The sequence below is a fragment of the Sus scrofa genome, chromosome 4 (genome assembly GCF_000003025.6).
Source record: "Sus scrofa isolate TJ Tabasco breed Duroc chromosome 4, Sscrofa11.1, whole genome shotgun sequence".
Classification (NCBI taxonomy): Eukaryota; Metazoa; Chordata; class Mammalia; order Artiodactyla; family Suidae; genus Sus; species Sus scrofa.
Window position 1 is genome coordinate 98550085 of NC_010446.5, and position 55581 is coordinate 98605665.

The window sequence follows — 55581 nt, forward strand, 5'->3', positions numbered from 1 at the left end:
TTGGTTTGGCTTTTTTATTACTAAAGGGAGACATGACCAGACCATATCAGACCAACTTGATGACTGCCTATGACTTGGCCTGTGACATATGACTAAACCACATAGACTCAAAGGTAGGGAATGGGGAAGGATGTAAAACAAGACTGATAAAGGAGATGATCTTTGGAGTCCTTGTCGTGGCACAGTGGTTAACGAATCTGAACTAGGAACGATGAGGTTTCAGGTTCGATCCCTGGCCTTTCTCAGTGGGTTAAGGATCCGGCATTGCCGTGAGCTGTGGTGTAGGTCACAGATTCAGTTCAGATCCCATGTTGCTGTGGCTCTGGCATAGGCCGGTGGCTACAGCTCCGATTAGACCCCTAGTCTGAGAACCTCCATATGCCACGGGGAGCGGCCCTAGGAAAGGAAAAAAGACCAAAAAAAGGAGATGATCTTTTACTCTTAATTAGATTTTAATTGGATGTTTCAGCTGGGGTACCAAGATATAATAGAAATGAAATTCCAAAGGGAGATACCAGACAGAAATGCAAAGTTTTAAAGGAAATTACCACGGACCAGTTCCACAATTCTTGAACTCTCTCACTCATTACAAGGGTATAAAAAGTGGGGATAGGGTTTACAAAAGAGATTTCTTTGGAGAAAGCTACTACAGGGTCATAAGCCACATCTAATCAGGAGACGAGGTGAGGAATATGTCTCTCTCCTCAAGCCTAGAAAGAGGGGCGGGGCCACTGAAGCATTTGCTATTTGTTCCTGGGTAGGAGGTGATCATTAGACTGCATGACTCATGGTAGAGGAGTTTCAAGGCTAAGGCTGGCTAACCACAGAGCCTGCACGCACAGAGCAGACAGCTACATCTTGGAAGTAACTGCAGTCCCCTCTGACAAAAAGACAAATAAACCTGAATCCTGGGGACCAAGTACGGAGCCAGTTTAAAACCTGCTCAGAGAACTTCATTGACGCACAGTGGGACTCTTCACAGAGAGTTCCCTGTAGAATGGACCTCTGGAAAACAAAAGGTTGAGAGAGGGAGTGGTGGCCACAGAAATCTAATGTATCCTCTCACTTCAGGGAAGCTGACCATTGGAACAGGAAAGCTTCTGATGGATCCATGCAAATGCACATGAGCCAATCAGCTATCAATATCAGTAAAGCCTAGAGAGCATGAAGCCACCCACCCAGAACATTCCTCCCCTTTCTTTCTGCTGCATTCCTGAGGGTATCAGTATCAGCAGCTAGGAAGTAGAGAAGCCAACTACTGCTTTTCCACAGAGGCAGGCTTGCAGGCTCTATTGATCCTAGTTATGGGGTGGAGACCATTTTATTTTATTTTATTTTATTTTTTAATTTTATTTTGTCTTTTTGCTATTTCTTTGGGCCACTCCCGCGGCATATGGAGGTTCCCAGGCTCCCAGGTCAAATCAGAGCTGTAGCTGCTGGCCTATGACACAGGTGCAGCAACAGCAACATCAGATCCAAGCTGCGTCTGCAACCTATACCACAGCTCATCGCAGCGCCGGATCCTTAACCCACTGAGCGAGGCCAGGGATGGAACCTGTGTCCTTATGAATGCTAGTCAGATTTGTTTCCACTGAGCCACAGTGGGAACTCGGAGATCATCATTTTAAAATAATGCACTATGCTACATTCTACTTAAACTAATTGTGGGAGTTCCCATTGTGGCTCAGTGGTGAGGAACCCAACTAGTATCCATGAGGCTGGTTCAGCCTCTGGTCTCACTCAGTGGGTTAAGGATCCAGCATTGCTGTGAGCTGTGGTGTAGGTCACAGACACAGCTCAGATGTGGCATTGCAGTGCCTCTGGCTTAAGCTGGCAGCTGCAGCTCTGATTCAACCCCTAGCCTGGGAACTTCCATATGCTACACTTTCTGTCCTAAAAAGCAAAAACAAACAGGAGTTCCCGTCGTGGCACAGTGGTTAACGAATCCAACTAGGAACCGTGAGGTTGCGGGTTCGATCCCTGCCCTTGCTCAGTGGGTTAACGATCCGGCGTTGCCGTGAGCTGTGGTGTAGGTCGCAGACGAGGCTCGGATCCCGAGTTGCTGTGGCTCTGGTGTAGGCCAATGGCTACAGCTCCGATTGGACCCCTAGCCTGGGAATCTCCATATGCCGCGGGAGCGGCCCAAGAAATAGCAAAAAGACAAAAAACAAAACAAAACAAAACAAAACAAAAAAAAACAAAAACAAACAAAAAAACTAATTTCAAGACTGTTACCTAAAGATAATATTAGGGGGATGCTGTAATTTTTAATCCAGATCAGAGGAAAACCTCTCCCACTGAAATAAATTTTGCAGAGGCAGAAGACAAAATTGAATTTTAACTTTTACTACATCTCTTCAATTGTTCTTGTTAAGCATTTCAACTATAATCTTTGTATTCTCTGAGGCTCATGGAATGAGATTATGCCTTCCAGTTTGTAGTATGCCAAAGTGTCTTTGAAAGGCTAACATTCCTCCCCACAATAAAAACAATTCAAAAGAAAGGAGTTTTGGAGTTCTTTTATGGCACAGTGGGTTAAGGATCTAGCTGCAGTTGAGGTCCCTCCTGTGGCACTGGTTGGATCCCTGGCCCAGGAACTTCTGCATGCTGTAGACATGACCCCCCACACAAAAAAGAGAGAGAGAGAAAGAGTTTTAAGGATTTGGGGGTTGGCTGAGACCAAGGGAATTTAAAGTAGACTCTGAAAGTTAGTTAGAACCTTGAGGTCATCTAGTTATAATTCCTCTTGAATTAATCTTTTCCATAGCATCCCTGACAAATGACAGTTTAGTTTTTTCTTAAATAACTCCATAGAATTTACTACTATCTTCACTCTCATTAAAATGCTTTTAGGAGTTCCCGTTGTGGCTCAGCAGCAAAGAACCTGACTAATATCCATGAAGAAATGGGTTCCATCTCTGGCCTCGCTCAGTGGGACAGGGATCTAGCATTGCTGTGGCTGTGGTATAGACCGCAGTTACGGCTCCGATTCAACCCCTAGCATGGGAACGTCGTATGTAATGGGTGTGGCCCTAAAAAGATAAAAAACAAAAAACCTCTTTTGAGTATTTGAGGCCCACTGCTCTCTATACCCCATTTTATTAGTCTAAACATTCTCTCTTCCTCAGTTATTGCTCCTTGACATGGTGTGGACTCCTGGCATCTCCCTGACTACTTTCTGGATGAACACAGATGTGTCACTGTATCTAGGTGTGAACTAAGTTAAATATAAATAAATCATCACCTGCTTGTTGTACACTTTACTTGTGAGAGAGCCTTATTGACTCATTAAAAATAACTAGGAGTGAAGTTCCCGTTGTGGCCCAGTGGTTACCGAATCCAACTAGGAACCATAAGGTTGCGGGTTCAATCCCTGCCCTTGCTCAGTGGGTTAAAGATCCAAGGTGCCATGAGCTGTTGTGTAGGTTGCAGACTTGGCTCGGATCCTGCGTTGCTGTGGCTCTGACGTAGGCTGGTGGCTATAGCTCTGATCAGACCCCTAGCCTGGGAACCTCCACATGCCACAGGAGCGGCCCTAGAAAAGGCAAAAAGATAAGGAAAACAACAACAACAACAACAACAACAACTAGGAGTTCCTGTCGTGGCTCAGTGGTTAATGAATCCGGCTAGGAACCATGAGGTTGCTGGTTCGATCCCTGGCCTTGCTCAGTGGGTTAACGATCCAGCGTTGCTGTGAGCTGTGGTGTAGTTTGCAGAGGTGGCTCGGATCTCGAGTTGCTGTGGCTGTGGTGTAGGCCGGTGGCTACACCTCCGATTAGACCCCTAGCCTGGAAACCTCCATGTGCCACAGGAGCGGCCCTAGAAAAGGCAAAAAGACAATAAATAAATAAATAAAAATAACTAAAACTTTGGAGTTCCCATCATGGCTCATTGGTTAATGAACCCAACTAGCATTCATGAGGATGCGGGTTCAATCCCTGGCCTTGATCAGTGGGTTAAGGATCCGGCGTTGCTGTGAGCTGTGGTGTAGTTCACAGACATGGCTCGGATCCTGAGTTGCTGTGGCTGTAGTGTAGGCAGGCAGCTACAGCTCTGATTGGACCCCCTAGCCTGGGAACCTCCATATGCAGCAGGTAAGGCCCTAAAAAAAAAAAAAGAAAAAACACTATAATTTAGAGGTATAATTTGAGGGATGAGATAGGGTTGTTTGATTTTTTTGATTTCATAACAAATATATGATTACATTTACTTTAAAAAAAAAAAAACTTGTAAATAGGGCTCTGGTAGCCTAGGAGGTTAAGGACCATCCAGGCATTGTCACTGCTGTGGGACTGGTCAACTCCCTGGCCCAGGAACTTCCATATGCTGCAGACGTGGCCAGGAAAAGGGGAAAAAAAGAAAAAGAAAAAAGAAAAAAACACTACAGACAAGGACAAAGTCTTTCCTGATCATTATCCCAAATCCTTATCCTTTTGGTTATATATCCCTCCAAACTTTTTTCTGTGTATTTACATGGATATATATATAGCTACCTGTAGAAATATGTAGTTGACAAGGACTTTTAAGACGTAAATGGGGTGTTCCTGCTGTGGTGAAGCGGGTGAAGGATCTGATGTTTTCTGCAGCAGCTCAGGTTGCTGCTGAGGTACAGGTTCAATCCCTGGCCAGGCACAGTGGGTTAAGGATCTGATGTTGCTGCAACTGTGGCATATGTCACACACACACACACACACATACAGGTCGGATTTGATCCCTGGAACTTCCATATGATGCAGGTGCAGCCATAAAAAAAAAAATGGTATCAGGTTGTTTGTGTTATTCTGCATAGTCTTTTTTCATTTAACATTTTTCAGAGAATTTTTCATATCCGTACCTGTAAAGCTATCTCACTCTAGGTACATGCTATAGTATGGAACCCATTATATGAATGTATCACACTTTATATTACCATTCTGTTGTAGGACATATAGATTGTTTCCAATTTTTTTGCTGTTACAATGTTTCATTGAAAATTGAACAATTGTAGGCTCCATTGTCAGACTTTACAGAAGAGAATACTGAGTTAAATATCCCAAGCCAAAAGGAGAAAAATTGAAATTGAGCAGTAAACCAAGTTTATTACACCTTTCAGGGCTAGTGCCCTCGTTTTTTTTTTTCTCTTTCAGGAGTGTCTTGGCTAGTCTTGGCCCTTTGGTCTTCCATGTAAGTTTTAGAATCAATGTATCCACTTCCTTATTTGGAATTGCATTCAATCTGTACATCAGTTTGAAAGAGAGTTGACATATTTACAATTATGAGTCTTTTTTTGCTTAATGATTTCAATAGAATTTTGTAATTTTCTCCATATAGTCTTATATATAGTAGTAGAGACTGCTGGTTGTGCTTCCTTTCCTCTATGGTAACAGAATCCCCAATTTTTTTTTTTTTTTTTTTTTGTCTTTTGTCTTTTTGTTGTTGTTGTTGTTGCTATTTTTTGGGCCGCTCCCACGGCATATGGAGGTTCCCAGGCTAGGGGTTGAATCGGAGCTGTAGCCACCAGCCTACGCCAGAGCCACAGCAACAAGGGATCCGAGCCGCGTCTGCAACCTACACCACAGCTCACGGCAACGCCGGATCCTTAACCCACTGAGCAAGGGCAGGGATCGAACCCGCAACCTCATGGATCCTAGTCGGATTCGTTAACCACTGCGCCACGACGGGAACTCCAGAATCCCCAATTTTTAACTGGATACATGGACGCTCAGAATAAAGACTATATTCTTAGAATAAAGACTCCCTTAGGAGTTCCCGTCGTGGCGCAATGGTTAACGAATCCGACTAGGAACCATGAGGTTTCAGGTTCGGTCCCTGCCCTTGCTCAGTGGGTGAATGATCCGGCGTTGCCGTGAGCTGTGGTGTAGGTTGCAGACGCGGCTCGGATCCCCACGTTGCTGTGGCTCTGGCGTAGGCCGGTGGCTACAACTCCGATTGGACCCCTAGCCTGGGAATCTCCATATGCTGCGGGAGCAGCCCAACAAATAGCTAAAAACAAAACAAAACAAAAAGACTCCCTTAGAGTTCCCGTTGTGGCACAGCAAAAACAGATCCGACTAGTAACCATGACATGGTGGGTTCGATCCCTGGCCTCACTTAGTGGGTTAAGGATCTATCTAGTGTTGCTGTGAGCTGTGGTGTAGGTCGCAGACTCGGCACAGATCCTGCATTGCTGTGGCTGTGGTATAGGTCGACAGCTGTAGCTCTGATTCAGCCCCTAGATTGGAAGCCTCCATATGCCAAGGGCATGATCCTAAAAAAGCAAGGAAAAAAAAAAAAAGTCTCCCTTACAGTTAGGAGACCATGTATCTAATTTCTAGCTAACAGGATATTAACAAAAAATGTATGCAACTTCCAGGAAATGTCATTAAAGAAAGCTATATCCCCTTTGCTTTGCTTTTGTACTTCCTGCTGGTTGTAATGCAGATAACATGGGTAAAGCTAGCCTTCTTGGACCATGAAGTAGTAGAGTATGTATGAAAAGAGCAGAACAATGCAATAGAAGGAATGCGAGTTCCTGATCATTACAGAACCACCATGCCAATTCTGGATTTGTCAGAAAAGAAGAATGAATGTTGGATAAGGTAACTGGCAATGTTTTATCACACCTTCTGAAAAGCCACTGAGTTCTAGTTATATGCTAGTGTTACCTGTGGAGACTAGGGCTTAAAATTATGATCTTATAAGCAAAGATGATAGATTACAGTGTAATGTTGGGAAAGTAGGAAGATACTGATGCTGGTGGCATCAGTATGAAAGAGTATGGTATTCAGTAAGAAGTCTAGAAAATGGCCAACTAAGCAGTAAGTTCAATAATTTTTTTTTTTTTTTTTTTTGGATTGTATCTGCAGCCAGAGATTGAACCTGCACCATAGCACCAACCTGAGCTGGTGCAGTGACAACGCCGGACACTCAACCCACTGTGCCACAAGGGAACTCCTCAATTAATGATTTTGACATAAAAACATGAGCTCAGCCTTTATAGTGTGTAATCAAGAATAATTTTTAGAGGGAGTTCCCATTGTGGCTCAGCAGTAATAAACCTGACTAGCATCCATGAGGATGCAGGTTCGATCCTTGGCCCCACTCAGTAGGTTAAGGATCTGGTGTTGCCATGAGCTGTGGTGTAGGTTGCAGATGCGGCTCAGATCTGGTATTGCTGTGGCTGTCACATAGGCCAGCAACTGCCGCTCTGATTCAGTCCCTAGCCTGGGAACTTCCATGTGCCATGGGTGTGGCCAAAAAAAAAAAAAGAATTTTTAGAGATTATTTATGGTCACAGGTGGGACTGTTTAGGAAAAATTATGTATATTTTAGAAATAATGCAAAAAGATGACAACATGATCTTTTAATATCACGTTAGAACATTTTTAAAGAAGTCCACCTGATTGATGGTCACTAGATTACCTTGGGGAATGTAATTTAGTTTGCTTAGCACCCAGAGATTTTACAGCTCTCAAAAATTAGAGAGTAGGAGTTCCCATAGTGGCTCAGCAGTAATGAGCCCAAAGCATATCCATGAGGATGCAGGTTTGATCCCTGGCCTTATTCAGTGGGCTAAGGATCCAGCGTTGCCATGAGCTATGGTGTAGGTCACAGACATGGCTTGAATCTGGCATTGCTGTAGCTGTGAAGTAGACTGGCAACTGCAGCTCTGATTCAACCCCTAGCCTGGGAACTTCCATATGCTGCAGGTGTGGCCTTTAAAAGACAAAAAAAAAAAAAAAAGAGGATAATGCAATTGAGTATGGTATGAAGAGGCCTTAGAAACAGCTTAAAAGAAAAAGATTAGCCTCAACCTAAAGAGAGCAAGATGCTCCAGCAGTTCTGAAAAATCTATCAGCCAAGTAGAGTCTCCCCAAACTTGAGTTACATACAGGGAAACAAAACAAAACAACTCCATGCCCCCCCCCCCCAGCACACATGCTGCTTTACCAGGCTGAGGAATAAAAGAGCTGAATAATCAAGAGAGACAGTGAGGATAAGAGCAAAAGTTTTTTTAAATGGGGAGGTTGGTAAGGCAACATGAAATGTTAAGTATGCCCAATTTCAGGCCCCCCAAAACTGGAGAACAAGGCTCTGAGAGTACATCTTAGTTCCTATACTAGGACTTAATTTTTTTTTTTTCTATTTTGAAAGAAATGATGTAAATGAATTCTCTGAAACAAAGGCATGTTTTAAGGAGGAAATGTGCTCACAGTTTGAGAAAGTTTCAAAGGATTCAATACATGCCTACAAAAAAGAATGGCATAGTCGGGATGTCAACAATGCTTTTCTTTTGCAGTTCAGGACTGTGGCCAATATCGTTATCCTAAGAACAAGAGCCATTCTTGATATGGAGTGTGCACATATCCAGAGGTTTCTCTGAGTAATACCAGATATCAGAAGACCTTCTAAGCGAACTAAAATTCCCTGAGGACAGGACCCCAGACATCCTGGAAACATGCTAACTCCTTGCCTCTAAGCTGTAGACACTCTTTCCGCTCATTGTGAAAGCAGAGGTTTTCTAGCACTCAGTCCATAGTAGTCTGGAAGGTGGTTTACCTGTTAACCGTGTATAATATGGATGTATGTTTTATGATAATGTCACACTCCACACTTTCATCTCTTAGTCATCAAGCCCTCTAGACTCTGCCTCCACAGTGTCATTTTATCTTTTCCATTTCCACTACCACCACCTGAATTCAGGTCACCATTAACTTTTTTTTTTTTTTTTGGTCTTTTTGCCTTTTCTAGAGCCGCTCCCTCGGCATATGGAGGTTCCCAGGCTAGGAGTCTAATCGGAGCTGTAGCCGCCAGCCTACACCAGAGCCACAGCAACACAGGATCTGAGCCGAATCTGTGACCTACACCACAGCTCATGGCAACGCCAAATCCTTAACCCACTGAGCAAGGGCAGGGATTGAACCCGCAACCTCATGGTTCCTAGTTGGATTCATTTAACCACTGAGCCATGATGGGAACTCCATAGGACACCATTAATTCTTGCCTATCATATTGCAGTAGCATCCTAACTTATTTACTTCCAATCCTTTCTTTCTTGATCCATTCTAAAACCCACAATTAGAGCAATGAACCCAAAGTAGAGCATATATCATGGTACTCTAGTTCTCAGTGGTTTCCCAACTGCCTAGAAAAGTTCTAAGCTCTTCAACTGGCTTTCAAAACCATAACCCCAACCCACTTTTCTAGCCTTTATGTATTCCATATTAGTAAACATTTAGATTTATCCATTCAGCAATTGAGTGTCTAAGGTGTGGCTAAGGTTACAAAGGGAAACAAGATAAGTTGCCTCATCAAGTGGATAGTCCTTGGAAAAGATGACTAAAACTGAAGAGAGTAGCCAGTGCAGAAGAGGGAAAACCAGGAGAGGTGGTGGCCTAAAAGGCACCTGAAGAATGTGTTTCAAGAAGGGAATGGTTAGGAGTTCTCCTGTGGCTCAATGGGTTAAGGACCCAGCATTGTCAGTGCAGCAGCTCGGGTCACTGCTGTGGCGTAGGATCAATCCCTGGCCCAGGAACTTCCACAAGCTGTGGGCTCGGAAAAACAAACAAACAAAAGGAAATGATTGAACACCTGTTAAGTTCTGCTGAGAGGTCAAGTAAAATGAGGAATGCAAATTAACCACTGGAGTTTAGCCAAGTGGAGGTCATGATAACACTGACAAGAATGGGTTCAGTGAAGTGGTGAGAAGTGGATTCAAGAGAGAAAAGGAAGGAGGTTGAAGATTTTTGTTACAAAAAGGGGATCAAAGAATTTAGGTTCTAAGGAAGGCTTTCTAAAGATGTGAGAAAGAACATCAAGTTTGTGTGCTGATGGAATGATTCAATAGGGAAAGAGAGGAGCTCCCTGGTGGTCTAGTGGTTAAGGATTCATCATTGTCATAGATCGTGGAGTGGATTCAAGCCCTGGCCAGGGAATTTCCACTGCCTCGAATTTGTGTGCTGATGTAATGATTCAATAGGGAGAGAGAGGAGCTCCCTGGTGGTCTAGTGTTAAGGATTCATCATTGTCATGGATTGTGGAGAGGATTCAATCCCTGACCAGGGAATTTCCACTGCCTCAGGCATGGCCAATAAATAAATGTGAGTAGATTGAGAGAAATTGATGGTGCAAGGGATAACTGCAAGGACTTGAAGAGACAAGGAGATGCGATCCAGTGCACAAGTGAAGAGATTGATCTGGGATGGTAGGGAAGGTTTATTCATTTTAACTGTAGTAATGGCAGACAGAATGGAAACGGGAGAAAATTCACAGATTTGCTGATGAGAAATGAAGTTTTTTTGGAGTTCCTGTTACGGTGCAGCAGAAATGAATCAGCCTAGTATCCATGAGGTTCAATCCCTGGCCTCGCTCAGTGGGTTGGGGATCCGGTGTTTCCGAGAGCTATGACGTAGGTGGAAGACGCGGCTTGGATCGGTATTGCTGTTGCTGTGGTGTAGGCAGGCAGCTGTAGCTCCAATTCGACCCTAGCCTGGGAACCTCCATATGCCACAGGTGCAGCCCTAAAAAAGCAAAAAAAAAAAAAAAAAAAAAGAAAGAAAGAAATGAAGTTTTTCTCCTCTGATTGTTTCCATTTTCTCAGTAAGTTAAAAGCTTAAAGTGAGGCTGGGAGAAGGGAATATGGGACGTTTAAGGATATAAAAGAAGGTGTTCAATAGTCATCTTGGATCACAGGAGAGTGAATCGATTAAGGAACTGCAATAGGATTACTGAACACTTGAGATTTCTGGCTATAAGCTTAAAGTGAAACCAGCAATGCACTTCCTTCTACAGCCTCTGAAGAAGAAACCGCTTTTGCACGCAAATTTGCTCAATCTCTTTCCCCTAAATAAAATCGCGTTCTAGAAAGCAGAGCAGAAAAAGCTACCTCTTCCATAAAGTCTTCCCCTAGCTCTCCTAGCCGAAAGTGAATTTTCCAGCCTCTTAATTCCAATATTAAGTTGTTGATGCCTCCTATATTCCATCTCACATTATGGTTTGTTGCTGTGCAAGATTTTACATTCCTTAAATAGATAAACCATTTCTTATTCACTACAACCGCAGGATGTTTCTCTCCAAACTTTCTGCCCCTTATTATAAAGCTCCATGCTTCTAGGTCTTGCCCAAATACATAATCCTGTGGTACAGGTGCCCTATTTCCTTATTAAAGTGATGTTTTCAGGAATAGGAACCATGCTCACCTTTCCTGCTTCTGTCCCTCAAATACTTTGCTCTTGAATTTTAGCTATTACTAATTTTACAGATCTTTTAGGAAAAACAGGTTGCTTCAATTAATGTTAACTCACATATATGGTATATAACAAGATCCATGTCCTTAAGGGGTTTACCCCTAGATTCAAATGTCTCTTATCAACGTAAGTGGTATCAAGAGTCTCAGAAGATGTAGTGAACGAGTAAGACATATATAAAAAGCATGAGAGAGATGGCGATGGGAGAAAGCAAATAGGGAGACAGGCATAAAATTTAGCTGGAGCAGAACAATTTCGCTTTGCGAATTTACGTAAAAATGATTCTATAGGTCAGTCCATGGAGCGTCCCCGTTTCCACACAATGTTGGAATGAGAGTACAGAGCTGAGGTTGCGCAAAATAACTACATTTTCCCAACAGTGTCCTCATATTCATCCATCCTAAGGCTGTGGTCCCGCATCCGTGGCAGAATTTACTCATCCCTCTTCCTCAATCTCCGAGTGACTCGAGGGTTAGGACTGTGGTGTGGGGGAAAAAAAAAACAACCCTCCGGTACAAAAGCAACAGAAGGGGCTTGCAAATCAGCACTCAGGGAAGCGACGAGGTAGCAATCCCCAGCCGGCCCAGACCGGCACGGGTGAAGAGCGCAAGCCCACCTTGCAGAGGGCTGGAGCCAAGGTTACGTAACGGGCCGCGAGAGGTTCGGAGAGCCGGAAGCCCCGCCCCCCGAACCGCCGGTTAGGTGCCGTGCGGTGCTGCATTCTCCGGAAGCTTCCGCCCCTTGCCCTTTTACGGGGGTTCAATTTTTTTTTTTTTTTTTTTAGAGAGTTGCTGACGCCACTGCGGACTGGTTCTAAAACTGCGATCTAGGAGTGCCTCTCTCAGACCTTACTTCCGCTTCCTTCCCGTAAGGAGTCGGGCCTCCCCCATTTTTCTGCCAAGGTGGTGGCGGCGGCGGCTTGCGATGTTTGGCCTCCAGAGAAACGCAGTAATCGGACTCAACCTCTACTGTGGGGGGGCCGGATTGGGGCCTGGAAGCGGCAGCAGCGCCTCCGCTCCGGGAGGCCGTCTCTTGGCTACGGGAAAAGAGGCCACGGCCCGGCAAGAGGTAGGGGGAGGGGAAGCCGGCATGGTGATTGGCGGAAGCGCCGGCGCGAGCCCCCCGTCCACTCCTGCGCCAGACGCCCGGAGGGTCGCGCGGCCCTCGCCCATTGGCGCCGAGGGCCCCGACGTCACCGCGACCCCCGCCAGACTGCTGTTCTTCGCGCCCACCCGCCTCGCGTCGCCGCCTGAAGAGATGGAATCCCCGGCCTCCGACGCCATCATGTCTCCCGAAGAGGAGCTGGACGGGTACGAGCCGGAGCCCCTCGGGAAGCGGCCGGCCGTCCTGCCCTTGCTGGGGTTAGTCGAGGAGGCCAGTAGTGGCCCCGGCACGGACGGCTCGCTCCCCTCGACGCCGCCCCCGGCAGAGGAGGAGGAGGACGAGTTATACCGGCAGTCCCTGGAGATTATCTCTCGGTACCTTCGGGAGCAGGCAACCGGCGCCAAGGACGCGAAGCCAATGGGCGGGTCTGGGGCCGCCAGCCGGAAGGCGTTAGAGACCCTGCGACGGGTCGGGGACGGGGTGCAGCGCAACCACGAGACGGCCTTCCAAGGTAAGGGGGTTAGTCGTGAAGGCTGCCCTGCTTTTTCTTTCTCTTTAGCTCTCTGGACTCACGCACCTTCGGTGGGTGGAAACCGAAACGAGTCCATGTTGAAACGACTCTTATCCCATTTCTGAAACCAGAATATTCTGGCCGTGAGTCATTGTTTCCGCCCACTTGATTCTTTTGGAAATGGCAGCTCTGTTCAAAGCCCGGAAAGGGTGGGATGTCAATTTTCAAGTGGGAACGGCCTAAATTCTATAGAGCTCAAATAGCGATTTCCCCCGTCGTGGGTGGGCAGGCGAATCGTGCCCTGGTTTAGACAAAGGAGGCGGTGAGAACCTGCATGCTTTTTTTCCTCTCAGGCATGCTTCGGAAACTGGACATCAAAAACGAAGACGATGTCAAATCTTTGTCTCGAGTGATGGTCCACGTTTTCAGTGACGGAGTAACAAACTGGGGCAGGATTGTGACTCTTATTTCTTTTGGTGCCTTTGTGGCCAAACACTTGAAGAGTATAAATCAAGAAAGCTGCATCGAACCGTTAGCAGAAAGCATCACAGATGTTCTCGTAAGGACAAAACGAGACTGGCTAGTCAAACAAAGAGGCTGGGTAAGTTTCATTTAAGGTTGAAAAGGGGACTTGAAGAAGTGGGGATGGAGTGGAGGGTTTTATAGAGAAAGGGGATATCTAGAGGTTTTTACAGATGCACAACTCAGTTTTCGGGCTCTAACTTAATGTACCTCTGAATACGTTGCATCAAAAATTCTAGTTTTATGAAAAGTTTAGGCTATTTTACTGATTGAGTCTTTCGTTTTGGGTTATTTTACTATAATTCAGCTGGATACTCCTCACACCAGTGGATTCAAATTATGAAGAAACAAAAAATCACCTGGAGATAATAGAAAAAATTATTGAAATTGCTCCTCCCTTTTAATTGCATAATCTGTCTCCTTTGCAGTCTGGGGGTAATAATTGGTTCCTGGTTGTGTTTTGGGAGGAACCTTAGCTATTTTAATTCATCTCTTTTTTTGTGTGGCCACACCCAAGACTTGCAGAAGTTTCCAGGCCAGAAATCGAACCCGCACCACAGCAGCAGCCCTAGCCACTGCAGTGACAATGCCGGATCCTTAACCCACTGAGCCACACGGGAACTCGTAATCTTTTCTTTATAAACAGTGTTTTTAAGCCAGTGGAAGCCTGTACTTGAAAATGTGCTTTTCTTTTTTGTTTTCTAGGATGGGTTTGTGGAGTTCTTCCATGTAGAGGACCTAGAAGGCGGCATCAGAAATGTGCTGCTGGCTTTTGCAGGTGTTGCTGGAGTAGGAGCTGGTTTGGCATATCTAATAAGATAGCCTTTTAAGTGCAATAATTGACTCTTAACCAACTCCAGCCACAAAATCCTACGTCTGTGAAATCAAATGTATTTATGAAGTTGGACTTCAGACTGTCTAGGCCATAATCTCCAAGAGGTCTACTCTAGCAACAGAGAAAAGCAAGTGGCAAGAGGATTATGACTGAAATAAATACCTGGGAAAAGTAGTTTCCTTTGAAGAGTCACTGTCTGAAAGAAGCAGAATTCAGTTTCAGCAAAGTCAAACTTTGGGAGGCCTTGAAGAGTACTTTTTAGACTTAGGGTCGATAGTAGGGTAAAGAGACTTTAATTACCTTGTCTAGAACAGGAAAGAGGCCAGTAGCCAGGCTAGTCCTAGAGTTCATTAAATATGCCCACGGACTTCATTAACTTTCTTTAGTGTCAGAAGAGAAGCACTAACAACACCACTGGTGTGTGTAAAGTGGATTTAAGCTACAGGTAATAGAACTATGATCTGAAGCCCCAATACTGTACAACAGCATGTGAAGGGAAGCTTTTTCCTCTCTATAACTAGCTTTTCCCAAGTGTTCTTCTTGAATAGAAAGTCCAAGTGCTCAGGACATTTATACCTGTTCTGCTTTGGCTTGTGGTTTGAGGGATTCTTTATTAGCCTCGTTTTAAGACAAAAACTTGTAAATGTATTTGTCTGTAAAAATTGTATATATTTTTACAGAAAACCTTTCTTTCTCCCTTTGGAGAAAAGTCTCAAATTTACATTAGTTTTTTCATACCCTTTTGAAATCTTTAACCTCTGTAGTTAGGAACCTGTTTCTTACAGCTTTTCTATTCTGAACTTTGTTCCTGGTCGGTTCTAGATTGTATACAGAACCAACTGTTGTAATTGTATGCACCCTGTTATAGTGGAACAATTCTGACTCATAACTATGCAGGCTTTAATTTTCCTGATTTTGATAAGTATTTCTTAAGGTTTTTTGTTGTTTTTTTAAACCTGGGACTGAAAAATTGAGAAATGAAAATTAATTCTTTCACTTTATTACGTAATAGGTTTGCAATAATTGAGTCAAGATGGGGTTTTAAGATTTTATTTTGGGGGGTGGGACACATGGGCTGATGACTTAAAAATAATGGGCTCTGATTGGGCAACTACTCATTTGAGTTCCTTCTGGTATGATTTAACTAGTGAAATATAAACTGAGTTCATGAGCTCATCTTCAAAGCTTCTACTAAAAGATTTTCAGCTGTTCCAGATGGGACTTATTAGCAGTATGTATAAAAAGATCACATCAGGTGGATGTGAGACATATAATCCCTTGTTTGCCTAATAAATTGTACAGTGATAGCTTGGAAAAGCAGACTATAGTTTAACCATGGTGCTATTATTAGGCTTGCTTGTTAAACACAGGTCTAAGCCTACTGTGTCAATAAAACAAATACTTCATTTCTGTTAATAATGTTCAGACTTTGTTTCAGACTTTTGCATTGGCATCCATAGAGATTTCAGACTTGATGTTTTTATCAAACGTACCATATATTTCCTGTTTTTCTTTGAAATATTTGCTGCTTGTTGTGCTCCCTCAACACATATTTATATCAGTTCCTATAAATTTGCCATCCCTGAACTCTTGCTAGCCCTTTTTAGTTTTTGGCACTAGGAACCCAAGTGACCACCCAAGGAGTCCACAGACTTTCATCCTTCATGAATTTTATCCTCAGGAGGAGGTAGTACAGTGAGCTCTAACCTAACAGTTAAGAGGTGAGAAGAGTCCCTTTTCCTTGAACTGGTTTCTTTTTTGGTTGTTGCTCAATCCTGTCTTTGGGGAGATAAAAGTCCCCTTAGGGATTTTTCAGAGGAAGAGACCTTTTATGTGACTCTAGGTTCTTTTGCATTTGAATATGTTCACTTAAAATTATAGAAATTAATGGGCTCTGTTAAACCTCAAACCTCAAAGAGTTATTTAAACTGGTAAGCTGAAGAAAACTTGTGTAGTGGAACCATGGTCATTTGAAAGCTTCAGCCTCAGAATGTGACCTTTAGTGTGTGGACTCCAGACAAAAATAGGCATGAATAATATGACTAAGAATGTAATAGGGAAGAATTGCCCGGCCTGCCCATCTCCGAGCCATAACATCATCCAGATAGAGTTATTTTTACCTGTGTATTTATCGTTCTTGACCATAAACCACTTATTTATATCATGTCTCTCTCTAAGGACCTAAAAGCACTTTATGTAGTTAATTAATCTTAAGATCGAATTAAGGTGACTGAAAGGCCTGTCTCCCCATAGCCACTTGTGGAAATAAGCACAGAGATGCCAATTGGTGGAGTTTAGGGTCCCCACTTCCCAACTTACTGGGTGTGACTGCTGAAATGCAGATGAGAATCTTAAGTTGATATTTGGGGCAGGTTGGGTGATTCTATAGGGAAAGGAGGCACCTGTTTTAAGTGCTGACTAGCTGTGTAGTTAGGCAGCTCCTCCAAAATGGAAAGGGAGGAGCTGCTTGGAAAGATGTCTCTCTCAGCAACTGTCTGTCTGATGCTTCTCTCAGGGAAAAACCTGCAGTCCTCTAGTGTGTCTGTGGTCTGTGTACATTCTGTTGGGGGTGAACACCTTGGTTCTGGTTAAAACAGCTAAAAAGCTGTTGACAGCTGTGCCAGGAAGGGTTAGGACCAACTACAAATTAATGTGGGCTGTAAAAAGTAGTGTGTTTCCCTAACTTTCTGTTTTTCCTGAGAAGAAAATAATAAATCTTTTATTCAAATACAAGGTGTGGTATGGGTGTTTTCTAAACATTGCTTGTTTTCCTTCCCCCTCTTAGGCAAGCACCTGAGGGAAGTCAGCTGAGCAAATAAGTATAGGTGAATTAACCAGCAAAAGCCCCATAAAGCTGATTTGCCTTAGAACAAAGGTCAGTTCCCTTCAGAATAACCCCTTTTCATCCAAATTAGATACACTGGGGTTTTAATTAAATGTCTTATTTGAAGTAGTTCCTGTTCATTTTAACACAAAAATCAAAATCAAAGTCCTGATAAAAGTCTTCAAGTATTAGTATATCGTGGCAGGTAAGAGGGTTTATTACAGCAGTTCTCTCTCCACCTCACTCAACTTTTTGAGGTGAATGAAGGAGCTAGAAGAAATAACACCCGAAGTTAAGGGTTCTTGGTACTAATGTTTGGATGCTTTTCCCCTTTCCTCCCAAGAAGGTGAGAATAAACAAGTCCATTTCAGAAGCCTCCTTCAGGGTCTTTATTTTCAGCTACCTTGAAGGGGAACAGAATCACCATGGAAATGTGCAAATATGAGGTTTGCATATTGGTTTTAAGCCCTGAACACCAAATGCTAATCATGCAAATAGGATTCTGTGCTTTTCACCCTTCAGCTTTTGTGCCTTTCTACTTGGCAGTCCCCCTTTTCTCTGGAGTCTAACCACCAAAAAATGGCAGCTTTTTATCAGTATAAAGAAAGCCATTTTGTACAAGTGACCTCCCAAGCAGAGGGGTGGAAGGAGAGTAGCACAGGATTTAAGGGCCCAAATCTTGGTCAGGGTCCAATTCTGCACAGTGCTTTTGCTCCTGTTGTTATGTTGTGATGTGAAGCCATTACTATGGCAATATTCCTTAGTTTAACACCTTAAAAACTTGGGTCAGATGGTAACCAGTAACACAAGTCACTGAGGGAGTCAAAATAATCAACACTTCCTCTCAGTTGAACCAACCAGATTTTTTCTTTCAGTTCCTGTTTTTCGACTTTAGTGCCAGCTCTTGCTCATAATATTTCAAACATTTTTCTTTAAAGCAGTTGTGGCAACTGAAGGGTTTTAAGAAAAATTAAACTGAAATAACTTGTATAACTGGTGTGTAACATGGCTCCAACCAGATGCTCAGAGCATAGGCCATTCCCCGAGTTTAAGATAATCAGCTGAATTTGTCTCATTTTGTTCTAGTTCTTTTTGGCCCTACTTGTTCAGTGATAACAGAATTTTGTCTTCGTGAACCTTTTCTCTACACTGTTCAAAGGCCTTTCAGTTGTAAGATTTGAAAATTTAACTCTGTCCGTCCTTAGTTTCAATGTTGTGACAGTGTTATCTTAGTTACGTGAAGCATGTGGAAAGATGACTGGGAATTGCCTCCAGGCAGATGTAATCAGTGTTCTTAATTAATGATTCTTGTGAGGTAAAAAAAGAAAAAATACATATGGCAGACTCTTGATCCCACGCTATACCTGGTATCTCTTTTGTGATTCTTTACCTGCAGGGAATAATTGTTCTTGACTGTTGGGAAATGTGATTGGGCTAAGAATACTACTCAGGATTTTACCTCTTCCATTTCCATAGCTTATTTCTGCCATGGATTTCTATATTCTTACTACTTTGCCTTTTCTCCTCATCCTCTGTTCAGGGATTACTTTATTAAAAATGTTTCAACACCGCAATGATCTAGTACATTTAATGAGCTTAAGGCGGCCAGATGTTTCCTGAGTCTCTTCCTTTGCCCATTAGCAGGGTCTGCTGCTTACTGTGTACCATGCACTGTTGAAGGCTGGAATTATAAAGATACTAATTCTGGAGTTCCCGTAGTGGCACAGTGGTTAGCGAATCCGACTAGGAACCATGAGGTTGCAGGTTCGATCCCTGGCCTTGATCAGTGGGTTGAGGACCCGGCGTTGCTGTGAGTGGTGGTGTAGGTTGCAGACTCGGCTCGGATCCTTTGTTGCTGTGGCTCTGGCGTAGGCCGGTGGCTATACCTCCGATTAGACCCCTAGCCTGGGAACCTCCATAGGCCATAAGTGCGGCCCTAGAAAAGGCAAAAAAAAAAAAGATACTAATTCTTCCCCTCAAACTCAACCAAAAAAGACTAGTTGAGGGAGTTCCCCTTGTGGCTCAATAGTAAGGAACCTGACGAGTATCCATGAGGATGCAGGTTTGATCCCTGGTCTTGTTCAGTGGGTTAAGGATCTGTTATTACTGTGAGCTGTGGTGTAGGTCACAGACACAGCTCAGATCCTGCACTGCCGTGGCTGTGGTATAGGCTGGCAGCTGCAACTCTGATTCGACCACTAGCCTGGGAACTTTCATATGCCACACCTGTGGCCCTAAAAAGCAAAAAAAGAAAAAAAGACATGATAAATAATGCAGGGTCATCTTTGATTGGATCCTAAATGAGAAAAAGCTATAAATGACTTGGCAATTGGGAAAATTTTAACATGGGCAAAATGTTAGTACTGTTTCAATATTAAATTTCTCGAGTGTATTGTGGTTATGTAAGAGAATCCTTGTTTTTAGCACACACATCTGAGGAATTTATGCATAACAAATCTATGGAAAGAAAGCCATTGTTGCCCAACTTTAAAGGTTACAATCTAGTAGTAGGAGTGATAACATAGACAAAAATAATTAGAATATTTCTGCTATGATAAAGGTATAGGACAAAGCAGAGTGACAACTTCTGGAAGTAGAAGGTGATAAGGAGGACTTCAAAATAAACATTTGAGGTTGGATCTTAAAATGAGTAGGAAAAACAAAAGCATGAAGTTGGGAAAGAACCTCTGGCAGGGGTAGGAGAGGGAGGAGAAAAAAGTAGTGGAAAACACTGGTAGAAAAAAGATGTCTGGTCTTAGAGGTTTGAATTTGGTTAAAATGACCTACAGCTGGGTGGATTGTGTTTATTTGGGAAGTTAAGAAGATAGATTCTATTGATTGTTTCCCCTGTCTTGTTAAAGTAGTGCCCTAAAGAAACACAACCTGGAGTTCCCGTCGTGGCGCAGTGGTTAACGAATCCTACTAGGAACCATGAGGTTGCGGGTTCGGTCCCTGGCCTTGCTCAGTGGGTTAACGATACGGCGTTGCCGTGAGCTGTGGTGTAGGTTGCAGACGCGGCTCGGATCTTGCGTTGCTGTGGCTCTGGCGTAGGCCCGCAGCTACAGCTCCGATTCGACCCCTAGCCTGGGAACCTCCGTATGCCGTGGGAGCAGCCCAAGAAATAGCAAAAAGACAAAAAAAAAAAAAAAAAAAAAAGACACACAACCTAAGGATCATAGACATTATTGGATCTTGGTGTAGGAGCTGGCATGGGCAGACCTGCTTTAAATAAAGTCGTCTTAAGAGCATCACCTCGGTTAGGTCACTCACATCTCACCAGCCAGCTCCTTCACCCACCCAGGTTCACATAATCAGGGAAAGAAACCAGGGTTTTGGGGGTTTTTTTGGTTTTTTTGTTTTTTTGCCACACCCACGATGTGTGGGGAGTTCCCTGGCCAGGGACAGAACCTTTGCCACAGCAGCAACCCAAGCTGCTGCAGTAGCAACACCAGCTCCTCAACCCACTGCACCACATGGGAACTCCTGAGGAACCAGGTTTATAAACAGACCTGAGACTGCTATGCCCTCTACAGAATAGAATTTACTTTTTTTTTTTTTTTTTTTTTTTGGCAACACCCATGATATGCAGAGGTTCCTGGGCCAGGGATGGAAACTGAGTCACAGCTGTAACCAGAGCCACAGCAGTGACAATGCAGGATCCCTGACTTGCTGAGCCACGAGGGAACTCCCAGGACAGACTTTAATAACAGCCCCCAAAGTTGTTACTGAACAGTGGCTCCACTCTCTCTAATCCTGTTCCCGTGGGAGACTCAATTATAGCTATTCCCATCCTGGTTCAAAAAATTAGTTTGCTCTGACTGCCCAGACTTCCCCACAGGCTGCATTCTTGCCCATGAGCTCATTGTTTTGGCTTCTCTGCCTGTGTAAATCCACAGCCACTGCCAGAATTCTCAGTCCTGGCCCCCTGGCTAGCTGGGGCTGCATTCCATTCAGAATTTCACCACCCCCACTTGGTTTTCTTCCTGCCCTTCATGGTCACATGTGTATGTTTATTCAAGTTATCCTGGAACAAGGTGTGCTGGGAAAGAGCCAGCGAAGCGGACAAGGAAAAGAATGTTTAGCCGTTACGTTTCTACTTGAATTAGGGAAGTTTTCCACTTTAAGAAATGTCATCAATTCTGTGCCTGTAAAAACAGTTTCTTGTCTACCAGGAGGAGCTGGTTTCAAAAATTTTTGCTTCACATTTCATAGTTTCCCCTCCAGAGCTGGTATGACTCAGGTGATCTGGAGGAGAGGGGTTTTCCCCAAGAAACTGGACTTTCATAAAGTTATTCAGGAATCTCTGCTCAGACCTTTCATGCATTCCATTCTCAGCTCACACCTCCATTCCTGAGGTTGCCTAGAGTGGTTCCCATCCATCTACTGTCCTTGGTGGGAATGGGGGAGACAGCTGGGCTGCTACAAGGAGCAGCTGTTAGGTTTCACTGCTTTGTTGCTGAAATTTCCTGAGAGGAGGGCTTGTTTATTTCCTTAGACTCTGAAAGTCCAGATCTAAAGCAAGGTGGGGCCCACTTGGGCTGAAGGAAGGGCATTCCTCTTTGTAAAGTTTTGGTTAATACCATATGGCCAAGCAACATACTCCCTTCCTCTCTCCACTTTATCATTACAAAAAAAAAAAAAAAAAACCTGCAGATTGAGACTGTGGGAGGTGACATTTTTTCATTTCTCAGAAATCCTCCATAAGGCCGAGTAGAGAAACAGAAAGAGGGAAACAGCTTAGTGTCGAAATGAGGTTTTCTCTCTGTGTTTTGAAATGAGGTGGCTTGTTTTCAGCTTTAAGGAACAACAGCTCTGTAGAGGAGAGTGGTAATGGTGGAGGGAGTGGTTGGTTACCTGCTTTCTTGACCCTTTCCCCCACCTCAAAGTTTGGTAGTTGGGGTCAGGTCTGAAACAGGATAGTGGTTTTGTGTCTTCCTTTCCTTCTGGTGAACCACGGTAGATACATCAACCCATCATGGTGCTACTGAGCAAAAGAAAACTTCTACTTCAAAATAAGGATTTGATGAGCAATCGCAGAAATAGTTTTTTTTGTTTGTTTGTTTTGTTTTGTTTTGTTTTTAGGGCCACACACGCAGCATATGGAAGTTCCTGGGCTACGAGTCCAGTCAGAACTGCAGCTGCTGGCCTTTGCCACAGCCACAGCAGTGCCAAAGCTGAGCTGCATCTGTGACCTACACCACAGCTCACGGCAACACCAGATCCTTAACCCACTGAGCAAGGCCAGGGATCGAACCCACATCCTCATGGATACTGGTTAGATTTGTTACCACTGAGCCACAACAGCAACTCTGAAACGGGTTGTTTTAAAAAGGAATGGAGGGAGTTCCCATCATGGTGGAGCAGAAATGAATCTGACTAGGATCCATGAGGTTGCAGGTTTGATCCCTGGCCTTGCTCAGTGGGTTAAGGATCCGGTGTTGCCGTGAGCTGTGGTGTAGGTCGCAGACGCAGCTCAGATCTGGCGTTGCTGTGGCTGTGGTGTAGGCCGGTGGCTACAGCTCCAATTAGACCCCTAGCCTGGGAACTGCCATATGCCACGAGTGCGGCCCTAGAAAAGGCAAAAAAAAAAAAAAGAAAAAAAGAAAAAATATTTAGACAGGATTTTCCTAAAATGAGGAAAAGTCTTGAAAGACATTTGAAAACAACAAAAACACTTAATCCCATCCAAGTTATGGATCACTGTCACCCAGAAAACTGTGTATTTTGATAAAGGGTGATCTATGGGACTGAAATTGAGTAACAGAACCAAGGATTTAGAATTTTAAAATTGAAAAAGACTAGGTCTCAGGCCCTAATTTTCTCCCCTGTAAACTGGATTCAGTTGTCTTCCCTATCTTATTGTGAAGATTTAAAGAAAGAATACATGGCAAGTGCTTTACCTTAAATCGCTGCACAAACAGAAGGAATTTTGGGAAATGTCCCTTAAAGCTTTGCTCTATTAGCAACCTATTTTTGCTATTATTATTGCTATTATTGCAACCTATTATTGTTATTATTAAACCTCTATTAGCATGTTCAAGTCCTTGAATTCCCAGGGAGAATACCCTTAGAAGCTGACGTCAATAGATAGCATGTTGAATTAAAAGGTTCTACAGGAGTTGTCTTTGTGGCTCAGTGGTTAACGAACCCAACTAGGATCCATGAGGATTTGGGTTCAATCCCTGGCCTTGCTCAGTGGGTTAAGGATCTGGCATTGCCGTAAGCTGTTGTGTAGGTAGCAGACGTGGCTCAGATCCAGTGCTGCTGGGGCTGTGGTGTAGGCTGATGGCTGCAGCTCCGACTCGACCCCTAGCCTGGGAACTTCCATATGCCACAGGTGCGGCCCTTTAAGGAAAAAAAAAATAGGTTCTACAGCCTACAGCTGTATTTTGGAGCAGAGGAGACACAACGGGACTTCTGTGGCTGGGCAGAGGGAGAATTCAACCAGATGGAAGAAACCCCAGAGGTAAGTAAACTCCCTGCCTGCCAAACCTGCCCTTTTACCTGTTTCTGTACAGCTTAAAAGCTAAGAATGCTTTTTGCATGTTTAAATGGTTGAAAAAAAGAATATTCAGGTGACACGAAGTTAAAATTTCAATGTCAAATAAAACTTGAAACCCAGCCATGCCCTTTTGTTTACATGTTGTCTCTGGCTGCTTTGGCGCTGCACAGCAGTCAAGTAGTTGCGATGGAGATTCTGTGGGTTACAAAGCCAAAAATATTTACTCTCTGGTCTTTTAGAGAAAAAAGTTGCCCCCTCCTCTACTAGAGCTAAAAAGGGAGTCTTATGATGTCATGAAAGAGGCACCAACCAAGAATCAGTCGTGTCAAGGGGAGGGAGGAAGAGATGCAAGAAGGAGTGTGGTTCTGGGGAGGCTAACTCTGCCCCCCCCCCATCAAAAGGGCAGGGCCTTTGCCACCTTGCTTTTTAGCCTAGGGATCCCAGGGACACACAGAGTCTTTTATGAGTAACCTCACTCTCTCTCACCCCTAGTTTCTTTTCCTCCTCACTCTATAGCGCTGTCTCTTAGATTTCAGCAAGGCTCAGAAGAGAACAACACATTCACACATCCCCAAATTGGGACCTTCCTGAAACTGAACCCATCCCTCTAATACTAGGATTCTTTCCCAGGAGTTCTCATTGTGGTTCAGCAGTAACAAACCTGATTAGTATCCAGGAGGATGTGAGTTTGATCCCTGCCCTCAATCAGTGAGTTAAGGATCCCGAGTAGCCCCAAGCTGCAGTGTGGGTCGAGGATGTGGCTTGGATCCGCTGTGGCTGTGGCAGAGGCTGGTATCTGCAGCTCCAATTTGACCCCTAGCCTGGAAGATTCCGTATGCTGTGTGTAAGGCCCTTAAAAAAAGAAAAGAAGACTCTTTCCCAGGGGATTCACACACAGCTCTCTGGTGCTCGCTGGGAAAATGCTGTGGTCTGCTTGGTTCCTGGCCTGAGCCACCTCTCCTTCAGCTGCTGTGGCCAGTCGGTTCCCTAGGATCAGACCACCATGGCTTGTGCATACGTTGTTTTAGACTAGTTTTGCACATTCCTCCCTCCAGCCTTGTCTACCTCCTGTCCTTTCTACCTCCAACCATGAAATGCCCTCCTCTAGAGCCTTCCCCAGTCTCCAGGGTCAAGGAGCCCAAAGTCAGATTGAAGATTGGTGCTGTCTCGTTTGAGGTTAACCCAAACTGTTTATATCTCTTGTTGACAGACTTAGACTTAGGTACTTTCCTGAGGCTTTCTACTTCCTGTAGAAGGTGCTGCTCCCCCTTTAAACTGACATCTCTTCAACATCTGCCTGTGACAAATAAGCCCCTGCTGCTCTAACTTCCCCACCCAGCGGACTCCCAGAACCAGAGATGTCAGATTGGAGAGTAGGTGATGTAGGAACCCCACCTGCACTCCACCTCCAAACTGTAATCTCTGGTCTAGCACAATTCTCCCTGCCTTAAGGAGAGGGGAGGTCTCCCTGATTCAGCTTACCCCGGTGGGGAGGGCTTCAAGTTCAAATCAAGTCTCTATTTGTAAAACTGGGGAGAAGGACAAAGCAAAAAATGAAAGAGGATCTGGTTGGAGACAGTCTGGAGGAGACCTTCTTGCCTTTTGTTCTCTAATCCCTTTGCCCTCCTACTGCGCTATCTCGGTCTACCTGGATCCCCACCTCAAGGGCTCCTACGTGGGTGTCTTAAAATTGAGACACCCCTGCCTGGGCCAGCAACTGGGGCCCTGTGCTCCACTTCACTCCTAGTTACCAGAGAGGTTGACTCTGGAGGAGTGAAGAGAACAGGTCTCCTCAGACCTGCCCCTACAGCTGTGAGCACCTGCTTGCAGGAAGGGCCCCCTCCTCCTTGGGGAAGTTTAGGAGCTAAACTTAGACTGAAGGCTGTAGCTTCACTGGGTGGGTAATTACCCTGGGTAAGCTGCCAGGGGGGAGGGGAGAGGAATTCTGACCCAGCTGAACTGACATCTCAGTTCACCCCTAAGTCCACTGATACAGAACCACAGCCGCCTTCCCCCAGCAAACACCCAGAAATGAGAAGCCCTAGCAATCTGCTGGCCTTCTGCACGCTTGATCTCTCTCGTGCACGTGAAGATTGTGCCTATCACCACCCCACCCCCACTTCAATTCTCAGGGGTCCAGTTCCTCTGAGTCCTTCCTTAAATTCCCCCCAGAGAACCAAACCTAGGGGCCCCTCCACCACATCTCCCTGACCTTGGGTTGCAGCTTCCTCTCTCCCAAGTCCCTCCAGAGGGTTTCAGAGGTCAACAAAGAGGTATCTGGCCACACTACTCCCCTCTAAGGGGCCAGGAAAAGGGGTGCTTGGGGTCAGGTTCCCCTTCCTGAAAATTTTCATACTGACCCCCATACTGACTTCAGTGACCAGAGGAAAGAACCCTTAGGGCTGCATAGAATCTTAGCTTTAAAGCCCGAGGGGAAAGGGAGCAACCCCCACTCCCACCCAGATGAAAGCCTGCATCTTGCGAAGTCAGAAGCTGGAGGCTAAGAGGGAGTTGGGGGCTCTCAGAAAGAGAAGGGAGGTCCTGAAGCTGGGGGAGCCCTAGAGGGGCTGTGGGGGCATTCCCGCCTGTGATTGGTTCTCAGGCTCAGGCCAAACTCCAAGCCCGCCCAGCAACAGCCCTGAGAGGCCCTCAGAGGGAGGAGGAACTTCGGAGAAGTCAGCTGAGCCAGGGCCACCGCCCAGCCTTCAGTTTCCAGGAATCGCTGGGAGGGCCCCAGCTCACCACACCCCTCCCCCAGGCTCAGGACTCCACCCTCAGCCCTCAGTGTCCACAAGGCTGGCTTAGGCCCCACTTCCCTGGTTCCCCCCACATCTTTGATCCCCTCACAGGTTCACCAGAGAGCCGAACACATCTGACACCTTCTCTTTAGACTGAGGGCAGACACTGAGACTGGTCGTTGCCGGTACCCTCTTCCTCACTCCTCTCCCTGGACTAAAGTCAGTTTCATTTTCCTTTCCCTCAGCTTTCTTTGGCCTCCTTCCTCATCCACTCTCCTCCCAAGATGCTGTCTGGAGTCTTCCTTTTCAGCCATTTCCAACCCAGGGAAGGCCTGTGTCCCAAGGCAATGGTATGACGTCAGGGAGCTGCTAGAGCAGAAGTGGAAGGCGGCTCTGAGGTCCTTCTCAGGGTCTGGGCGTGCGTGCTCAGGGAACAGCCGTCACTGAGTCCAGCTGTTGCTGAGTCCAGCTGTTTCTGCAGGCCTTTATTTATGGTCTTAGACTTGTGGAGGTGCAGGCATGGGGGAGGGACGCTCCCAAGGGGAGAGCAGCTCCCTTCCACTGCACTCCCCCTTGGGCCCTAGGAAGTCTGCCTTCCACAAGTGGAGACCTGGACTCAAACCTCAGAAGTGTAGGGGTCAGGAGAGGACCCGTGTTATGGAAAAGGCTGCCCGCTCTCCCAGCACCTCCAGCAGGCTATTTACCTTGAGAGTAGCTATGGGTGGGGGAGGGAGAAGGGAGGAGACGAGGGTGAGACATCTCCGAAGAATGTCTTTGGCAGGACATCCAGTACTGCCTTGGCTCCACCCTCGACTCCACCCCCGAGTCCCCTAGAGCCAGGCCAGGCTCCTCCTCCGGTTCTGCGGAGGGAAGTGGGGGTTGAAAATCATTTCCTTTCCTCCCGCCCCACGAAGAGCAATAAACCAAGAGCTTAACAGGGAAATGGATAACAGCAGAAAAAGACGAGGGAGGCAGGAGGCAGGGCCAAAGGAAGGGAACAGGAAAAAGGAGCCATGAAAAGGCAGCTGCTATCGATTATAATGGAAAAAATAAAAATCATATAAACTTAAGAAAAAAAGGCAGCTGCCATTCATTTCAGCCCCAGATGGAAAAAAGTACTATTAGATTCCAAGAGACTTTACAGAAAGACAGTCCACCAAGAAAGCCACCATAGGCCATGTTTCCTCTGCTCCAGACTCAAGGGGCGAAACTCATACCTATACTGGGGGAAGGGGTGACCTCTAGTGGTCAATGACCAAAGTGCAAGGCCCAGAGTCGGCCAGGATCCTCTCTGAAGGAGGTGCCTGGTCTCAGGTGACTGTGGCTCGTTCATTAGCATTTCTGGGCCCAAATGCTCTCCACGTGGGCTTTAGGGCCTGTTCCCCTTCCCGTCCTTCATTCTAAGCTCACACAGCTTGCTTAGCTGGCCTATATGGCTGGGTTTCCATGCAGACAATAAAGAGCCTGTTTCTCATTTGTCATAATCATTTTTAATAAAAAATAAATTAGTTCTGGGTGGGAACCACTTTAGGAGGTGGGGCACAGGGTCTAGGGTGTTTTATGCTAACCTTTCTCTTTTCCTTCCTCTGTCCAGATGGTCCCTGCTCTGGGGAAATAGTGTCTCTCTTCCTGGGGAAAGGCAGGATGGCTGACCCCCTCCCTAGCTTACTGTGAGAGGGAGGGATAAAGAGACTGGGTAATGGGAGAAGGAATCGCAGGGCGAAAAGGTGGTTCAGAAGATGTGAGGCCTGAACGGGAGAGATGAGGCTTAGGATACAAAGTTGGGATTGGTGGGGAGGCCAGACTCTAAGTAGCTCAGATTCCCAAGAGCTTCAAACTTGCTTTCATCTTAGCCTAGAAAAGCCTCAAGGAAACAGTCGTCTCCTCCCCCTTCCTTCTCAGTCTGTGTCACTCCTTCCTGAGAAGTGACACAGATGCTTGATGCACACACATCCACACAGGCCCAGATACACATTTGGAGGCCTGTGCGCACACACACCATCACACCATCACACCATCACACAGACACAACCACAGGTCTGGTCGGGCACTGTCATCTTGCCACCTTCAACCACCCTGGGGGACGTCCCCAGTGAGACCAGGACAGGCTGGAGATCCAGAAGGTACAGAGTGGGCTGGTTGATGGGTGACTGATGGTGGCATGAGAAAACCATGAGGAGAGGGTCTCCTGGACCCATTTCAGGCGGGCTCCGGGGGAGACCGCTCCAGGACATGGGCGCAAGAGCGGCAACAGGTGGATGTATAGTAGGGATAGACGCAGAGCCGGGCCTGCACCACCAGGGGGCAATGTGGAGAGCTGTCCTTGCATTGATCATCTGGGGACAGAGGAGGCCAGTAGGCACAAGAGTGTCACCAAGACCCATCCTGCTGGAGGTGCGTTGCCCACGCCCATTCGGCCTTCCTAATCTCCACCCACACGTCAACTAACTCCACTCTGCTGGGGACCTGGGAGAGGGAGCTCTTTACCAGGGCGCTGGCTGCAGGGCTGGCTGTTACAGGATCGTTTCCTGGAGGGCCGCAGGTGAGGAGGGCATCGGGTGCTGAGGGTCTGGTTGGCAGTCAGGCACTGGACCTCCCTTGTCTGCACGCCCCCCTGGCAAGAGCGAGAACACTGGGGAGGCCCCAGCTATCAAATCAGACCTTTGCTGTGTCCCAGGCTCCTCATGAACCCCAGGCCTCGTCCTCCTGGGCAGGGGGTGGGGGCGGGGTGGGCTTCCTGGCACATTATGAAATCCCACATGGACGGGGCCACCCATCCTCCAAGTCTAGGGAGTGGGACAAGGTAAAGTGCAGCTGGCCTTAGCCTGGGACCCAGAGGGAGAGAAGTCCATGCTGAACAGGGCAAGGGAGGCAGGCACTCACCGGACTCCAGGGTGTAGAAAACCATCGGTCCTGGCAGTTCTGCCCCTGACAGGGCTGCAGGGCAGGGGGCCTGGGCAAGTGGGAACAGTTGCTAGGAGAAGTCACGTTGAACTCAGTCCCCAGTTTGGACACACAGATGATGTCTCTACGCTGTGTGCCAGAGCCACATTCCGAGGAGCACTGATGGGGAGGAAGGGAAGGGACAACAGGGGTTAATCCTACCTCCCCACAGGGAATCCACTGACGGGCCCCCTCCCAGGTTCTCAGCTCACCTCAGCCCAGGGCCCCGTGTACCAGCACCACGTCACCTCGCAGGGCCCCAAGCTGCAGGCACGCATGTCAGGGGGGCGGCTTCCTGGTGCACAGGTCTGCTCGCTGGCTCCTGCCCCTGCTTCCTCCTGGCCCACCCCATGGGCCTCCCCACTCCCAAGGCAGACCACAGAGCGTCGCTGGATTCCCGTCCCACACTCGGCTGAGCACTGTTGGGAAGCAGAGAGGGCTGTGACAGGTAGGGGAAGAGGAGGGGGCTGAGGACAGACACATTCTGGACCGGGGATAGGGAATGCCCCCAGGGGTACCAGCCAGATACAGGGAGACTTTGCCGGCAGGGGCAAGGGTCTTAATGTAAGTTTTCCTCACTTAGCTCCAAGTTCCCGGCATCAGCAGCATCTAGCATACAGCAGGTGCTTGCTCAATAAAAGTTTATTTAACCGAGTTGGAGAGGCTCTGAGAGGGTGTGGTGGATGTGGGGCACCAGGGATGGGGACTTGGCTGAGGGGGTGTGGGGCCCACCTTGGAGCTCCAGTCGCTGTGGAACCAGGCCGTGGTGCAGGGCCCCATGTCACAGGCCTCTCTGCTGGGGGGCCTCGGAGGGCCTGAGGCACACTCTTGCTCGCTCACTTCATCACCGTTGTTGCCCACACAGCGGACCTGCCGGCTCCTCTGGCCTCGCCCGCACCGCACGGAGCACTGATAGAATCAGGGGCAGCGAGGGCTGAGCTTCCCTGGCTCCATCACCAGCCTCCAGCTCTTTTGATTTTTGGTCTTTTTAGAGCCGCACCCGGGGCATGTGAAGGTTCCCAGGCTAGGGGTAGAATCAGCGCTGTAGCCACCAGCCTACACCGCAGCCACAGCAATGCCAGATCCGAACCTACACCACAGCTCACGGCAACACCGGATCCTTAACCTACTGAGCGAGGCCAGGGATCGAACCTGCGTCCTCATGGATACTAGTCAGATTCGTTTCCGCTGAACCATGGCGCGAACTCCATCTCCAGGGCTTTTGAAGCAGGATCTGCCTCTGCTCCCTGGCTCAGCAGTTACAGGGTTTGTGGGCTGAGAAGCGGGCAGAGTATGGGGCTCTGGGCCCCCAAGCCCTGGTTCAGTCTCTCAGCTGACTTACTGGTGAGATCTCGTTTGAAAAAAGTTGCTACTGATTAAAATGGGGATGGAAAAACCACTGTTCTGGCTCACTGGTACCTACTCCTCTAGGCTTCCGGGCCCAGGTCCACTCACCTGGCTCCAGGGGGATCGGACCTCCCAGTGGCCACAGAGGCGCAGCTGGCAGGGCTGGGTGATGTTGGGCCGGGGCAGATGTCCGCAGCGCTCTGGGGGCACCGAGGAGCCACCGCCCCCAAACTCCTGCCGGCAGCGCAGCTGGCGGTGCTGGGTACCAGGGCCACAGGAACGGCTGCAGGATGTCCACTCGCCGGTCTCCCAGCTATGGGTATGGGCAGGGCGGGAAGAGACAGAGAGACATGGATGGCAGAAACAGCCGCGTGTGGGGCCACCACATTCAGGGAAAGGGTGGACAGACGGGGTTGGGAGGAGAGGACAGAGGGCATATTTAGCATTTGGATTGTGGGGCTCCTGGTAGGACTCAGGCTGCCAGTTTTCTTGCTATCTATGGAATGTCAGCCTTTCTAGCTGAATAATATCTCTGTGTTGCCAAGAAATCTTGTGTTGAGCACAGAGTCCAGGTGTGATTCTGCAGGTGCGAGGACGTGTTTCCCCAGGGTGGCTGTTATGTTCCCAACCCTCCCGGTGGATTATACGCACTATGGTGGGCACGGGGGGCCATGGCAGGGTTCCTGGGAGGCTGGGGGCCTGGCACCCATGGCACAGCTGCGTTCATCCAGTTCCTCTCCCGATTCACGAGAAACGCAGAGGAAGATGGGGCGCCAAACACCTGAAGGGGATGAAAGCCAGAGGAGGTGGGACGGCTCAGCATCCAGTGTCAGGGGGTCCTAGTCACTGCAGGCTGATTTGACAGAGTCAAGGTGTGGACCCACCAGCCAGGCGATGGGATCGGGAGCACCAAGTGAGGGATTTGGGCTAAGGGTGCCAGGATTACAGGCTGCTATATGAAGTCTCACCTTTGCCGCACGATGCCGAGCACTCAGAGTGTCCCACCCGTTTCCAGTATCCGGTTGGAGACCCCAAGTGTGTCCTGGGATGGGACGGGGCAGGCATCTGGGGGATCCGCACCTGCCGCTGGAGGGTACCAGGGGTCCGGGCAGGCCGGGATGCCGAAGCGGGTGGGGGCTCCACCCTGAAAATCTCTGTGCAGGGAGAGTCGTGTAGACAAATCAGATGCATCCCCACTGCCTCGAGCTTCCCCCTTGGCCTCTCCTCCTCCTTCCGGGTCTGGGGATCAACATCTTACCAGGCTGGAGCTGGGGGAGATGGGGCTCTGGGGTCGGGTTCTCAAGGTCTGGGGGAGGTGAAGAGATGACATACTGATAGAAAACGCCTGGGCTTTCCTCCTGAAAGATCATCTGAGGAGAAAAGAGAGAAGCCAGTGGGTGCTTGCGGGTGGCTGGGGTCAGGGGCATCCAACAGCCTTCTCCCCATCTGAGACCCAGAGCTTTCCCCTCAGAGGAGAGGCCTCCCCCGCAGGGCCGCTTCCCCAGACCCAGGCCCCACACTCACGTAGACATCCACAGGCTGGGTGGTGGGGCCTTCAGCAGACAGACTCTCCCCTGCGCCCTCCTCTCGAGGAGGACGGTTGTACCGGAAGACAGTCCCGCCGGCCGTGTAGGACCCGGGGGGATCCACAGCCCAGTTCCCATTGATGATGGACTGGCCCCCAGGGCCTCGAAGCGCTGGAGGTGGCAGATCAGGACATGCGAGGTTAGTCCCATCACCCTCAGCCACTGCTTCCCTAGACACCCCCAGACACCGCCAGCCCTTGCGCTTCCTCACCATCCCCACGAGGGAGGGCAGAAGGGGCGCTGACTCGCTGGCTGGGCTGCATGGAGGTGTGAGGGGCAGAATCAGCAGGCCAGGAACTCACCAATGTAGTTGGAGCTGGGCCGGAGCTGGGCGATGTGGAGCCGGGAGGCTCCAGCAGGAATCACCAGGATCTTCTGATAGCCCAGAGAGCCCCCTGGGTCAGTGAGGTTCCCCGAGACCAGGCGGCAGGTAGAATCATCACCCCCGCAGACTCCACAGCCATCTGGACGCCTGCCGGAGCCCAGGATCCCATCACAGCCGGGGCTCTGAGGGAAAGTGGAGGGAGGTGGGGGCTGCTGGAAGCCAGCCCCCACCTCACACCTGGCCCAGTTCTCTTGGGAGCCTTCAGCTCGGTGAGTGTCTTGACCTTAGCACTCAAGTGAGACTGTGTTTCTTTGTCAGTCCCACCAGCCCCAGCCAGCCTCCGAGAAGCTCAAGGGGCCTGGGGGGGGGGGTCTGTCTTGCAGTTCACCCCTTGGGTCTGCTCGGCCCAGCTGGGCAGGTAAGAACTTCCCTCTTTGCAATCTCAGCCGAATATTTCGCCATTGTGATACTGAGCAAGGAGACTGGGTGTGTGCCTGCAGTACTTATTAGGAAATGAACACTGCCCACCTCCCCAAGCTCACGCCCCATCCTCCCTCACCAGACAGCGGCCAGCCACGCAGATGTCTAAGGCTCCAGGCTGACACAGGGTTCCGTCCTGGACCTTTTCAGTGTGACGGACATAGAAGCGAAAGCCACGGGGACGGCAGTTCAGTTCACAGCGCTGGGAACCCTGAACTAAGAGACAGGGTAGAAGGGTAGTTAGCTGGGGTCCCAGGAGGGGATGTTAACTAGGAAAGATCCCAGGGCCCTGAGAGCAGCTTGGCTTATATCAGCTACAGAGCGTCCTGAGGTTGCCAAGGTCACTGTGGATGAAGGAAATGCGACAATTCTGTCCTCTGAAAGGGCAGCTTGAGGGTCACACAAAAGTTGGTTCAGGAGTTCCCGCTGTGGCTCCATGGAACAAACCCCTAGTATCTATGAGGATGCGGGTTCTATCCCTGGCCTCACTCAGTGGGTCGGGGATCCAGGGGAGCCATGAGCTGTGGTATAGGTTGCAGACGTGGCTCGGATCCCAGGTTGCTGATCCCAGGTTGCTGTGGCTGTGGCGTAGGCTGGCAGCTATAGCTCCAATTCGACCCCTAGCCTGGGAACCTCCATAGGCCACACCTGCAGCCCTGAGAAGCAATAAATAAATAAATAAATATTTTAAAAGTTGGTTCAGATCAACTGAGGTTACTGAGACCAGAAAAAGGGTTGTGAACTCTGAGAACAGAGATGCTTGAAACCATGATTATGTGAGTTCACAGCTCAGGAGGGGTTGTCTTGATATCAAGGTGACAGGGCTTAAAATCAAATGGATGGCCACTTGGAAGAAAGTGATATAACCCTGTACAGGATCCATGGGGCGCCCGCACCCACCTTGTCACCACTGGACAGGATCGCTCTGCCCACACCCAGCTCATGGCGTGTCCACCCCATCTCCTTCCTCTCCCCAGAGGACACCAGCCAAAGGGCACCTCTGGATACATCCCTCTCCCAGACTGACCCCTCCGCTGACCATCTGTCCCCCCTCCGACAGCTGGGGCCCTGTCTGAAACCTCGCCCCCTTCTGGGCCCGTTCTGTCTCTATTCCCCAGCCCTGGGGAAAAGAACATGGCTCAGGAGAAATACAGAGCCTACAGAGGCGAACAAGAAGGGCTGAGTGTCTCGCCCGCCTCCTCCCCCAGCCTTAAGTCCCCCTCTCCGGGGGGGTGGGCTAGAAACCTCACCTTCGGTGAAGGGCTCCCACTGGTACAGCTGGCCCATGAACTCCTGGGAGTCAAAGGCTGCACACTGCAGGGCCCGGGGATCTGGCTGCTCAGGGGGGCAGGGCTGAGGTGGGGGATACAGAGGAGTCAAAGCTGGGGAGGAAAATGGGGGTGTGGGTCAGGGCTGGATTTGGGGGATAGGGAGGAAGGTCAGGTCTGTGGCAGAGCTCCAAGGCCCCTACCCCGAGGAGGCCGGATGCCAAGGCCCTTCTCCCTCAGGTCCAGCTCCGACAGGCAGAGAACCCAGACTCAAGGGCAGGGAAGCAGAACGGAAGTCTGGGAGGGGTCCAAAAAGAACTCACCGCTTGGCTGCAGGCTCTCAGCTGCTCACTCTCCCCAGAACATCTTGGGACAGGGCTACTGGGAGCAAAGAGACTCCAGAGAGAGCTGGAGTGAGGGCCGGTACTCAGCAGAGGCAACCAGCCATGGGGGTGGTGAGGGGCAGACTCGGTGAGGGACCTGAGCCGATCCCCCCCAGGTCTCCAGCGCTCCGGGCTCTGCTGGCCTCGGCCCGGAGGGACAGAAAGGAAAGGATGAGGGTGTCTCTCTGCCAGCTGGGGACTGGCCCCACCCTGGGAACCTGGCCTTCTTGGCTGAGGAGATGCGTGAAAGGAGCGCCCTTCTCCTGGGGGTGGTGGAGAAGAGGGCCCTGTGACTGAGGCCCGGGTACTGGGGTGGGGCCCTGTGGGGGCAGGCTCGGTTCTAGAGGGCACCTCTGTCTGAGCAGCTTCGGGACTTGGGGAGTCCGCTGGGGGGGACCGGGCAGGGGCAGACGGTGCTGTGGGAGGAAGTTCAGTTTGCGGGGTGTGGTTTGCAGAGGATGGCACTGCTCTTGGCATCAGGGATGGAAGGTCTGAGGTCTGCGAGAGCTCAGATCTGAGTGGTCTCCGCGGGTGCCTGCGGTTCCGATGGAGCGGCAAAGCAAAAGGCACTCTCCCATAGCCAAACATTCCTGGCTTGATGGGGTCTCGAACCCGGGACCTGAGAAGGTGTTTGCAGACACGGGGTCACAGAGCTGGTCATCTCCGACGCTGCCTCCCCAGTCTACTTCCTAGCACCAAAGATAAGCCTTTCTCAGCCTGGATCTTTTGCTCCACTAGCCTTCATCCCAGGCCCCGCCCCTTGCCCAAGGCCCCGCCTCTCCCCTCAAAGCGCCACCCCTCACCTCCTGGCTCCTTGAGTCTCCCGGGCCTCCTCTCTCCCTAGTTGAGAAGCAGGACCTCGAAAGGGGCCACCTCTTCCCCGAGGCGGTGGCCTGTACAGGGGAAGGGTTTCTCGGGAAGTCTGAGGTCTAGGGCCTTGACCCCGGGGGAGCAGGCCTTCTGGATGTCTTGGGGGCCGGCCCTGGTGGAGGTGAGCTGCAGGGAGCTGACACTTCCGGCTCCTGCGCTGCACCCCCACCCCGCAGGGCTGGGAGCAAGAGGCCCACTGGTCCCAAGGACCCCAGACACCCTCGGGGCCCTGGCTCTCCTCAGGGGGTGTCTGAAGTGAGTGTCCAGACAACACCTGTGTAGACCAAAAATTTAAACGAAATTAGAATGATTTTCGAGGGTACAGAATATCTGTACAGAATATCCAGTCCAAAGCTGGAGGTTGGGGCAGTTGTTACTGGCCCAAGGTCACATTCAGTGGCAGAGGTAGGACTTGAGGTTATTTGGCAAGGAGTTAGGGTGTTGGGGATGCTGGGAGGGCCAAGCGTGAGAGAAAGGGGCCATGGCTTGCCAGAGGCTTTGGAAAATGGAGACGTGGTCTGTCTGGAGACTGCAGGGCTGGGGGGGGACAGGGAGAGGAAGGTTCACAGCCTCTAGTCCCCTGCTCACCTCCTGATCCAGGCAGAGCTGAGGGAGGGACAGAAGCAGCATCAGACACAACCCGGGCCTGCAAACCAAAGGCAGGAGTGAAGGTGCTGTCTGACACCACCCCTCACCCCTAGTGGGCTCCCCACATCCTGATGCCAACTTCTCAGAAAGCAGAAGTTACCACCTCCCACGGCTCCACCCTGAGATCTCCTTCCTCTTACTTCCAGAGACAGGGGGACAGAGCCATCCCTCCATTAGAGCAGCCCCAACCTCTTACCTGATCGCCTGCTTCTCCATCACTCCTCCCTTGGTGGCCCCAGGGCAAGGGAGGAGGGGACCCAAAGGAAACACTCTACTTGGGCATCTAGGCTTCAGAGGACTGAAGACGGACCCAGTCTCGGGAAGGCTGGGGACTGGGAGGGATGACCCCTCAGCAAGACATGTCAGAGTGAGGAGGGAGGCGTGGAGAAGACTGGCCCAGCTCTTTAAGATCCTAAGGGTGGGAAGAAGAAGGAACACTTCTTTGTCCGTCTGCCCAGGCTAGAGGGTGAGGGTCTGCCCTCAGCCTCCAGACTCAGGCTAAATCCCCTCCCTCAACTGTAGGAAGGTCTCAGCTCCTTCCAGTCCTGACTAGGGACAGTCTCAAAGCCAGCCCAGGCACATGCATCCTTCTCAAGTTGCTTTCCACCTGGCTCCTCCTGGAAAGCTGAGAAAAGAGGCTCAGCAAGCACTTGCCAGGCACCCCCTCTGAGCTGCTGACTGGAAGCCCCTGGGTTTCCCCTGCCTGTCTCCCAGCTTTCTCTTCCTTTCTTTTATGGAGGTTCCCAGGCTAGGAGTCTCATCGGAGCTACAGCTGTGGCAACACCAGATCAGAGCCGTGTCTATGACCTACACCACAGCTCAAGGGATGCCGGATCCTTAACCCATTGAGCAAGGCCAGGGATCAAACCCGCATCCTCATGGATCCTAGTTGGGGTTGTTAACCGCTGAGCCACGACAGGAACTCCATCTCTTCCCTTCTTAGCTAAGCTCCTTCTGGAACCCTCAAGCACATCTCTGCCTGCCTCAAATGCTTTTCAGCCAAGGGATAAACTAAATGGGCTGATGGTTTAATCTCTAGAGAAGCAAGTGATTTTTCCCACTGAGACTTCACCTCCCTCTGGGGGCTGGCGTCCAGCCCTGGATCAGTGAGGGCTTACTTCAGGCGAGATTCTGATGGGCTTGGAGAACCTGGGAAGGGGAGATGCAGCTAGAGATGTCGTTGCTCCCCAGTCCCGCATTGGTCTATCTTCTGAAGAGCTGGGAAGTCCATCCTGAAGTCTAGCCTTGATCATCTGGGAAGCAGAACTTAGTCCCCTGGTCTAAGCCTGACTCTTCCACCGCTCCCCCTTGCCCCCCAACCCCTTCCTGCTCACAGTGAGGCCTTTCCACCCCCACTCCTCAGGCTGCTTGGAGCTCTGCTTTCCAGGAAAAAAAAAAAAATGTTTCTGTTGGATCTGAAAGGCACCCGGGAGAGGAATCCAAGGAGCTAATGCCGAGGTGGGCCAGCTCAGGGGCAGGAAAATGACAGCGGGAAGGGCAGGAATGTGCTTGGGGGTAGCAACTCCCAGCCCGCACTCCCCTCCCTGAGACCCCAGGACTTGGGAAGTTGAGGGAGGGGTCGCAGTGGTTGAGCCCGAGCTGCAGGGTCTCTTCAGCTCCTTGGGGTTGGGAAGGGGTTGCTGATGTCTGCTCCTTCCCTTGGCTGGGCTGGCCACTGAGGTCAGCAACTCCACCCTGATGGGGGATCGGGTAGGGGCTCCAGAGAAGGGCCAACGTTCCACCCAAGCCTTCAGCTCTCTGCCTGCCTCTCACTGGAGGGAGGTTGAAGGGAAGGAGAGATGGGGTGATGGTCACTGTCTACCCCTTCTTGCTGCCAGGCCCCTCTCCAATCCCTCTCTGCTTCTGCTCGCAGCTACCCCAGGTCTGTATCTTGCTTTCTCTCTCCATGGGTCTACCCAGTACACATAATCCTGTCCTGAGCTGAGTTTGGCTTTGGCAGTTCCCTGGAGAAGTGAGGGGTGGGGGGTGGGGTGACGTGAGCTCCTGGGGCCATGGCCAGGCCTGGCTCCCTCTCTGGAAAAGTCCTACCCCACCTCCTGCATAGCTGGGCAGGGGGCCGACACCCCCTCCACTGCGGAAACAGACACACATTTGTGTTTTTCACCCTTTTCATGTTCCTCATCTGGTGTGTCTCACCGCCCAGGGTGAGGAAAGGAGAGGTCAGAAGTGGTCACCCTTGGGCCAGGCTAACATTGGTCTAGACGAACCTGGGCTCCTCCCGGCCACACCTCCACACTGGCCAGTGAAGATTAAGGAGAGACTAACCCCTTCACCCCCAGGGGACCCACCTCTGGGAAATGGGTGCCACGGAGGGGCAGGAGGCTGGACAGCAGGTTCCAGGGCTGGCTGGAGAGTCCCTATGCTGAGAGAAAACACTTTGGTTCTCCTTGCACCTTCCACTCCTGAGTGAGGGAGGCCCAACCCGACAGGTGTCCTTCCTTTCCAATCAGGCTGAGTTTGATCACGGGCACCCACCAGCACCCCTCCCATCGTCCCTATCCCCCAACTCCAGGGCCAAAGGACGGGGGTGGAGGGTGGGATACACATCCTCCAGGAGCACCCTTTCAGATGAGGGCAGGTGGCGCCCGGCGCATGCCGCGAGGTCCTGCGTATGTTTTCCGACTTTATGACTTAGTAGGAATTTTGGCCGGGTGACGGGGCCAGCGTTCCAAGGGATCAGACCCCCTCCCCAGGAATCCGGCCCCAGGGACTGGAAGATCTTCCGAGGCTCTAAGAGCTGGGGCCGGGGTCGTGGCTGGGGCGCGACCCTGGGGAGCAGGGAACTCGGGTGGCGCGGGCGCGCAGGGCCGGTGGTCTAACGGGACCTGGGAGAGAGGGCAGCCGGGGCCAGGGGTCCCAGGGAAGGTCTGTACCTGCTCTTCGAGGCCCCGGCGGCCCGTTAACCCCTCTGCGCCCGGGCGCTCTCTCGAGACAGCTTTGCTCCGCGGCGGCCACGGCGGCCCTTGAGCCGGGCTCCGGACTCTGCCGCCTCCGGCCGCGGCTCCGCCCCCGCCACGCCCCCTCTCCGCCCCCACTCCGCCCTCCCGCCACGCGCCCGGCCCGCGCCCCTCGCCGGCCCCCGGGTCTGGGCGGCCCACCCCGAGCCCCCGGCTCGCTAAGGCCACCCACCCAGAGTAGCGGGACTAGCTACTCCCGCCCGGCGCCCGCCGACGGCTCGAGGGGGCGAAGCCGAAGGGGTCCCAGCCCTGTTCGAAGACAGCCATCGCCCCCGGGCACTGTCTCCCGGCCTGGCTGCGGCTCGGGACTCCGGGACCCGGGCCTCCCAGCCGGCTCCGAGTGGGCGGTGCGAGTGCTGCGCCTGCCCTGGCGGGGCGGCCGCGAGGGGCGCCAAGGGGCTGGGTGGTTCCTGTACACCAGCGGCGTGGACGAGCCTCTGGGCCCAGATCTGGGCACTGCTGGGCCGAGATAGACCCGCACGATCCCAGATGCCCCATCGGCGGAGGCCCTCTCCTCCACGCAGCCTCTGGTGCAAGCACACTCTCATCCCTGCCTCTCCCACGTTTGGCTGTGAACCATGTGGTTCTGGCTGCTCAGGGGACCTCTATGAGCCTCGGTTTCTTCTTTTTCTTCTTCTTCTTCTTTTTTTTTTTTTTTTTTTTTCTTCTTTTCTTTTTTGGTCTTTTTAGGGCCACACCAGGGGCATAGGGAAGTTCCCAGGCTATGGGTATAACCAGAGCTGCAGTCCCGGCCAACACCACAGCAACGCAGGGATCCGAGAAGCTTCTGAACCTATGCCACGGCTCATGGCAAGACCAGATCCTTAGCCCGCTGAGCGACGCCAGGGATCGAACCCACATCCTCATGGATACTTGTTGGATTGATTACCGCTGAGCCAGGAGGGGAACTCCAAGCCTAGGTTTCTTCATCCATAAAATTTGACACACAGGGCATAGCGGGAGGAATGCGCTGACTTAGGAGTCAGACGATTTAGATTTGAATCTCTGCTCCAGGACTTGTCAGCTCTGTGGTCTTGGATGAGTACTTCAAACTTTCTGTGCTGCAGTTTCCTCATCTGTAAAATGGGCTTATCTGATTCATATGACAGGCTTGGAGATACGTCTGTCTATTTATGGAAGAATACATCCCAGACTCAAAATTGGAGACAATACCTGGGGAGGGGTTGTGGGGTTAGGAGGCTGTCACTCTATGCTTATATGTTTTTGAATTTTTAACCATGAGCATTATCTATGTCATTAGTTAAAAACAAAGAAAAATAATATATACAAAATGGCTGACAGTAGATAACAAATGGACACTACGATTTAAATTTTTATTTGCCATTTATTCATCAACCGCAGTCGTGTATTATTGAGTCTATTCAGTTTGTTTGTTTGCTGTATTTTTTTGCTTTTTCTAGGGCCACTCCCTCGGCATATGGAGGTTCCCAGGCTAGGGGTCTAATCAGAGCTGTAACCGCAGGCCTACACCACAGCTCATGGCACCGAGCAAGGCCAAGAATCAAACCCGAAACCTCATGGTTCCTAGTTGCATTTGTTAACCACTGTGCCACCACTGGAACTCCTGTTTGTTTGTTTTTGTTTGTTTGTTTGTTTCTTTTTGTCTTTTTGCCATTTCTTGGGCCGCTCCCACGGCATATGGAGGTTCCCAGGCCTAGGGGTCGAATCGGAGCTGTAGCTGCCTGCCTATGCCAGAGCCACAGCAACGCAGGATCCGAGCTGCGTCTGCGACCTACACCACAGCTCACGGCAACGCTGGATCGTTAACCCACTGAGCATGGTTCCTAGTCGGATTCGTTAACCACTGTGCCACGACGGGAACTCCTGTTTGCTTTTTAAGGCTGCACCTGAAGCATATGGAAGTTCCCAGGCTGGGGTCAAATCGGAGCTGCAGCCGCCAGCCTACACCACAGCCACAGCAACGTAGGGCTCCTATTCAGTATTTATTATTTATTTATTTATTTATTTATTTATTAGTATTCATTTATTTATTTCAGTATTTTTAAGCTCTTGGTTTTTTTTCAGTGACTTGTCAATATTTTAAAACCAGGATATTTTTGGGAGTCCTGTTGTGACACAGCAGAAATGAATCTGACTAGTATCTGTAAGGATGCGGCTTCAATCCCTGGCCTCACTCAGTGGGTGGGGGATCCGGCATTGCTGTGAGCTGTGGTACAGGTGGCAGATGTGGCTCGGATCTGGGGTTGCTGTGGCTGTGGCATAGGCTGGCAGCTGTAGCTCCGATTTTCACCCCTAGCCTGGGAACTTCCATATGCTGTGGGTGCGACCCTAAAAAAGACAGGAAAAAAAAAAAAAAAAAAAAAGCACAAGAAGAAGAAGCTCTAAGTGTTCACTTGTGGCATAGCGGGTTAAGGTTCAGGGGCATTGTCACTGCAGCAGCTTGGTTCGCTGCTGTGGCTTGGGTTCCATTCCTGGCCCAGGAACTTCCACATGCAGCAGGTGCAGCCCCTTCTCCCAAAATAGAAGCTCTAGCAACATTCCTGCATCCCCACAAAATAACTGGGTCTCAGATGTGCCCACCTATCATTTCTTGAGCACTTGTGGCACTTGGTGCTGAAGGCATAGTTAGAATAGTCTCTGGCCGCCAAAGAGTTGGGTCTAGTTGGAGAAAGAGCCCTGGGGAGGTAACGGGACTCAACAGAAGCAAATGTTATCTAGGAATTCCTCGGTGGCTCAGAGTTCCAGCATTTTCTATGCTGTGGCTCAGTTGCTACTGTGTCTTGGATTCAATCCCTGGCCCCCAGAACTTCCACAAGTGTTGATCAGAGCCAAAGGGGGAAAAAAAAAATCTCATCTCTAAAAGATGAGGGAAGTGAAAATATAAAATACTTTTACAATAGAAGCATTATATCCTTATATGAAGTTTAATATCTGTATTTTATTTTTTCAATAAATCCCTAAGTTCTTTTGAGACAGGACCAATTTAGGCTACTTTGTGTCATCTATTTTTTTTTTCTTTTTCTTTTTTTAATGTCTTCACCCTTAGAATATGGAATTTCCTGGGCCAGGGATTGAATCCAAGCCACAGGTATGACCTACGCTGCACCTAACATAGCACTGGATCCTTCAACCCACTGCACCCCAGCAGGAACTCCCTATTTCATATTTTGTATTTGTGGGTTTTGTCTGTGTGTTTTTGTATTTGTAGGGTTAAAAGAAATATTTGAGAAGTCCCCACTGTGTGGCCAAAAAGAAAAGAAAGAAATATTTGAATTGAAATGATATAGAACAGGCAAATGAGTCCCAGGCTCCAGTCCTGCTTTCCAACTTTTTTACCCAAGCTCAGACCCATAGCGTGGTAGGTAAGCTGGCAGGAAATGGCTGAGACCCCTGTTATTTTGTGGGGATACAGGTCAGGGTTGCTAGAGCGCTTTTTTTTTTGTCCCGCCCAGGGCGTGTGGAAGTTCCTGCGCCAAGGATCGAACCCAAGCCACAGAAATGACCTGCGCTGCTACAGTGAAAACACCAGATCCTTAACCCCCTGAGCCACACAGGAACTCCTAAGTTTTCTTTTTTAGGACACATTATAAAATATCCTAGGTCTAAGATATTGACAAGTTACTTTGAGAAAAAAAGCAAATTTAAGACACCAAGTATAAACTCCAAAACATGACTGTTACTCGAATTGTCTGCAGGCCTCAAGTTTGTACCTCTCCTTAAAATATCTTTAGCCTTGGAGTTCCCGTTGTGGCTCAGGGGAAACAAATCTGACTAGTATCCGAGAAGCTGCAGGTTCGATCCCTGGCCTCGCTCAGTGGGTTAAGAATCTGGCGTTGCCGTGAGCTGTGGTATAGGTCACAGACGTGGCTCAGATCTGGCATTGCTGTGGCTGTGGCGTAGGCCAGCGACTGCAGCTCCCATTCAGCCCCTAGCCTGGGAACCTCCATATGCCACAGGTGCAGTCCTAAAAAAGCAAAAATAAAACCAAAACCCCTTAATCTTGGTCTCCTGCTCCTAAAGAGCTTGTGAAGATAATGGGTTAATGCCCCCTCCCAACAGGGGTGGTTTATCTTGGGACTGTTAGTGACAGGCAGTCCTAACCCAGAGGCGTATTTATAGTCCTGGATTTGGAGCGGGAAGCCCCTTTGTTCCGACCTCAGAGTACAATGCTGATGATGAGACGACCAGCCCACACGGGCAGAGGAAGATATTTCAGGGCAGGGTGTTTTCAGAGCCCCCAAGTCACACCCCATTGGTGTTTACTTATCTACTGGGAGGCAAGCTGCAGGAGCAGAAGGTGTGGCCAAAGAGAGCAGAGTGGGAGCGGAGCGTGGGAGGAGGGCAAGGTCCGCCTTTGCCATTTGTAAGGCCGGCACCGAAGGTCAGAAATAGTCCTTTCCATTAAGAAGTGGCTGCGGACCAAAGAGCTCACGAGATTGACTACAGCTGTCACCTCCTGTGATGTGGTGGTCTGAAAGTTTTGTATAAAGAAAGGAATTTCCTACGCCTTGGCAATATGCAAAGTACCAGATGAAATTTGTGGACCCTATCTCAAGGATAAAAGGAGGTTTCTTAGGAGTTCCTGTTGTGGCACAGCAGAAACGAATCCGACTAGGAACCATGAGGTTTCGGGTTCAATCCCTGGCCACACTCAGTGGGTTGAGGATCTGGCGTTGCCGTGAGCTGTGGTGTAGGTTGCACACGCGGCTCAGATCCCAAGTTGCTGTGGCTGTGGTGTAAGCCAGCAGCTACAACTCCGATTCAACCCCTAGCCTGGGAACTTCATATGCTGCAGGTGGGGCCCTAAAAAAAAGGCAAAAAAGAGGTTTCTTAAAAGCTTCTGTAAGTAGATGTTCACACAAAAGTACCTCTTGGGTTAGGACAAAGGAGGATAAAAAGATGGGATAGGTTGAATGTTCTGTGACTTCGAGCTTAACATACTAATTTAATAATAATAACATAGCTAACATGGATATAACTCAGTGTGCAGGCCTTGTGGTAACAGATTTGGAAACAAAGACACAAAGAGATATTTGGCAATACACCACAAATCTTACAGTGAGAAGCTATTACGGATGTATGTTGTGTGTATGTAAATTTTTTTTTTTTTTTTGGTCTTTTTAGGGCCGCACCTGTGGCAAATGGAGGTTCCCAGGCTAGGGGTCGAATTGGAGGTGTAGCCGCTGGCCTGCGCCAGAACCACAGCAACTAGGGAATCCCAGCTGCATCCACCATCTACACCACAGCTCACGGCAACGCCGGATCCTTAACCCACTGAGTGAGGTCAGGGATCGAACCCGCAACCTCATGGTTCCTAGTTGGATTCATTTCCACTGTGACATGATAGGAAATTTTTGAAGAGCAAAAAAAAAAAAAAAAAAAAAATTAAAAAAAAATTGAGGAGTTCCCTGTGTGGCTCAGTGGTTAATAAACTCGATTAGGATCCCTGAGAATGCTGGTTTGATCCCTGGCCTTGCAGTGGGTTAAGGATCCGGCATTGCCATGAGCTCTGGTGTAGGTCGTAGATGCAGCTCAGGTTCCCGAGTTGCTGTGGCTCAGGTATAGGCTGGTGGCTACAGCTCCGATTCGACCCCTAGCCTGGGAACCTCCATATGCCACAGGTGCAGCCCAAAAAAGAAAGAAAGCAATTTTTGAGAAATTTAGCTGAGTTCAATTAATGATTATTCCCCCGGTAATAGATGAAGGAAATTTTTTTGTTTTGTTTTGTCTTTTGGCCATTTCTTGGGCTGCTTCCGCGGCATATGGAGGTTCCCAGGCTAGGGGTCGAATCAGAGATGTAGCCGCCGGCCTACGCCAGAACCACAGCAACTCGGGAATCCCAGCTGCATCTACGACCTACACCAGAGCTCACGGCAATGCTGGATCAGAGCCCCATCTGCAACCTACATCATAGCTCACAGCAACGCTGGATCCTTAACCCACTGAGCAAGGCCAGGGATCAAACCCACAACCTCATGGTTCCTAGTCGGATTCGTTAACCACTGGGACACGACGGGAACTCCAGATGAAGGAAGTTTTGTGTTGCACTAAAGAACACTAGTGTTCACACTAATGTTTGCTATGAGACACTGTCCCTACTCTAACATGATGCCAATACCAGTGTGTACAGGTGGGTCCGTGAAACTGTCTGGCTTTGGCTTGTAGTCATAACACCCATTTTCAGAAAGCCCAGTGTTTACCTTTCTGCTTCTGGGAAGCACGGTTTGCTCAACTCTTTTGTTCTAGAAGAACCACTCTATTCCCAGTTGCTACACATCAGGCTGGTCTTTGGCCGTTAATTCCCAGTGTCCTGCCACGTTGCTCCGCACTGTTTTCTTCCGCTGATGCCATTCTTCTGACCTTTGGCCTAATTAGCTCAGTCCCCGAAACAGTTATGAAACCGGCCTAATGTGACGTGTTCTCTACAAGGAACCTGGAGGGTGGGGACCACCCAACCAGGTTTACCTTTGTATCCACCACCTCAGCTTGCACACAGTAGGCATTTAATAAATGCTTGTGTGATGAGCAGTGAAAAAGAAATGGTGAGCCCTGCCTCAGCGCTGGCTGCATTCCAGCACTTCCTTATTTTGGCTGAGCGGGCTAGGATGATGAAATGATGAAGAAACAGGATGTGACCCATTTGGTAAGATAAAGACCAGGACTAGGATGAGACATTCTGGGCTCCCAGTCCCTGCTCTGGAGACATTAAATTTGGTCAGAAACTCCCAAAGCCAGGACTCATCTTAATTTGATTTCCATATTTCAATCTTTCAGGGCCTCTTGGGCAGGTCTTGGGATCCTTGGTAACAGATCTTGCCGCTGTACTGCCCTGAGCCGTGTGTCTGTCTGTCCATCGGCATCCCCAAAACAGGAAGTACTTGATAAACGTTTCTGGAATTAAATGAACTGATTGAACATAAACTTGGCAGCCATTAAGTTTACAAAATCGTCAGGTCCCCCCCCCCCACCTCCCACACCCACTGCCTGTGGAAGTTCCCCAGGCAGGGATCAAACCCAATTTAGCAAACAATGGATATTCAGGAGACCCAATCCAGAAGCCCTAGCTTATAACTGTCTGTAAGAACTGACAATTTGGGAGCTCCTATTGTGGCTCAGTGGTAATGAACCTGACTAGAATACATGAGGACGCAGGTTTGATCCCTGGCCTTGCTCAATGGATTAAGGATCCGGCATTGCCCTGAGCTCTAGGGTAGGTTGCAGACTTGGCTTAGATCTCATATTGCTGTGGCTGTGGTGTAGGCTGGCAGCTACAGCTCCAATTCGACACCTAGCTTGGGAAACTCCATGTGCCCCAAGTGCGGCCCTAAAAAAAAAAAAAAAAAAAAAAGAACTGACAATTTTGGTGTTCCTTTGTGGCGCAGTAGGTTAAGGATCTGTCATTGTCACTGAAGCATCTCGGGTTGCTATTGTGGTGCATGAAGGTTTTCAGATGATACTCTTCCTCTGTGATAGTCTCAACATAACGGCTTTACAGATTTCATAAAATGGAACTCATCACCGGGGTTGGAGAACAATTAGCCAGGACCCGTTACATCACCACAAGCCTCCATTTAACCCTGTCCTTAGCATCTTGGAGAACATTCTCAAATAGCCACTCTCCCTCTCAGCTACCAGGGCCCCGGGGAGCCTAAGGTAGTCCAGTTCCCGATGCTGGTGCTCTGCAAGATTCAGCTCTGGGTCCTAAAGAGATTTGCACTTAGCAAGAGAACTGGCACGGATGCAGATTCTGTCCCATCTCTGCCATTTGGGAGCCATGTGACCTCAGGCATGCTGGGTGTCAGACTTCGTATCTCAAAAATCTGAGTCACAGGAGTTCTTGTCGTGGCTTAGCGGAAACGAATCTAACATACATGAGGACACAGGTTTAATCCCTGGCCTCACTCAGTGGGTTAAGGATCCAGTGTGGCTGTGAGCTGTGGTGTAGGTCGTAGATGCAGCTCGGATCTGGCGTTGCTGTGGCTCCCTAGCCTGGGAGCCTCCATATGCCATAGGTGCAGCCCTCAAAAGAAAAAAGAAAAAAAGAGAGGAAAAAAAAATTGGAGTGACAACACTACCCAGTTTATTTACTTCATAGATTATTGTAAAAAAAAAAGCAAAGAAAAATGAGCATGTGTGTGAAGCTGTAGAATCATATAGAAGTCAGCCATGATTAATATGTGATTTAAATTTTATTTTAGCTGATGTGCCACGTAGATCAAGACACTCCACGGCGTGAGGACTTAGACCTGCCCATCGTGATGCCCACGTTCTGAGCTGAGGATGCTCTCAGAGTCCAGAAAAGCTCACAAGGAGGGAGTTCCCGTTGTGGCTCAGCGGTAACAAACCCAACTAGTATCCGTGAGGACGAGAGTTCAACTCCCTGGCCTTGCTCAGTGGGTTAAGGATCCGGCGTTGCTGTGAGCTGTGGTGTAGGTCGCCGGCATGGCTTGGATCCTGTGTGGCTGTGGCTGTGGTGTAGGCCAGCAGCTGCAGCTCCAATTCAGCCCCTAGCCTGAGAACTTCCATATGCATTGGGTGCGGCCCTGAAAAAGAAAGAAAAAGAAAAATTCAGCAAGGATTTGCCAGTGACAGAACAAAATAAATCTGTTTGCACAGCGAGTTGGCAATGGTGGCCCAGCCTCTGTGCCAGGGATTGGGGAAAAAAGTTATGTTGCTGTCTGGACAGAACGGGTCTTTCCCCATTAAGAACTCTGGCAGCAGATTGGCCGCCAGGACTGAGTTCCGTGCTGTCCTCCCAGCTTGGCGGGCTCCTTGTGCCTTGGGGTTCCTGGCCCAGCAGGTGAGGTGCGCTGGGCTGAGGGCAAAGATGCCCTGGGAAGACATCTTCCCAGAGTCACAGAACGAGGGGCAGGCCCTGCCTGGTGGAGGTGGGGTGAGGCTTGAGGGCTCCAAGCATTTCGAGAAGACAGAGCAACCTATTGTTTTTGTTCTTGAGTCTGGAATTGCACTTAATGTACTGGCCACACATAGGACTGTGACCAATTCCAAGATCAACTGCAGATGTGAATTAAGAGCAGGAAATAGTGCATTTCATCCCAAGTAAGGAAGGTGGCAGAAACCCATTTCTGCCCGCCCCCACGCCCACCCCCGCCTCCCCACAAAGAGGCCCCTGCAAGAGAATAAAAGTCCATAATTGGGTCCAATGTCTAACCCCTCACCTCATTCCAGAAGTAAATTAAGAATTTCTTCAAGCATGGGAGTTCCCGTCGTGGCACAGTGGTTAACGAATCCGACTAGGAACCTTGAGGTTGCGGGTTCGATCCCTGCCCTTGCTCAGTGGGTTAACGATCCGGCGTTGCTGTGAGCTGTGGTGTAGGTTGCAGACGCGGCTCAGATCCCGCGTTGCTGTGGCTCTGGTGTAGGCCGGTGGCTACGGCTCCGATTCAACCCCTAGCCTGGGAACCTCCATATGCCGCGGGAGCGGCCCAAGAAATAGCAACAATAACAACAACAACAACAAAAAAAGACAAAAAAAAAAAAAAATTTCTTCAAGCAGCGCAGAGCCGAACAGAGACGCAGGCCCTGGAGGTGATGCAAGTCCTGGTTGCAGTTTGAAGAAGGAGTCCCTTTCAGAGTCACACGGCAGAGGTGGGGAACAAGGTGGCCTGCAAGACTTCACGGGCCAGAATCCGAGCAAGTTATTTCTTACACCTGAGCCACAAGAAATGGCTTCTTTTTTTCTTTTCTTTTTCTTATTTCTTTTCCTTTTTTTGCCAGGCCTGAGGCATGCAGAAGTTTCCAAGCCAGGGATTGAACCTGCCCACAGCAGTAATCTGAGCCACCACAGTGACAACTGCCAGATCCTTAACCTGCTGATCCACCAGGGAACTCCAGGAAATGGATTCTTTCTTTACTGGGTTGTCACTGGAGATGGAGGACTCTAACCACAGGACTCCCCTAAAGGAGCCATTCTCCCCACATGCCTAGACGTTTCCCTGACTTCCGAGAGAAAGCCGGCTTGGTGTCAAATTAATCTTGACAGATTGTGCTGCAGGCCTAAGAAAGGCAGACATAAAAGGGTAGGAATCAGGGTACAAAACTCAACACTGTGGCCAGAGAGACGGGCAGGGCAGCCAGAGGAGAGGCACGAATTTTGTACATACCAAGGACTTGAGGTCAGAAGTGGAAGAATCAGGGCACGATGTAAGGGAGACACGGGCGAGGCGGGAGGTGGTACGGGCTTTCCCCTCTGACCACAGGCCCAGGCTCATCTCAGAGACCTCGACCACCCTGCATGGACAAACTGGGGGCCCCTTCTGCTCCTCAGGCTGGAAAGGAAAGGATCTCCCTTCTCTGCTCACAGCCTTCCCTGTTCCTGTGGCTTTAGGATCTAGTCCAGCTCTTAGCTTGGCTTTCAGAGCCTTGCCCTCTGGCCTCAGCAGGTGTCACAACCTAGCCAGGGCCTGTGCGCCTCCTTACCTGAAATGCCCACCCCCATTTGTCTCCTCTGAGCTTGTCTTTTTTTTTTTTTTTTTTTAGGGCCACACCCGTGGCATATAGAGGTTCCCAGGCTAGTGCCCAGAACCCAGTGGAAGTCAGAAAACTAAACATAGAACTACCATTTGATCCAGCAATCCTACTCCTGGACATCTATCCAGAGAAAACCACGACTTGCAAAAACACATGTACTCCAATGTTCATTGCAGCACTATTTACAATAGCCAAGACATGGAAACAACCTAAATGTCCATCGACAGAGGAGTGGATCCAGAAGATGTGGAATATTACTTAGCCATTAAAAAGAACAAAATACCAGCATTTTTTGCAACATGGATGGACCTAGAAACTATCATGCTAAGTGAAGTCAGCCATACAATGAGACACCAACATCAAATGCTTTCACTGACATGTGGAATCTGAAAAAAGGACAGACGGAACTTTGTTGCAGAACAGATGCGGACTCACAGACATTGAAAAACTTATGGTCTCTGGAGGAGACAGTTTGGGGGGTGGGGGGATGTGCCTGGGCTGTGGGATGGAAATCCTGTGAAATCAGATTGTTATGATCATTATACAACTACAGATGTGATAAATTCATTTGAGTAATAAAAAAAAAAAGGAAAAACAAAACAAAAACAAACAAAACAAAACAAAAAAAGAACCCAGTGGAAGGAAGGCTCAGCTCAATTTATTTAAAACTGAAATTTTCTCCTCCAACCTGCTTCCTCTCCTGACTTGTAGCTTCCTGCTTTGGGGACCGTTTCTCAGAACCCTTGAGTTATCTTTACTCCTTTCTCTCCTTATTCCAGAATAGTACAGAATTTTGGAGGTCTTCTTGCCCGGTCTCTTCATTTTCCAGGTGAAGAGATTGTGGCAGTTTTTGGCAAACCCAGAATTAGATCCCAGATCATGTCATGGACGTGAAGTCCAGTCATCTTAGCACAAAGACTTCCTGCCCTTCACATGGTTACGTGCCCTCGTACATCCTGTGGCCACTGCCTGACTAAGCTCTCCTTCCCTTCTGCGGGGTGAATCACGGAAACAGTGACCAAGGCAAATACGTGACACTTTGCTCCTAGCATCTGTGGGATGCCTGTTCTCCTTCCCATCCCCCACGTCCTATGCATCCTTCAAGGTCAGCTCAAATGCTACCTCTTCCAAACAGTGGAAGAGGTGTTTGGAAGAGGTTGTTCCAGCCTGCCCTCGCCCGCTCCAGCCCCGTTCAGCCCCACACTGTACAGCTCCTGGCAGGTGGGAAGGCCAATAGGCTGCACATTTACACTAGTGAGTTTTCAGTAATTAGACTGTAAATTCCTAGGAGCAGGGGCCTTGCCTTACTCATCTTGGTTTCCCCTACAGGGCCTGGCATTGAGGACTACATGATATATTTTCTTTTTTCTTTTTTTTGCCTTTTCTAGGGCCACACTCATGGCATATGGAGGTTTCCAGGCTAGAGGTCTAATCGGAGCTGTAGCCACCGGCCTACGCCAGAGCCACAGCAACAAGGGATCTGAGCCGAGTCTGCAACCTACACCAAAGCTCTCGGCAATGCCGGATCCTTAACCCACTGAGCAAGGCCAGGGATCGAACCCGCAACCTCATGGTTCCCACAAACCCGCAACCTCATGGTTCCCACTGCACCACGACGGGAACTCCCCTACATGATATATTTTCAGCCACGGCTTGCTTGGGGTAAGCTAAGAGGGGACACTTTAGCAAATGCTTAGAGATGTCCAGAGCCACTGGCCCAAGTGAACTGGGAACACAAACTGTGAGAGAAACGCTTGATTTCTGGGGTAAGTGAGCTCCAAGAGTGGCTGAGGGTGAGGGAAAGATGTGGTACATCCGTCCAGCAGGCGTCTTGTTCCAGGACAAGAGGAAAGACTCCCTACATACCAAGGACCTGATGTCAGAAGTGGGAAGACAGAGGCTCGCTGCGGGGGAGGCGCGGCCTGAGGCAGGAGGTAACCCGCTCCCTCTGAACTCAGGTCCAGGGTCACTTGCCCCCAGAGGCACAGACGTGCCTGGACTCTGGCTGTCCCACTGGCCCCACCGGGACTTCTGGGGCTCTGAGGTGCCTGCTCTTCCTGGGGCTGGAAAGCATGGTGGTCCCTGCTCTGCAGCCCCATGTTCAGCCTGGCTCCCCAGCTTCCCTAGTCTGGCTCCTGCTGCTGCTCCAACCTGATTCTCTTCGGTCCATGCTCCAGACAGGCCAGCAATGTCCCTCAGCTATGCTGGCTCCCTCAGCTCGCAGAGGACTCCTAGACTTGATCTCCGAGAGACAGCAGTGAGTGATGCGTGAAGTGAAATCTTAATTCCCTGCTCAGGAATTGAATCTGGGCAGCCTGGGAGAAAAGCAGGAATCCTAGCCTCTCAACCAGCTAGAGGTTAAGAGCAGAATTGCCCTGATTCTTGCCCCCTGGTGAAAGCAAGAATGTTTCGAGGAGGCAAAGACTGAAAACAGGTGTAGAGTTTATAGTTAGAGTCAGTACAGCCTGTGGGAGAGCACACAGAGAAGTAGTTTAAGTCAGAAGCAGAGCAGTAATACACACCCTAAAGAGGAGCGCGGGTGCCGGCTGCCCCTGAGTGAGGAGCCCGGCAGAGAGGCGATTTAAACCATTTACATGGGAGTTACTGCTGTGGCTCAGCGTGCTACGTGCCCAACTAGTATCCATGAAAATGTGGGTTTGATCCCTGGCCTCACGCAGTGGGTTAAGGATCCGGTGTTGCCATGAGCTGGGGTGTAGGTCGCAGACGCGGCTCGGATCCTGTGTTGCTGTGGCTGTGGTGTAGGCCAGCAGCTGCAGCTCCCATTCAACCCCTAGCCTGGGAACTTCCATACGCCGCAGGTTCGGCCCTAAAAAGAGAAAAACAGTCACTTACCTAGCACAGTTCTTGTTTTCCTTTAGCTGATTATCTTGTTTGAGTTCCCACACCTGACTAGATACAGGACCCTCCCTGATATGCATGAGCATCTTTTGGCAAAGACAGATTTCAAAACAAAGGGTGCCCGGATGGGCTCAGGACTTCTTGTGGCCTGGTGCCCCCTCCCTTTTTGACCCTTAGGCGTCTTATAGCACATGTGCAATTGGGGAGCTCTCCTTGACCCCAGGAGTGATTGAAGTGGTCATCTTAGCTGTCTACTCCTGCAGAGCTCAGCTCCTGCCAGTAACTTTCTCCTTGAAGCATCAAAGCCAGGCCCAATTAACTCAGCCTGACAGGTCCCAGCTGTTCTCAGCCCGGGGGCCCATTTACCTACTAGCTCAGACTTACCTGAAGGGCATCCACCTTGGGCATTTGGGAACCCATTGTTTTCCAGTGCCTGGTATCCCACAGGTGATCAATTACATTGTTGAATGAGTGAGTTTCTCTCTCTCTCCTTTTTTTTTTTTTTTTTTTTTTTTTGTCTTTTTTAGGGCTGCATCTGCAGCATATGTAGGTTCCCAGGCTAGGAGTGGAATCAGAGCTACAGCTGCTGGCCTACACCACAGCCACAGCAACGCCAGATCCAAGCCACATCTGCGATCCACACCACAGCTCACGGCAATGCCGAATCCTTAACCCACTGAGCAAGGCCAGGGATCGAACCTGTGTCCTCATGCATACTAGTCAGATTTCGTTTCCACTGAGCCGCAATGGGAATTCCGAGTGAGTCTCGTTTTGAGGTCAGCTCCCTGAGCTTCCTCTTTGAAGCCCTGACCGTCAGCCCAGCATCAGCATCAGAAGGGAATGCACTCCTTGTGTCTTCTCCTCACCTCAGCCCCAGAGAAGGTTCAATCCACCATCTAACTTTCCTCCCACCACAGGGAAGGTCCTGCTGCCCCAGGAGGGGTGGCCTGGCAGAGAGAACAATGGTTGTGTGTATGGGGGGGTGGGTGCGGCTATACCCAGCATGACCTGCTGTTGTCTCAAGTCAGGTCCTGTCCTTATCTCAGAGGTGGAAACACCAGGATGCAGAGGGTAAGAAATGCACCTTGGCCCCAGTTCCTCACCCAACACAGAGACTTGGGTCTCCAATGGCTTTTTAGATTCATCATCTCACTCGATCAACCCCAAACCTTATGAAGTGGAGGTGAGCTGGTAGACATTACTTTCATTTATCAGACAAGAAAAATGAGGCAGGAGATGACACCAAGCACTTGACTTTGAGAGCAGAACTAGAGAACTAGAGCCGGAACCCAGGTTCCCCGCACCCTGGCCCAGCACCTTGCCTGCATCCTTCCAAGCCGGCCCAGCGTGGTTTTCACAGCCAGCATCCCTGCAGGAGGAGCTCACACTTTTCTCAGAAGTAACACGCAGCCTTTCAGAGCTGGGAGCTCAGGCCGCCCCCTTCTTTTACAGAGGAAACAGCAGCCTGGGTCCCCTGACTCCAGGCTGGCAGCACCCACTGCAAGCTTTGCACAACAGTCAGGACCTGCAAGATTGTTTTCTGATTACTGGGAGCAGACTGGATCCTATTTGATGCATGACTGTGGGGCCCTTCCTCCAATCACTTTGTTTTTATGGAGGCAGCTATGAGCATAGTGTTTCCAGACTGCCTGGTTCACATCCGGGCTCCTTGACCAGTTTTGTGACAGAGGGAAGTGACCATGCCACCCACTTGGGGCTCTGTGGGGTTTTTTTTTTTTTCCTCCTTTTCTTTCTTTTTGGCCGAGCCTGAGGCATGTGGAGGTTCCCTGGCCAGGGATCGAACCTGCACCACAGCAGTGACCAGAGCTACTGCAGTGACATCGCCAGAACTTTAAACCACAGAGCCACAGAGGAAGTTCCCTGTGGGGGTTTTAATGGGGTGATACCTGTAGTCTTTAACTGAACTGATCCCAGTAAGTAAGTAAATATTGGCTGTTATTATTATTTAGTTTAGAGTTAGAAGATTGAGCAGTAAAATTCTATTCAGCTACACACACACAACTCTAAGTGCCTGTGCTGAAACTCCAGAGGTGGCCCCAGGGGGAAGCTACTGAAAGATCTGAATTTTTCCCCAGCAGGAGAGCAGCTCCTTGGTTTAATTGGCCTGCACAAAACCACCCTGATACCATCTACAAATGTGGACGAGGAGGCCTGGCCGCCTGCTCTGCACCCTGCCAGGGACCTGTCATCAGTAGCTGATTCCATTCCAGGACTCGTGGACCAAGATTACTGGGGATCTGAACACCCGAGGGTGGGGGCAGGTCCCAGCCCACTTGCTGATTGCTGAGAACAGGTGGGTCCTAAGGGCCGGGCCAGACCTATTTGCAGGGAGGCAAAGCAAATTCAAGCCAAGATTCTGATGAGAACTACAGAATACATCCCCAACTCAGCCTCCATCTGCTTGATGAAGGCTGGGCGTGGATGCCAGGCAGTGTGAGGGAACTTTTACTCAAAGCAAAATGACCAGCCAAGATGTTATAAAAGCAGCTGAGAGAGGCGTTCAGATCTGAGTTGAGCCCAGAGCTCCTGGTGGGGTCAGAAGTGAGCTCTGCTCCCGAGGCCCTGGCTTCGGTGCAGCCTCCCCCCCCCCCCCCCCCCCGAGGAGTCTGGGGCTCGTGCAGAGGACAGTGGCTTCAGGTCCTGAGCAAGGGCATCTCTGTTCTGGCCATTCTCCCAGAGCAGCCAAGCCCCCTGCCCCCACCCACTTCTCTCCTACAAGCTCTTCAGATCTGAGGCTGTGAGCACAGGTTAGGGGCTGGGAGGGTCAAGTTAGGACCAGTAGGTGTGTTACTGCCCTGGCCACACCAAGGCTTTTGCACCTTCCTCCCTACTCTATCCATTCTTCTCTAGCTTCACTCCTTTACACTGGAGTGGGTTTGTATGTGTTTGGCTTTTAGGGGTTTTTTTGTTTTGTTTTTGTTTTGCTGCACCCAGGGCATGTGAAGCTTCCTGGGCCAGGAATCCAACCTGTGCCACAGCAGAGACAAATTCTTAACCACTAGGCTACCAGGGAACTTTTAAAATGGATTTTCAAAAATAGATAAAGCAGTGGGGATCATTGTGTAATGTATAAAAATATTGAATCACTGTTGTACACCTGCAACTGGTATAATATTGTAATTCAATTATACTTCAAATA

General features: G+C 49.5%; 2 protein-coding genes across 11 annotated transcripts; one reads left to right on the top strand and one right to left on the bottom strand.

Annotated features, from left to right (window-relative positions):
* MCL1 (MCL1, BCL2 family apoptosis regulator) lies at nucleotides 12008-16930 on the top strand. The gene is made up of 3 exons (NM_001348806.1): nucleotides 12008-12840; nucleotides 13194-13441; nucleotides 14068-16930. The coding sequence occupies exons 1-3, from the start codon at nucleotides 12150-12152 to the stop codon at nucleotides 14182-14184; spliced, it is 1056 nt and encodes a 351-aa protein (NP_001335735.1). The 5' UTR covers nucleotides 12008-12149; the 3' UTR covers nucleotides 14185-16930.
* ADAMTSL4 (ADAMTS like 4) lies at nucleotides 27729-39171 on the bottom strand. Of its 10 annotated transcripts, none has more exons than XM_013997192.2 (20): nucleotides 39006-39149; nucleotides 38421-38494; nucleotides 37230-37260; nucleotides 36308-36523; nucleotides 36052-36109; nucleotides 35397-35737; nucleotides 34534-35212; nucleotides 34193-34295; nucleotides 33022-33158; nucleotides 32440-32644; nucleotides 32076-32248; nucleotides 31810-31921; nucleotides 31520-31705; nucleotides 31203-31332; nucleotides 30660-30864; nucleotides 29937-30113; nucleotides 29417-29623; nucleotides 29145-29324; nucleotides 28749-28908; nucleotides 27729-28597 (listed from the first exon to the last, which is right to left on the bottom strand). In XM_013997192.2, the coding sequence occupies exons 4-20, from the start codon at nucleotides 36325-36327 to the stop codon at nucleotides 28461-28463; spliced, it is 3210 nt and encodes a 1069-aa protein (XP_013852646.1). In that variant the 5' UTR covers nucleotides 36328-36523; nucleotides 37230-37260; nucleotides 38421-38494; nucleotides 39006-39149; the 3' UTR covers nucleotides 27729-28460. The 10 variants fall into 10 exon arrangements, with proteins under 10 accessions (XP_013852646.1, XP_013852645.1, XP_005663557.1 ...); XM_013997191.2 differs by having other exon boundaries at nucleotides 37184-37260; XM_005663500.3 differs by lacking the exon at nucleotides 37230-37260 and having other exon boundaries at nucleotides 28749-28893; nucleotides 39006-39171.

Coding starts and splice junctions, on each gene's coding strand:
- MCL1 (NM_001348806.1), top strand. CDS start 12,150: ATGTTTGGCCTCCAGAGAAACGCAGTAATCGGACTCAACCTCTACTGT. Junction 12,841..13,193: donor CCACGAGACGGCCTTCCAAG/GTAAGGGGGTTA, acceptor TTTTCCTCTCAG/GCATGCTTCGGAAACTGGAC. Junction 13,442..14,067: donor TAGTCAAACAAAGAGGCTGG/GTAAGTTTCATT, acceptor TTTGTTTTCTAG/GATGGGTTTGTGGAGTTCTT.
- ADAMTSL4 (XM_013997190.2), bottom strand. CDS start 36,327: ATGGAGAAGCAGGCGATCAG. Junction 36,110..36,307: donor ATGGAGAAGCAGGCGATCAG/GTAAGAGGTTGG, acceptor TTTGGTTTGCAG/GCCCGGGTTGTGTCTGATGC. Junction 35,213..35,396: donor GAGACTCAAGGAGCCAGGAG/GTGAGGGGTGGC, acceptor ACACCTTCTCAG/GTCCCGGGTTCGAGACCCCA.